This window comes from Lethenteron reissneri, chromosome 9 (genome assembly GCF_015708825.2).
Source record: "Lethenteron reissneri isolate LAM-NWPU_2019-01 chromosome 9, ASM1570882v1, whole genome shotgun sequence".
Lineage (NCBI taxonomy): Eukaryota > Metazoa > Chordata > Hyperoartia > Petromyzontiformes > Petromyzontidae > Lethenteron > Lethenteron reissneri.
Genome location: NC_083787.1, coordinates 150,881 through 212,242, shown reverse-complemented (window position 1 = coordinate 212,242; position 61,362 = coordinate 150,881). Strand labels below are relative to the sequence as shown.

Here is a 61,362-nt window from a genome sequence, read left to right as displayed (position 1 = left end):
AACTGAAGGCACCTCAATAGGTTCTCCCGTATCTCTGGTTGTAGCCAATGTTTTCATGGAAAAATTTGAGACGGACACCATCCAGGCATCCACTCTACGCCCGTCCTTGTGGAAGAGGTACGTGGATGACACTTTTGTCATCTGGCCACATGGCCGACCGGCTTTGAACCAATTCCTCAACCACATCAATTACATACACAGAGCCATCAAATTCACCATGGAGGTATAAAGGATGGCAAGCTACCTTTCTTGGATGTCCTAATTCAAAAGAGACCAGATGGCTCCATGAGCCATTCTGCCTACAGGAAAACAACCCATACTGATGCCTACCAAAACCTGACTCCCACTACCATCCATCACAGAATAATTCCCTCATCAAAACTCTACACCATAGAGCTCAATGTATCTCCGACCATGAACACCTAACCAGTGAACTCAAAGACGTACACCAAGCTTTCAAGACGAATGGATACTCTGACTACACAATCCGCAAAGCCATCACCCCAACCGTGAGGAAGGAGCCATCTGAGGATCCAATGAAAACCATCACCTTGCCATACATAGCAGGGGTAACCAAAAATATTTCCAAAATCATGAACAAACACAAGATCCAGGTCCGATTTAACACAGTACATAAAATTCATGATCTGATCCCATCTGTGAAGGACAATTTCCCTGACATGCAATATCCCGGCATCTACAAACTAAGCTGTATCTGCGGCAGCAAAAAAAACTGTCAGTCTGGGAGACCGAGTACTCAACATCGGTGGTGGAGGACTCGATGAGTGAGGTTCACAGACTGTTGCAGAGATAACATCTCTGCCTTGCACACTAAAAAAATAACAAATCACATCAACTGTTTCTTGTATCATTGTTAATTTATTATCTTAATGTATTACTATTATGATTAATTCAGTATTGTGATGCGTATCATAACATTTTTGTTTACTAATGTTCGTTTCAAATAATCTTGTAGCTTTTTTGAGGGGGGGGGGGGGAGGGTAAGACGAGGTGTGAGACATGGAATGAGGCGGCAGAGATCAGGGAGGGGATAGAGACAAGCATTAGACAAAATAAACAATATCGTGTAGAGGAAACCTTAACCTACCACCACCTATTAACAAAGTTACTTAATCACATTAAACAGTAACAATGTTTCCCTCTGAATCAGTGAATCGCCCTGATGCAGTCACAATTGAATACATGTTTATTGGTCTATGCAGTGCATATACAATCTCTAGTTATGAATCTAAAGATTCCTCTGTACTGCATAATGGAATGAACGTACAGTATATGCATTAAAATTTGAATTGTTACATTCATAATAAAATGTCTCCAAAAATGCATAAAAAACTAATCTCACCTCCTTTTCTAAATCTTCAACATTCATAGTGTTATTGACCATGGCTTGAGCTGTAAATCTGTATATGGCTGGAACCACACATAACCAAACAGTTGTGTCATCATTTTTTAAATACATAGCTTATAGAAATATGTAGTGACATTGGGAATGTCACTGTTTGGTGCAGGCCCGGAAGGGCCGTGCCGTTCGATGTTCCTACATCGTGGACAGCCCCGTGTGGGTGGCTGTGTGTAACACCAGCCCTAGTGGGGACAGCGCCGTGTGGGTGGCTGTGTGTAACACCAGCCCTAGTGGGGACAGCACCGTGTGGGTGGCTGTGTGTAACACCAGCCCTAGTGGGGACAGCACCGTGTGGGTGGCTGTGTGTAACACCAGCCCTAGGGGGGACAGCGCCGTGTGGGTGGCTGTGTGTAACACCAGCCCTAGTGGGGACAGCCCCGTGTGGGTGGCTGTGTGTAACACCAGCCCTAGTGGGGACAGCGCCGTGTGGGTGGCTGTGTGTAACACCAGCCCTAGTGGGGACAGCACCGTGTGGGTGGCTGTGTGTAACACCAGCCCTAGTGGGGACAGCACCGTGTGGGTGGCTGTGTGTAACACCAGCCCTAGTGGGGACAGCACCGTGTGGGTGGCTGTGTGTGACACAGCCCTAGTGGGGACAGCACCGTGTGGGTGGCTGTGTGTAACACCAGCCCTAGTGGGGACAGCGCCGTGTGGGTGGCTGTGTGTAACACCAGCCCTAGTAGGGACAGCCCCGTGTGGGTGGCTGTGTGTAACACCAGCCCTAGTGGGGACAGCGCCGTGTGGGTGGCTGTGTATAACACCAGCACTAGTGGGGACAGCACCGTGTGGGTGGCTGTGTGTAACACCAGCCCTAGGGGGGACAGCGCCGTGTGGGTGGCTGTGTGTGACACAGCCCTAGTGGGGACAGCACCGTGTGGGTGGCTGTGTGTGACACAGCCCTAGTGGGGACAGCACCGTGTGGGTGGCTGTGTGTGACACAGCCCTAGTGGGGACAGCACTGTGTGGGTGGCTGTGTGTAACACCAGCCCTAGTGGGGACAGCACCGTGTGGGTGGCTGTGTGTGACACAGCCCTAGTGGGGACAGCACCGTGTGGGTGGCTGTGTGTAACACCAGCCCTAGGGGGGACAGCGCCGTGTGGGTGGCTGTGTGTAACACCAGCCCTAGTGGGGACAGCGCCGTGTGGGTGGCTGTGTGTAACACCAGCCCTAGTGGGGACAGCGCCGTGTGGGTGGCTGTGTGTAACACCAGCCCTAGTGGGGACAGCCCCGTGTGGGTGGCTGTGTGTGACACAGCCCTAGTGGGGACAGCACCGTGTGGGTGGCTGTGTGTGACACCAGCCCTAGTGGGGACAGCGCCGTGTGGGTGGCTGTGTGTAACACCAGCCCTAGTGGGGACAGCACCGTGTGGGTGGCTGTGTGTAACACCAGCCCTAGGGGGGACAGCGCCGTGTGGGTGGCTGTGTGTGACACAGCCCTAGTGGGGACAGCACCGTGTGGGTGGCTGTGTGTGACACAGCCCTAGTGGGGACAGCATCGTGTGGGTGGCTGTGTGTGACACAGCCCTAGTGGGGACAGCACCGTGTGGGTGGCTGTGTGTAACACCAGCCCTAGTGGGGACAGCACCGTGTGGGTGGCTGTGTGTAACACCAGCCCTAGTGGGGACAGCACCGTGTGGGTGGCTGTGTGTGACACAGCCCTAGTGGGGACAGCACCGTGTGGGTGGCTGTGTGTAACACCAGCCCTAGGGGGGACAGCGCCGTGTGGGTGGCTGTGTGTAACACCAGCCCTAGTGGGGACAGCGCCGTGTGGGTGGCTGTGTGTAACACCAGCCCTAGTGGGGACAGCGCCGTGTGGGTGGCTGTGTGTAACACCAGCCCTAGTGGGGACAGCCCCGTGTGGGTGGCTGTGTGTGACACAGCTCTAGTGGGGACAGCACCGTGTGGGTGGCTGTGTGTAACACCAGCCCTAGGGGGGACAGCGCCGTGTGGGTGGCTGTGTGTAACACCAGCCCTAGTGGGGACAGCACCGTGTGGGTGGCTGTGTGTAACACCAGCCCTAGGGGGGACAGCGCCGTGTGGGTGGCTGTGTGTAACACCAGCCCTAGTGGGGACAGCACCGTGTGGGTGGCTGTGTGTAACACCAGCCCTAGTGGGGACAGCACCGTGTGGGTGGCTGTGTGTAACACCAGCCCTAGGGGGGACAGCGCCGTGTGGGTGGCTGTGTGTAACACCAGCCCTAGTGGGGACAGCACCGTGTGGGTGGCTGTGTGTAACACCAGCCCTAGTAGGGACAGCACCGTGTGGGTGGCTGTGTGTAACACCAGCCCTAGTGGGGACAGCACCGTGTGGGTGGCTGTGTGTAACACCAGCCCTAGTGGGGACAGCGCCGTGTGGGTGGCTGTGTGTAACACCAGCCCTAGCGTGGACAGCCCCGTGTGGGTGGCTGTGTGTAACACCAGCCCTAGCGGGGACAGCGCCGTGTGGGTGGCTGTGTGTAACACCAGCCCTAGTGGGGCTTGGTGAGCACTGGGATAGTGCGGGCACCACGCACAGCGTGTGGTGGGGGCTCTTTCAAGGGGGAGGGGGTGAGCATCAGCCCAGGGGCAGGGTTGCCCCGGGCCGTGGCACTCTGGTTGGCCCTGTAGACACGTGATTCGGAGAGTCCACACAAGGGGCCCCAGGTCGGGGGGGGGGGGTGGCTAGTGGGTGGTCACATGTCCAGGGAGAGCTCTTGAGAAGGATCGAGAGAGAACGAGAATGCTCGAGAAGGCGGGCGGGGCCGAGGGCGGAGTGGCCCCGACCGTAGGGGGATATAAGGTGGGTCCCTGAGAGGGACCGGGGTCGCTGCATTCTACAAGCTGGAAGCTCAACATCTACAAGCTGGAAGCTCTACACCTCAAGCTGAAGCTGTTCGTCCTACGAGGTCAACCACGTCGTCGGAGACCCGAGTGAGGGTCTGACCCTTCGTCGCAGTAACTCCTCTGTATAGAGTAATTAGCTGGGTGGTCACCACCCTAGGCTGTATCTGGTGAAGGGGCAGTTACCCCTTTGTGTTACGTGTTACAAATAAATGTGTTGCCTCTAAAAGGAACAACGTCTGCAACTCAGTTGGACTCACTACAAATACACACAGGTGTTGAAGTAAAAAAAGTATTCTGTAACCCATGTCAGTGCAATGTTGGCAAAATGTATCATGATTGGAGGATAACCCTGGCACTCAAGTGCAATCTTATTTCCGATTCCCACCCTCACTATAATAGACATATTGTGTGATCAGATGGAAGATGGTAAAACCCTTGCACAACTGCACATTATGTTAGTTCTCTGAGGGTTTAAAGGCAAGCAACATTGAATGATGATTGAAGCTACAATATGGTGACAACTATGAATAACTAGCCTTTCGCCCATCCAAGGACAGTTGTATTGCAGTAAATCTGAAACTTGCAAGTGAAAAGCAGTCCGTGACAAGATATTGCATTAATGCGTGTGCAATTTGTAAGGTCGCGGTGACACAGACCTATTTCATTTTAAGGTTATAATCCCTTGTTCATCATGATGTCCTTTTTACTCTGATGTCTCAATAGAATTACAGAGGGTTGTAAGTTGACGCCGAGGAGGGGGGAGGCGCCTCGGCCCACCATGTGGAGTGACGTCAGCCGCTAATTATTATGAATGGAGGGGGGGGGTGTCCATTTGGAGGACGTCACCTGTTTATGATTATTAATGAGGGGGGAGGGTGCTCCTTGTAAATTGACGTCACATGCTCATGATTATTAATGAGGGGGGGTCCATGTGGAGGACGTAACCTTTTATATTCACGTAATTTTCATATTTATTATTTTGTTCTATCGACGTGACTTTACCGAAAGACCCAAAGAATATGAATAGGATGTAACCTGTTCATGATAATTAATGAGGGGGGCTGGTCGACGTGGAGTGACGTAACGAGCGTTGCACACAGACATTCTTTGCTCATTATAGTAGGTAATCATAATGGGGAGGGGGGGTGTCCATTTGGAGAACGTCACCTGCTCATGATTATTAATGAGGGGGGCTGTTAGATGTGGAGTGACATCACTTGCTCATGATTATTAGTGAGGGGGGGCAGTACTCCATATTGAGTGACGTCACCCGCTCATTATTATGAATGAGGAGGGGTGGGGGTGTCCATTGGGAGGACGTCACATACTCATGAATATTAAAATGAGGTGGGGCTGGTAGATGTGGAGTGACGTCACGAGCATTAAGGACAGACATTTCTGGGTGATTATAGTAGGTATGTAGGCCCACACTCTTCACGTGCAGCAATTCATTTGTTGGATTGGATGGGGTGGTCTTAAACATCTTCCATGGAGGCCATATGAAAATGAGCTCTATGTGGAAGGTGGTTTGACAGTGACGAGGCTGTGATAGGAGTGATGTAACCATGGCTTAATAATCAACCGGCAATTCATAATGAGAGGTGACTGGTTATCAGTTGATATTTAACAACCCTAGTCCAAACTGGTGAATCCGTATTTTATATATTTTTTTAAAAGATAGGAACATAAAATATTATTTTTAGAAAGTACCTTGGCTACAGTTGATTTCGTCCGATCCATCACTGCAATCTGTGATCCCATCACAGACATCCATACTACTCACACATTCCCTGCTGTTTTTGCATGTGAACTCATTTTGAGTACAAGCTGCAGGAAAGAAAAAAAACTATGTTTTTAAATGTAATATTTCAGTTGATTAAAACTACTATGTTCTTCTTGAAAAGTACACAGTTTTAGTAATCTATGTACAAAGGACTGTACATGTCCATGGACAATCCTTTATTAATCCACTGCTGAATGAAGGCCATGTCGTGCGGATCATGGTGGTTATTTGACCATACTTCACCAGGCCGGTCAACGTGGGTTGATGAAGGTGGGGAGCTTAGATATGGCAGCATACAAGTAGAGTACAGAAGTGATGTTTGTGCCTGTATGCATGGTCCGTACGTATCTTATAAACTCGATGTGTTCTTGTATGTGTGTCTGCACGTGACAGTCTCTGGGAGGACGTCAGTGGTGAAAATTCAGTCATTTTAATAGTAAACCTTAACTCACTGCAGTTGCTCTCATCAAAGAAGTCCCCACAGTCATTGATTCCATCACAGAAGCTCTCATTTGCTACGCAGGTTCCGTTTCCACAACGAAGTTGGTCAGGGTGGCACTGACAGTTTGGCTTCTCATCACTCTGGTCTGCACAGTCGAATTCCCCATTGCAGTACAGGTTTCCACGAATGCAGTTCTTCTTATCATCACAGCGGAACTCACTTGCAGCACACTCTGGTTTCGTGCAAATAAATGTTGTAGATATGTAAATACATTTATCTAATTCAACAATATGTACTTCTTTATTGATAACCTAGTTTGCATTTTACTCTCTCGATAACTACACATTTCATACACTACAATAGAAACACCATTATTGAAACAATTGGGATCGATATAAATACTTAAACCTTACCTCGATCACAGTCGCTTTCATCCGATCCATAACTACAGTCAACTTCTCCATCACAAACATAGATTAAGTCCAGACACTCCGTGGTGCTGTTACTGCATGTGTACTGTTTTGGAGAGCAACCTTAAAACAAAATATTAAATGAGTTTTAAATATGTCCAATTTTAACCAAAGCATAAATGTAAAATCATGACGAGAACATTTTGACCAAGACAAAATTGTACTCACTGCAGTTTCTCTCATCCGTATAGTCGCCACAATCATTGACTCCATCACACACATTTGTTATTCCCAAGCAGGTTCCATTTCCACAGCGGAATTGGTCTGGGTGGCAATGGCAGTCTGCATTCTCATCACTCGAGTCTGCACAGTCGGGCTCTCCGTCGCAGTAGAAATGTCCAGGAATACACTGCCAACCATTTGAACACTTGAATACTGAGTCTGTGCATTTGTCTTCAAAATATAAACAAAGCATTACAAGTGTGTTACATGGCACATTATAAAGGCAGTCCCCGTTTTCACGACATAATACGTTTTCGGAAACCACATCATAAATCGGACACTTGCCGATTTATTCCCCTTTTATCAGCCATATTTAACAGGGTTTAAGAGGTAAAAATGCACAAAAAGAATTGAGAAGAACAAAAGTTCCACGCCAACTAATATTGGAAACCAGACTGACTGTTCAAATATGATTGGGGTTATGTCAGAAGATGCATCGTAAATCAAGTTTCTGCGTCATAAATCGATTTATGGTGGAGTTATATAAACGTCAGGAATGTGTATCATTGTAAATCAGACCATCGTAAACGAGAGATTGCCTGTATATGTAAATCACAATAACAACATTTATCACACTTGCAATAACTGATAACTAAAGCTATATGTACATTGCTGAAAACACAATTGAAAACACATTGCTCAATATACACTTAATTACCACAGTGCTGTAGGTCAGGACTACACTTGCAGTTCTTCTCATCACTCTGATCCACACAGTCCGAATCCCCATCACAGACGAATGAACGTGGAATGCATGGCCCATTGCTGCAATGAAAATACCCATCTGTGCAGCCTAAAAGAGAAAAAAATTTGCGAATTAATTAGGGTTTGCATTTTTTTGTCAATCCACTGCTGGATAAAGGTCACATCATACCATGTCAGTGAGGGGGTGTGACCATATAAGGCAACATTGGTCAGTGCGTAATGGTAAATGGGGGGCTATGAATCAAATACAATTTCACTCGTCATTGATGTCAGCCATGGCTAAAAATGTAAATCAGGTTACTGAATGCAGTGTAGCGCTGTGCGCTAATAAATGTAACCCTGCAAACTGAACTCCAAGATTAATGTTAATGGATTATCTTTGTAGACTGCATGTTATTTATGAATAGTCAAAACAAAGCACTCACTGCAGTTTGTTTCATCAGAGTAGTCCCCACAATCGTCGGTTCCATCACACAAGAACTCAATTTGCACACAGTTCCCATTCTGACAGCGCTGTTGGTCAGGCCCACACTGGCAGTTCTTCTCATCGCTCTGATCTATGCAGTCCGAATTCCCGTCACAGACGAATGAACGTGGAATGCATGGTCCATTGATGCAATGAAAATACCCATCTGTGCAGCCTGAAAGAGAAAAAACATGCAAATTTATTATGGTTTACAGTTTTTTGTCAATCCGCTGCTGGATAAAGGTCACATTATACCATGTCAGTGAGAGGGTGTGACCATATAAAGCAACATTGGTCAGTGCGGATTGGTAAATGGGGGGCTATTAATCAAATACAATTTCACTCGTCACTGATGTCAGCCATGGCTAAAAATGTAATGCAGGTTACTGGATGCAGTGCCGTGCGCTAATCAATGTATCCCGCAAACTGAACCCCAAGATTAATGTTAATGGTTAATCTTTGTAGACTGCATGTTATTTATGAATAGTAAAAACAAAGCACTCACTGCAGTTTGTTTCATCAGAGTAGTCCCCACAATCGTCGGCTCCATCACACAAGAACTCATGTTGCACACAGTTCCCATTCTGACAGCGGTGTTGGTCAGGCCCACACTGGCAGTTCTTCTCATCGCTCTGATCCACACAGTCCGAATCCTCATCACAGAGGAAGGAAAGTGGAATGCATGGTCCATTGCTGCAACGAAAGTAACCATCTGTGCAGCCTGGAGGAAAAATATTTTCAATTATTAATATTGAAGTGACACACGTTTTTGTTAATGTGTAGTGATGTTAATGGAGTCACTATGGCATTTAGCGCCAGCTACTGTCAACGGAGTGGAACTGTGCGTCTTGAGCCTCTCTCTGGCACCAGAGTAGGTATGAACTGAAGCAGGCCCTAGGGGGCTTGGTTCTGGTGGCAGTCAGAGAATAGCGAGGGGGCCCAATAGGTGGCTTGAGGGACACGTGATGCTTGGTCGAGAACCTTCTGGTGAGATCCAGAAGGGGGCGTGGCCGAGGGCGGAACAAAGCCATGCTCGGGAGCATAAAAGAGAGGTCCCGAGAGCGATCGCGGCTGTCTGCTGGAATGGAACCCTCGGTGCTACGTCTCTTCGGACTTCGGTCGTTAAGCTCGGCTTCGCAGGTCAGGCAGTGTGTTGCTGACCTGACCCGTTTATGTAGTTACCCTGTTGGGGTGTTATAATAAACGTGTTGCCTCCAAAGTCAAGGGTGTGCCTCCATAGAACCCACTACAAATGGATAGGCTAATGTTAATTACCAGTTATATAAACACAGAGGTGTCTGGGTGTCTCAGGAGTCAAAGTTTTTGAGGAAGCATCACTGAGATGCTGCGTACGAATCACGCTTCAGCAACTAGTGACTAAACCGTATTGTTAATTGCAGCGGATGAGATTCTCTCAACCTCGCCATCTCTTACTGTTAAAAAAACCCATGCTGAATCATGTTTTCAATGAATACGGCTAAACATAATCTTTGAGAATTAACATATATTGGCTTCATCTTCTTGGATTTTTCGGTAAAGTCATGTAGAAGGGAAGTAATAAAATAATAAAAATAAAACATAATAAAATAATTCTCACGACGTTTCGGCCACAACGCAAGCAGCCGTCCTCAGGTGAAGAATGAAACACCACCAAGCTTCTTCACCTGAGGACGGCTGCTTGCGTTGTGGCCGAAACGTCGTGAGAATTCTTTTATTATGTTTTATTTTTATAATTTTATTACTTCCCTTTTACGTGACTTTACCGAAAGAACCAAGAAGATGAATCCCTGCAGTCACGAAAGCTTTAAATCAAAATATATTGGCTTTGTGGGAAAGTACTGCACATCGTGTGCATAAGAGGTCACTTGAAGCGATCTCAGACGTAATTCTGTTATATCTACGTCTGTGGTCCATATCCTAATACTGCGTGATGCCGTGCTGTGCGAGGGTTTTGAATGGCCACTTTGTTTCAAGACATACATCAATAACACAATTAGAATACAATATTTTTTTTATGAAAGATAAAAAATAAAACACAGAGAATCACTGCAATTTGCGGAACAGAGTAATCCATACAGTCACTGAGACATTGCTTTTCATGATGCGGTTTTTCAATCCTTTAATCACGTAAAGAAATTTGGAACAAACACTCACTGCAGTTTGTCTCATCAGAGTAGTCCCCGCAATCATCCGCTCCATCACACAGGAACTCATTTTGCACACAATTCCCATTCTGACAGCGCTGTTGGTCAAGGCCGCAATGGCAGTTCTTCTCATCGCTCTGATCCACACAGTCCAAATCCCCATCACAGACGAATGAACGTGGAATGCATGGTCCATTGCTGCAATGAAAATACCCATCTGTGCAGCCTGGAGGAAAAATATTTTCAATTATTAATATTGAAGTGACACACGTTTTTGTTAATGTGTAGTGATGTTAATGGAGTCACTATGGCATTTAGCGCCAGCTACTGTCAACGGAGTGGAACTGTGCGTCTTGAGCCTCTCTCTGGCACCAGAGTAGGTATGGCATGAAGCAGGCCCTAGGGGGCTTGGTTCTGGTGGCAGTCAGAGAATAGCGAGGGGGCCCAAAGGGTGGCTTGAGGGACACGTGATGCTTGGTCGAGAACCTTCTGGTGAGATCCAGAAGGGGGCGTGGCTGAGGGCGGAGCAAAGCCATGCTCGGGAGCATAAAAGAGAGGTCCCGAGAGCGATCGCGGCTGTCTGCTGGAATGGAACCCTCGGTGCTACGTCTCTTCGGACTTCGGTCGTTAAGCTCGGCTTCGCAGGTCAGGCAGTGTGTTGCTGACCTGACCCGTTTATGTAGTTACCCTGTTGGGGTGTTATAATAAACGTGTTGCCTCCAAAGTCAAGGGTGTGCCTCTGTAGAACCCACTACAAATGGATAGGCTAATGTTAATTACCAGTTATATAAACACAGAGGTGTCTGGGTGCCTCAGGAGTCAAAGCTCTGAGGAAGCATCACTGAGATGCCGCGTACGAATCACGCTTCAGCAACTCGTGACTAAACCGTATTGTTAATTGCAGCGGATGAGATTCTCTCAACCTCGCCATCTCTTACTGTTAAAAAAACCCATGCTGAATCATGTTTTCAATGAATACGGCTAAACATAATCTTTGAGAATTAACATATATTGGCTTCATCTTCTTGGTTTTTTCGGTAAAGTCATGTAGAAGGGAAGTAATAAAATAATACAAATAAAACATAATAAAATTATTCTCATGACGTTTCGGCCACAACGCAAGCAGTCGTCCTCAGGTGAAGAATGAAACACCACCAAGCTTCTTCACCTGAGGACGGCTGCTTGCGTTGTGGCCGAAACGTCGTGAGAATTCTTTTATTATGTTTTATTTTTATAATTTTATTACTTCCCTTTTACGTGACTTTACCGAATAAACCAAGAAGATGAATCCCTGCAGTCACGAAAGCTTTAAATCAAAATATATTGGCTTTGTGGGAAAGTACTGCACATCGTGTGCATAAGAGATCACTTGAAGCGATCTCAGACGTAATTCTGTTATATCTACGTCTGTGGTCCATATCCTAACACTGCGTGATGCCGTGCTGTACGAGGGTTTTGAATGGCCACTTTGTTTCATGACATACATCAATAACACAATTAGAATACAATATTTTTTTTATGAAAGATAAAAAATAAAACACAGAGAATCACTGCAATTTGCGGAACAGAGTAATCCATACAGTCACTGAGACATTGCTTTTCATGATGCGGTTTTTCAATTCTTTAATCACGTAAAGAAATTTGGAACAAACACTCACTGCAGTTTGTCTCATCAGAGTAGTCCCCGCAATCATCCGCTCCATCACACAGGAACTCATTTTGCACACAATTCCCATTCTGACAGCGCTGTTGGTCAAGGCCGCACTGGCAGTTCTTCTCATCGCTCTGATCCACACAGTCCAAATCCCCATCACAGACGAATGAACGTGGAATGCATGTTCCATTGCTGCAATGAAAATACCCATCTGTGCAGCCTGAAAGAGAAAAAACATGCAAATTTATTATGGTTTACAGTTTTTTGTCAATCCGCTGCTGGATAAAGGTCACATTATACCATGTCAGTGAGAGGGTGTGACCATATAAAGCAACATTGGTCAGTGCGGATTGGTAAATGGGGGGCTATTAATCAAATACAATTTCACTCGTCACTGATGTCAGCCATGGCTAAAAATGTAATGCAGGTTACTGGATGCAGTGCCGTGCACTAATCAATGTATCCCGCAAACTGAACCCCAAGATTAATGTTAATGGTTAATCTTTGTAGACTGCATGTTATTTATGAATAGTAAAAACAAAGCACTCACTGCAGTTTGTTTCATCAGAGTAGTCCCCACAATCGTCGGCTCCATCACACAAGAACTCATGTTGCACACAGTTCCCATTCTGACAGCGGTGTTGGTCAGGCCCACACTGGCAGTTCTTCTCATCGCTCTGATCCACACAGTCCGAATCCTCATCACAGAGGAAGGAAAGTGGAATGCATGGTCCATTGCTGCAACGAAAGTAACCATCTGTGCAGCCTGGAGGAAAAATATTTTCAATTATTAATATTGAAGTGACACACGTTTTTGTTAATGTGTAGTGATGTTAATGGAGTCACTATGGCATTTAGCGCCAGCTACTGTCAATGGAGTGGAACTGTGCGTCTTGAGCCTCTCTCTGGCACCAGAGTAGGTATGAACTGAAGCAGGCCCTAGGGGGCTTGGTTCTGGTGGCAGTCAGAGAATAGCGAGGGGGCCCAATAGGTGGCTTGAGGGACACGTGATGCTTGGTCGAGAACCTTCTGGTGAGATCCAGAAGGGGGCGTGGCCGAGGGCGGAACAAAGCCATGCTCGGGAGCATAAAAGAGAGGTCCCGAGAGCGATCGCGGCTGTCTGCTGGAATGGAACCCTCGGTGCTACGTCTCTTCGGACTTCGGTCGTTAAGCTCGGCTTCGCAGGTCAGGCAGTGTGTTGCTGACCTGACCCGTTTATGTAGTTACCCTGTTGGGGTGTTATAATAAACGTGTTGCCTCCAAAGTCAAGAATGTGCCTCCGTAGAACCCACTACAAATGGATAGGCTAATGTTAATTACCAGTTATATAAACACAGAGGTGTCTGGGTGTCTCAGGAGTCAAAGTTTTTGAGGAAGCATCACTGAGATGCTGCGTACGAATCACGCTTCAGCAACTAGTGACTAAACCGTATTGTTAATTGCAGCGGATGAGATTCTCTCAACGTCGCCATCTCTTACTGTTAAAAAAACCCATGCTGAATCATGTTTTCAATGAATACGGCTAAACATAATCTTTGAGAATTAACATATATTGGCTTCATCTTCTTGGATTTTTCGGTAAAGTCATGTAGAAGGGAAGTAATAAAATAATAAAAATAAAACATAATAAAATAATTCTCACGACGTTTCGGCCACAACGCAAGCAGCCGTCCTCAGGTGAAGAATGAAACACCACCAAGCTTCTTCACCTGAGGACGGCTGCTTGCGTTGTGGCCGAAACGTCGTGAGAATTCTTTTATTATGTTTTATTTTTATAATTTTATTACTTCCCTTTTACGTGACTTTACCGAAAGAACCAAGAAGATGAATCCCTGCAGTCACGAAAGCTTTAAATCAAAATATATTGGCTTTGTGGGAAAGTACTGCACATCGTGTGCATAAGAGATCACTTGAAGCGATCTCAGACGTAATTCTGTTATATCTACGTCTGTGGTCCATATCCTAACACTGCGTGATGCCGTGCTGTGCGAGGGTTTTGAATGGCCACTTTGTTTCATGACATACATCAATAACACAATTAGAATACAATATTTTTTTTATGAAAGATAAAAAATAAAACACAGAGAATCACTGCAATTTGCGGAACAGAGTAATCCATACAGTCACTGAGACATTGCTTTTCATGATGCGGTTTTTCAATCCTTTAATCACGTAAACAAATTTGGAACAAACACTCACTGCAGTTTGTCTCATCAGAGTAGTCCCCGCAATCATCCGCTCCATCACACAGGAACTCATTTTGCACACAATTCCCATTCTGACAGCGCTGTTGGTCAAGGCCGCAATGGCAGTTCTTCTCATCGCTCTGATCCACACAGTCCAAATCCCCATCACAGACGAATGAACGTGGAATGCATGGTCCATTGCTGCAATGAAAATACCCATCTGTGCAGCCTGGAGGAAAAATATTTTCAATTATTAATATTGAAGTGACACACGTTTTTGTTAATGTGTAGTGATGTTAATGGAGTCACTATGGCATTTAGCGCCAGCTACTGTCAACGGAGTGGAACTGTGCGTCTTGAGCCTCTCTCTGGCACCAGAGTAGGTATGGCATGAAGCAGGCCCTAGGGGGCTTGGTTCTGGTGGCAGTCAGAGAATAGCGAGGGGGCCCAAAGGGTGGCTTGAGGGACACGTGATGCTTGGTCGAGAACCTTCTGGTGAGATCCAGAAGGGGGCGTGGCTGAGGGCGGAGCAAAGCCATGCTCGGGAGCATAAAAGAGAGGTCCCGAGAGCGATCGCGGCTGTCTGCTGGAATGGAACCCTCGGTGCTACGTCTCTTCGGACTTCGGTCGTTAAGCTCGGCTTCGCAGGTCAGGCAGTGTGTTGCTGACCTGACCCGTTTATGTAGTTACCCTGTTGGGGTGTTATAATAAACGTGTTGCCTCCAAAGTCAAGGGTGTGCCTCCGTAGAACCCACTACAAATGGATAGGCTAATGTTAATTACCAGTTATATAAACACAGAGGTGTCTGGGTGCCTCAGGAGTCAAAGCTCTGAGGAAGCATCACTGAGATGCCGCGTACGAATCACGCTTCAGCAACTCGTGACTAAACCGTATTGTTAATTGCAGCGGATGAGATTCTCTCAACCTCGCCATCTCTTACTGTTAAAAAAACCCATGCTGAATCATGTTTTCAATGAATACGGCTAAACATAATCTTTGAAAATTAACATATATTGGCTTCATCTTCTTGGTTTTTTCGGTAAAGTCATGTAGAAGGGAAGTAATAAAATAATACAAATAAAACATAATAAAATTATTCTCATGACGTTTCGGCCACAACGCAAGCAGTCGTCCTCAGGTGAAGAATGAAACACCACCAAGCTTCTTCACCTGAGGACGGCTGCTTGCGTTGTGGCCGAAACGTCGTGAGAATTCTTTTATTATGTTTTATTTTTATAATTTTATTACTTCCCTTTTACGTGACTTTACCGAATAAACCAAGAAGATGAATCCCTGCAGTCACGAAAGCTTTAAATCAAAATATATTGGCTTTGTGGGAAAGTACTGCACATCGTGTGCATAAGAGATCACTTGAAGCGATCTCAGACGTAATTCTGTTATATCTACGTCTGTGGTCCATATCCTAACACTGCGTGATGCCGTGCTGTACGAGGGTTTTGAATGGCCACTTTGTTTCATGACATACATCAATAACACAATTAGAATACAATATTTTTTTTATGAAAGATAAAAAATAAAACACAGAGAATCACTGCAATTTGCGGAACAGAGTAATCCATACAGTCACTGAGACATTGCTTTTCATGATGCGGTTTTTCAATTCTTTAATCACGTAAAGAAATTTGGAACAAACACTCACTGCAGTTTGTCTCATCAGAGTAGTCCCCGCAATCATCCGCTCCATCACACAGGAACTCATTTTGCACACAATTCCCATTCTGACAGCGCTGTTGGTCAAGGCCGCACTGGCAGTTCTTCTCATCGCTCTGATCCACACAGTCCAAATCCCCATCACAGACGAATGAACGTGGAATGCATGTTCCATTGCTGCAATGAAAATACCCATCTGTGCAGCCTGAAAGAGAAAAAACATGCAAATTTATTATGGTTTACAGTTTTTTGTCAATCCGCTGCTGGATAAAGGTCACATTATACCATGTCAGTGAGAGGGTGTGACCATATAAAGCAACATTGGTCAGTGCGGATTGGTAAATGGGGGGCTATTAATCAAATACAATTTCACTCGTCACTGATGTCAGCCATGGCTAAAAATGTAATGCAGGTTACTGGATGCAGTGCCGTGCACTAATCAATGTATCCCGCAAACTGAACCCCAAGATTAATGTTAATGGTTAATCTTTGTAGACTGCATGTTATTTATGAATAGTAAAAACAAAGCACTCACTGCAGTTTGTTTCATCAGAGTAGTCCCCACAATCGTCGGCTCCATCACACAAGAACTCATGTTGCACACAGTTCCCATTCTGACAGCGGTGTTGGTCAGGCCCACACTGGCAGTTCTTCTCATCGCTCTGATCCACACAGTCCGAATCCTCATCACAGAGGAAGGAAAGTGGAATGCATGGTCCATTGCTGCAACGAAAGTAACCATCTGTGCAGCCTGGAGGAAAAATATTTTCAATTATTAATATTGAAGTGACACACGTTTTTGTTAATGTGTAGTGATGTTAATGGAGTCACTATGGCATTTAGCGCCAGCTACTGTCAACGGAGTGGAACTGTGCGTCTTGAGCCTCTCTCTGGCACCAGAGTAGGTATGAACTGAAGCAGGCCCTAGGGGGCTTGGTTCTGGTGGCAGTCAGAGAATAGCGAGGGGGCCCAATAGGTGGCTTGAGGGACACGTGATGCTTGGTCGAGAACCTTCTGGTGAGATCCAGAAGGGGGCGTGGCCGAGGGCGGAACAAAGCCATGCTCGGGAGCATAAAAGAGAGGTCCCGAGAGCGATCGCGGCTGTCTGCTGGAATGGAACCCTCGGTGCTACGTCTCTTCGGACTTCGGTCGTTAAGCTCGGCTTCGCAGGTCAGGCAGTGTGTTGCTGACCTGACCCGTTTATGTAGTTACCCTGTTGGGGTGTTATAATAAACGTGTTGCCTCCAAAGTCAAGGGTGTGCCTCCGTAGAACCCACTACAAATGGATAGGCTAATGTTAATTACCAGTTATATAAACACAGAGGTGTCTGGGTGTCTCAGGAGTCAAAGTTTTTGAGGAAGCATCACTGAGATGCTGCGTACGAATCACGCTTCAGCAACTAGTGACTAAACCGTATTGTTAATTGCAGCGGATGAGATTCTCTCAACCTCGCCATCTCTTACTGTTAAAAAAACCCATGCTGAATCATGTTTTCAATGAATACGGCTAAACATAATCTTTGAGAATTAACATATATTGGCTTCATCTTCTTGGATTTTTCGGTAAAGTCATGTAGAAGGGAAGTAATAAAATAATAAAAATAAAACATAATAAAATAATTCTCACGACGTTTCGGCCACAACGCAAGCAGCCGTCCTCAGGTGAAGAATGAAACACCACCAAGCTTCTTCACCTGAGGACGGCTGCTTGCGTTGTGGCCGAAACGTCGTGAGAATTCTTTTATTATGTTTTATTTTTATAATTTTATTACTTCCCTTTTACGTGACTTTACCGAAAGAACCAAGAAGATGAATCCCTGCAGTCACGAAAGCTTTAAATCAAAATATATTGGCTTTGTGGGAAAGTACTGCACATCGTGTGCATAAGAGATCACTTGAAGCGATCTCAGACGTAATTCTGTTATATCTACGTCTGTGGTCCATATCCTAACACTGCGTGATGCCGTGCTGTGCGAGGGTTTTGAATGGCCACTTTGTTTCATGACATACATCAATAACACAATTAGAATACAATATTTTTTTTATGAAAGATAAAAAATAAAACACAGAGAATCACTGCAATTTGCGGAACAGAGTAATCCATACAGTCACTGAGACATTGCTTTTCATGATGCGGTTTTTCAATCCTTTAATCACGTAAACAAATTTGGAACAAACACTCACTGCAGTTTGTCTCATCAGAGTAGTCCCCGCAATCATCCGCTCCATCACACAGGAACTCATTTTGCACACAATTCCCATTCTGACAGCGCTGTTGGTCAAGGCCGCACTGGCAGTTCTTCTCATCGCTCTGATCCACACAGTCCAAATCCCCATCACAGACGAATGAACGTGGAATGCATGGCCCATTGCTGCAATGAAAATACCCATCTGTGCAGCCTGAAAGAGAAAAAACATGCAAATTTATTATGGTTTACAGTTTTTTGTCAATCCGCTGCTGGATAAAGGTCACATTATACCATGTCAGTGAGAGGGTGTGACCATATGAAGCAACATTGGTCAGTGCGGATTGGTAAATGGGGGGCTATTAATCAAATACAATTTCACTCGTCACTGATGTCAGCCATGGCTAAAAATGTAACGCAGGTAGCTGGATGCAGTGCCGTGCGCTAATCAATGTATCCCGCAAACTGAACCCCAAGATTAATGTTAATGGTTAATCTTTGTAGACTGCATGTTATTTATGAATAGTAAAAACAAAGCACTCACTGCAGTTTGTTTCATCAGAGTAGTCCCCACAATCGTCGGCTCCATCACACAAGAACTCATGTTGCACACAGTTCCCATTCTGAAAGCGGTGTTGGTCAGGCCCACACTGGCAGTTCTTCTCATCGCTCTGATCCACACAGTCCGAATCCTCATCACAGAGGAAGGAAAGTGGAATGCATGGTCCATTGCTGCAATGAAAGTAACCATCTGTGCAGCCTGGAGGAAAAATATTTTCAATTATTAATATTGAAGTGACACACGTTTTTGTTAATGTGTAGTGATGTTAATGGAGTCACTATGGCATTTAGCGCCAGATACTGTCAACAGAGTGGAACTGTGCGTCTTGAGCCTCTCTCTGGCACCAGAGTAGGTATGGCATGAAGCAGGCCCTAGGGGGCTTGGTTCTGGTGGCAGTCAGAGAATAGCGAGGGGGCCCAAAGGGTGGCTTGAGGGACACGTGATGCTTGGTCGAGAACCTTCTGGTGAGATCCAGAAGGGGGCGTGGCCGAGGGCGGAGCAAAGCCATGCTCGGGAGCATAAAAGAGAGGTCCCGAGAGCGATCGCGGCTGTCTGCTGGAATGGAACCCTTGGTGCTACGTCTCTTCGGACTTCGGTCGTTAAGCTCGGCTTCGCAGGTCAGGCAGTGTGTTTGCTGACCTGACCCGTTTATGTAGTTACCCTGTTGGGGTGTTATAATAAACGTGTTGCCTCCAAAGTCAAGGGTGTGCCTCCGTAGAACCCACTACAAATGGATAGGCTAATGTTAATTACCAGTTATATAAACACAGAGGTGTCTGGGTGCCTCAGGAGTCAAAGCTCTGAGGAAGCATCACTGAGATGCTGCGTACGAATCACGCTTCAGCAACTCGTGACTAAACCGTATTGTTAATTGCAGCGGATGAGATTCTCACAACCTCGCCATCTCTTACTGGTAAAAAAACCCATGCTGAATCATGTTTTCAATGAATACGGCTAAACATAATCTTTGAGAATTAACATATATTGGCTTCATCTTCTTGGTTTTTTCGGTAAAGTCATGTAGAAGGGAAGTAATAAAATAATAAAAATAAAACATAATAAAATAATTCTCACGACGTTTCGGCCACAACGCAAGCAGCCGTCCTCAGGTGAAGAATGAAACACCACCAAGCTTCTTCACCTGAGGACGGCTGCTTGCGTTGTGGCCGAAACGTCGTGAGAATTATTTTATTATGTTTTATTTTTATAATTTTATTACTTCCCTTTTACGTGACTTTACCGAAAGAACCAAGAAGATGAATCCCTGCAGTCACGAAAGCTTTAAATCAAAATATATTGGCTTTGTGGGAAAGTACTGCACATCGTGTGCATAAGAGATCACTTGAAGCGATCTCAGACGTAATTCTGTTATATCTACGTCTGTGGTCCATATCCTAACACTGCGTGATGCCGTGCTGTGCGAGGGTTTTGAATGGCCACTTTGTTTCATGACATACATCAATAACACAATTAGAATACAATATTTTTTTTATGAAAGATAAAAAATAAAACACAGAGAATCACTGCAATTTGCGGAACAGAGTAATCCATACAGTCACTGAGACATTGCTTTTCATGATGCGGTTTTTCAATCCTTTAATCACGTAAAGAAATTTGGAACAAACACTCACTGCAGTTTGTCTCATCAGAGTAGTCCCCGCAATCATCCGCTCCATCACACAGGAACTCATTTTGCACACAATTCCCATTCTGACAGCGCTGTTGGTCAAGGCCGCACTGGCAGTTCTTCTCATCGCTCTGATCCACACTGTCCAAATCCCCATCACAGACGAATGATTGTGGAATGCATGGTCCATTGCTGCAATGAAAATACCCATCTGTGCAGCCTGAAAGAGAAAAAACATGCAAATTTATTATGGTTTACAGTTTTTTGTCAATCCGCTGCTGGATAAAGGTCACATTATACCATGTCAGTGAGAGGGTGTGACCATATAAAGCAACATTGGTCAGTGCGGATTGGTAAATGGGGGGCTATTAATCAAATACAATTTCACTCGTCACTGATGTCAGCCATGGCTAAAAATGTAACGCAGGTTACTGGATGCAGTGCCGTGCGCTAATCAATGTATCCCGCAAACTGAACCCCAAAATTAATGTTAATAGTTAATCTTTGTAGACTGCATGTTATTTATGAATAGTAAAAACAAAGCACTCACTGCAGTTTGTTTCATCAGAGTAGTCCCCACAATCGTCGGCTCCATCACACAAGAACTCATGTTGCACACAGTTCCCATTCTGACAGCGGTGTTGGTCAGGCCCACACTGGCAGTTCTTCTCATCGCTCTGATCCACACAGTCCGAATCCTCATCACAGACGAATGAGCGTGGAATGCATGGTCCATTGCTGCAATGAAAGTACCCATCTGTGCAGCCTGGAGGAAATATATTTTCAATAATTGATATTTAAGTTACAGACGTTTTTGTTAATGGATAGGGTAAATGTTAATTAACAGTTATATAAACACAGATGTGTCTGGGTGCCTCAGGAGTCAAAGTTCTCAAAGTGATCTCAGAAAGTAATTCTGTTATATCTACTTCTGTTGTCCATATTCTACCACTGGGCAATGCCCTGCTGTGCGAGGGTTTTGAATGGCCACTTTGTTTCATGACATACATCAATAAGACAATTGGAATACAATTTTTTTATATAAAAGACAAAAAATAAAATGCAAAGACTCCCTGCAATTTGCAGATCAAAGTAATCCATACACGCTATTTATTACACATAGACTGACATCGACTTGCTAATCTCTCATTGACTTTAACATGATATTCTCATTAACTTTAACATTGGTTACACATAGACTGACATTAACTTGCTAATTTTTTCATTAACTTTTACATGCTTCGCTCATCAAAATACATATGTTAATCCTACATGCTAATCTGAGCTCTTATGCGCGACGGGAGCTCATTAACTTTGCACTATATTCCAACATGCTTAATCTAAGTTCATTTCCTTTTACATACCACGCTATTTATTAGCTTTACACCATAATACCCAAATTAACACTACTTCGGCTACCTTTGTTCTTAAAAACGTATATAAACTCTTGCTGGTAACAGCTTCTCTCCACAAGGCAGCAGACATTGTGCTGCTCGCAGCAGACAACGCGGCTGTCGCGATTTTCCCCTGAAGACGGGCGCTTGTTTTGCGTCCGAAACGTCGTGATTTTATTTTGTTTTATTTCTACCTACGTAACTTTACCGACAGAACCAAAGAGTATGGATTCCTGCACTCACGAAAACTTCAAATCAAGATTAATCCATACAGTCACTGAGATATTGTTTTTCATGATACGCTTTTTAAATGTAATTACGTGAACTATTTTGGAACAAACACTCACTGCAGTTTATCTCATCAGAGTAGTCCCCGCAATCATCCGCTCCATCACACAGGAACTCATTTTGCACACAATTCCCATTCTGACAGCGCTGTTGGTCAAGGCCGCACTGGCAGTTCTTCTCATCACTGTGCTCCTCACAGTCTGAATTCCCATCACAGAGGAAGGAAAGTGGAATGCATGGGCCATTGCTACAATGAAAGTAACCATCTGTGCAGCCTGGAGGAGAAAAATAATGCAATTAAATGAATACAAATGTACAGTTTTTTTCTTTGTATCAATGCACTGCTGTATAAGTGTTGTATCACACCATGTCAGTCAGGGGCTCTAACCAAAAAGGCAAACATTGTTCAGTGCAGATTGGTAAATGGGGGAGCTATAAACCAAATCAGATTTTGGTCGTCGCTGATTATAGCCATGGCTGGAAATTGAACTCAGGTTACTGGATGTATAATGATAATAGAGCCTGCATGCGGTGTGAGGGTACTAGTGACCACACGAGGTAATGACAGGGAGGTCAGCTTAAAGGCCAAATGCACTAGTGACATGGGTATCAGTTGTGAGTGTGAAGGGTCTGGTGGCTACGGGAATGTTCGAGAAGGGAGCGTGGTAAGGTGACGGAAGAGGACAGTAGAGTCTGCCGGTAGAGAGAGCGTCCAGAGCAGGGGCGGTTTCTTCATTAGGGCGATTGGGCGACGCACCACCAAAGTGTGAAAGGGACTTTTTCAATCACATTCACAATCTCATTCAACCACAGAGTTACGCTAGCCGTCACTGTGCCTCTGGATATAGTCCAATCAGCGTCATGTCACGTTCTGTGGAGTACCGCCTCTTTTTGGGCGATTTCACTCTGGCTGAGAATCGCCCAGAGTGTTCCCATAGACTTATATTCAAATATGTTTTTTTTCGAACTGCAGGCACTGCAATGTATTCTCTATGGGTTCCGGGAGGGCTCGCACTAACGTGCTTACGTCATCATACGTATCCTTAACTTGTGCAGCGATTGGTGGGAACAAACATCGCTGTCGGACGGAAGCCTTGTATGTCCAAAACTGTTACTTTTCAGGAAACGAAAGAAAACCTGTTTTTTCCCCAAAATAATTTCCAAGCTCTTTAATGCTTTTCATTGGTTAAATATTTGTAAAACACATTGACAGATGTAGAGGGTGACCAATAGCATTAATTTTAGAAAAAATATGGAGATATAAAATATGGATTCTGCCTGATACATTGTTGCTGTCGGGATGGAAACCTTGTATCTCCATATTTATATTATAATTAATAATTTATTTTATAACTAAAATAAATGTATTTATTTTGTCAGGTCTGCGACACAATCTTGGTCCACACCAAAGAAAGGTTCTCCTTTACCGACCACCTTGTGCCACGCTGCTACAAGGAGAGATGTTTCAACAGCATGGCCATACATTCCCTGTTGAGGCTCTGAACATCACTGTCAGGGCATACCCTATGTTAAATAAGGCGAAGCTGAAGACTGAACTGTCTCTCATTTATGAGAGTCCAGAATTCAAGGGCTGCTGTGGTGCACTGGCGCTGTACCAGGTTTTGCTGAAGTACAACCTCCAGGATACTTTTTCAGAGACTGTTGCTCTGTTGAACATCCTCATAACCACTCCCATGACAACTGCTGAAGCCGAGAGGTGTTTCTCAACCTTAAAGAGAATCAAGACATTCCTGAGAAATGTAATGGGACAGGAACGTCTGAATGCACTGGCTATGCTTTCCATGGAGAGGAAACTAGTCAGGAACATGTCTGCTTTCAATGAGAGAGTAATTGATCACTTTGCTACTTTGAAAGAGAGAAGAGCAAAATTTCAGTATAAGTAAGCAGTGTATTAAGCGAGTAATGTGATGTAAGCAGTGTAATAATAGTGAGTATAGAAACAAACAAGGAGATGTATTATAAGAGTCACTTTATTTTTCATTAATATTAAAGTAGTGAAGTTGCCTTTACATGCTTAAGCTGTTAATTTATCCATTGCATGGGTGGACCTTATCCTTATCAATCATCCAAACATTTGTCCCCCCTGAGATATTTTGCAGGAGCCGCCACTGGTCCAGAGTCAGCGATAACGATCGAGAAGGGGGGCGTGGCCTCGTGTTGATATATAAGGCAGATGCACGGGAGACTCGGGGCTGTTGCAGTGGGATCTCCGCCAGATGTCAAGTGAACGTGTCTTCAATAAAGTGCCATCTCAAGAGAAGTGTGTCAAGTCGTCATTACAGATACATAGTGCAGTGCTGTGCACTAATCAATTTAACCCCGCCTTGTTCAACCCCAAGTTAAATGTCAATGTGTCATCTTTATTAGGCTGCATGTAAAAAAAATGCATGTTATTTATAAACAATATTAAGAACAAAAGACTCACTGCAGTTGGTCTCATCGGAGTAGTCCCCACAGTCATCACCTCCATCACACAGGAACTCATTTTGCACCCAGTTCCCATTCTGACAGCGCTGTTGGTCAGGCCCACACTGGCAGTTCTTCTCATCACTCTGATCCTCACAGTCTGAATCCCCATCACAGAGGAAGGAAACTGGAATGCATGGTCCATTGTTGCAATGAAAGTATCCATCTGTGCAGCCTGCAGGAAACATTTTGAATAATTAATTTTTAAGTGATAGAAGTTTTGTTATCGATAGGCTAATGATAATTACCAGTTATATAAACACAGAGGTGTCTGGGTGCCTCAGGAATCAAAGCTCTAAGGAAGCATCACTGAGATCCTGGGTACAAATCAGGCTTCAACAAAACCATGCTAAATTACATCTTTATTGAATATGGCTGAATACCATCTCTGAGAATTAACAAATAATGACTGTGAGAAAGTACAGCACTCTGTGTGGATAAGAGGTAATTTGAAGCAATCTCAGACATAACTATGTTATATCTACTTTCATGGTCTATACCCTAACACTGGGCGATGCACTACTGTGCGAGGGTTTTTAATGGCCACTTTGTTTCATGACATACATCAATAATACAATTATATATATTTTTTTAAAGACAAAACGTAAAATAATCACTGCAGTTTGCGGACCAGAGTAATCGTCATAGTCACTGAGACATCGTTTTTTACTGCTGAGTTTTTCAATGATTTAATTCTGTAAACTAATTTGGAACAAACACTCACTGCAAATGCTCTCATCAGAGTAATCCCCACAGTCATCAACTCCATCACAGACGAACTCATTTTCCACACAGTTCCCGTTCTGACAGCTCTGTTGGCCAGGGCTACACTGGCAGTTCTGCTCATCGGTCTGATCTTCACAGTCTGAGTCCCCATCACAGACGAAGGATTGTGGAATGCATGGTCCATTGCTGCAATAAAAATACCCATCTGTGCAGTCTGAAGAAGACAATTAAGAGCAGTTATGGATATAAATTGCCTTGAAAAATTAGGGAATGTGAAATGTGAGTTGCTTCTGTTACACGGTACCCATATGTGCAGCCAATAAAGCATATAAGTGTTTCACGAAGAAATGACCAAAATAAGATGCAGTAGAGCCTACACTGGAACCCAGACACCCGAGAACCATATGCAGCCATAACTTTGACCTTACAGTGCACTATTAATCCTAAAAAATGTCACAAAGACCAGGTGCAACAGCTGCGCAAAGACATCAGTAGTAGCCTCCAGTCCATCGACAACACCCAGCTACCTGGAAAGTTAAAGGCCTGGTGTCTGCAGTTTGGTCTCCTACCCCGGGTGTTGTGGCCCCTAGCAGTGTATGAGGTTCCAATCTCAACAGTGGAGAAGATGGAAAGAGGAGTCACGAGCTACTTAAAGAAGTGGCTCGGAGTTCCACGATGCCTTACCACCATAGGCCTCTATGGAGATGGTGTCCTCAAGCTGCCCCTCACCAGTCTAACGAGGAATTCAAGTGTGCAAAAACCAGGCTCCAGATGACACTGAATGAATCTCGAGACCCAGTGGTGAGCAACAACGCGCCGACCTTGGCAACTGGGCGCAAATGGAGGCCAGGAAAAGCAGTCCAGGAGGCAACAGCAGCCCTCAGACATGCTGACATTGGGGGTCATGTTCAGCAAGGGAGAGGAGGCTTTGGACTAACTAGCCGTGCTGCTTGGAGTAAGGCCACTGCACCAGAGCGGCGGAAGATGGTAGTGCAGGAAGTACGCCATCAGGAGGAGGCTGCAAGGTGGGCCAAGGCAGTCTCTCTTGCCAAACAGGGACAGTGGACTCGATGGGACAGTGTGGAGAAGAGGAAGATCAGCTGGAAGGATCTGTGGGCCATGGAAGCGAGGCGGTTGAGCTTTTCCATCAGAGCAACATATGACGTCCTTCCAACACCAGTTAATCTTCACCAATGGTATGGTGAAGATCCGGACTGTGCCCTCTGTTCCATGCCAGCCAACCTCAGGCACATTCTCACAGGGTGTAAAACAAGCCTCACCCAAGGACGCTACACTTGGCGTCACAACCAAGTCCTTAAAAACCTTGCATCCGCCCTGGAGGACAAGCGAACTGCCACCAACTCCCTACCACCCCCAGCAGCATCACACCCCTTACGGACGACCTTTGTCCGCGAAGGGGCTAAACCACCAAAGAGCGGCTCTACACCAATAGAGCGAGGCCAGCTGCGCTTGGCTCGCGACTGGAAAATGCTAGTTGACATTGGCCGGCAACTTGTGTTTCCTACGGAGATCGCAACCACCACCCTAAGACCTGACATGGTGCTCTGGTCCCGTTCGCTCAAGAAGGTCTTCATTATTGAGCTCACAGTACCCTGGGAGGACTCAGTAGATGAGGCTTATGAGCGAAAACATCTGCGCTATGCCGATCTAGCTGCCGAAGCACGGCATCATGGCTGGAACACAGAAGTCCGACCAGTGGAGGTGGGCTGCAGAGGTTTTGTGGCAACATCTACAACCAGACTGCTTAGAGACCTGGGAATTAAGGGCCAGAGCCAGCGTTCGGCAATCAGAGCTGTATCGGAGGCGGCAGAAGGCAGCAGTCAGTGGCTCTGGATGAAGAGGAAAGACCCCAGCTGGGCCCCAAAGTGAGAGGGCCAGGAGGTATGCAGTCAACAATGCTTGACTCAGGGAGGAGGACGCCCCTGCCATGCATAGTCCCATGGGATGTTGGCTATCAACAACAAGGCAACTCCTATGACTAATTGGGAATGGGACGCAAGCGTAAGATTGATCACCCTGTCGCTGGCCGCCTTTGGGGAGGGTGTATAGTATGAAAGGCCGAAACACCCTAGGACCCAAAGGTTCACTACTGACGATGCGCTCCCAAAATTTCACCAGGCTCACTGTTCATGAACTCTTGGAAGTGCTTGCACAAAGGATAATAACATCTCATCCTGTGTTCTTTGGAATCTGAATACATCACAAGATGCACATTCCAATAACACACATCTGAAATGCAATTGGACCCCAGGTTACTGTAAACTCTTGCCTCATGCCATCGAAAGTGCAAACCTTAAAGAGTCCCATGGTGTCATGTACACTAAGGTGACAACCCAAACCCCGATTTTCATGTCGCAATTTTAAATGTACATTGTGTACTCGAGGTATATTGTTCAAATGTTGTTCCAGTTAGTGAAAACATTCATGAAAAAGTTTATAAAAATAACATCATGCACTCACTGCAGCTAGTCTCATCCGAATAATCGCCACAGTCATTGACTCCATCACAGAAGAACTTTACTGCCATGCAGCTCCCATTATTACAACGTTTCTGGTCTGGGTGGCACTGACAGTTCAGAGGTTCGTCGCTGCGATCAATGCAGTCAGCCTCTCCATTGCAGTAAAACCAAGCAGGCATGCACTGCTGTCCATTCGCACACTGGAATTCACTGTCTGTGCAGTTTCCTTTGGAGGGCATATACGAAGAAAAACATCACAGAAGGGCATGTAATGCAGCAAGTAAGTCACCAAGATGCAAGTGTATCATTTGCACAACAATCATACTTGTGTAGTGGTAATTATGGAGATAGTCTTCTTCTGGAGGCAACACATTTATTTAACAGTAACAACTATAACACGAGATCCCTAGCACAAAGGGGTATCGGCCCCTCCACCCGATACCCTAGGGAGGTGTAGCCTTCGGGCTAGCGTGTCCTACTCACTGGGACCACTTCCTCTATATATCAGCCCTCTGGCTAGGGGGGCCTAGGGGAGGCTAGCTGACCCGACCCAGCCAAGGTCCTCGGGTTCTGGCCACCGGCCCACTCGGTCCCGGCCCTTAGAAGGACGTCGGGTCCTGGGGGTTCCCAGGGTCCGACCATTGGCCCACTCAGTCCCGGCCCTTAGATGGACGGCGGGTTCGGGGGTTCCCAGGGTCCTATTCTAAGCTGGCTTTTCGGGTCTTCAGCTTGACGACGACTGGCAAACCGTTCAGGTCCCAGGGTCACTCCGCCCCTGGCCACGCCTACTCTCTGGAACCTTTTAGAGAGACCTGGATTATTGCGTAATCTCCCAACCCCCACTGGGGGCCTGGGGTGTATACCTCCGGTTCCCAACCGCCCTCTGGGTTCCCTGGCCTAACGGCATTACTTGATACAGGCCGTACTCGCCGTTGCCCTCTGTTGACCCTTGGCTGAAGCTACACCAGGCAAGTAGTGGTAATCGCATTTAATGCCCACAATACCCACTACATTACCCCCCCCCCCCCCTCTTAGCACTCAGCCGTCTCGGCTGCCAGCTTCCCCTCTTATTATTATTTTTTAAGAACATCGAACACAACAATAAGTACGTGTGCCTCAATGCAACAATAACAACAATAAAAACCCATATAAATACCCCAGCCCACCTGTACATGTGTACATTATTTACAAATATACATGGGAGTACGATGGTGCATGCTCGACCCCCTCACACCCCATGGTACGCGCACAATGATTGACCGCGACAACGCGACCGACCGTCAGCAAAATCAAGGTGACAATGTCAATCCGACGGAAGGGGAAGTGTGTGTGGCGTGGGCATGTGGAGAATCACGAAAACCGAGGGTCTTGGATCGGGTCCGCGTAGCAGGACCATCGTACGAGCCGCAAGGTCTCTGTGGCGGCTCGGCGGCAATTGGTTCCAAGTGGGGAACAGCCTGCAGGGGTGGGTCAGGAGAGGCCAGCCCTGTCAGGGCCCCATCAGGCAGGGTAGGTGGGCGCTCGGTGTCGGGGGCAGCCGACACTGGTGGCCATGAAGGCCTCAATCCCGCGGCATCTGAGGGTGGGACAAGACGGCTCGTCTCAGGGTTAGGTTCCACAGGTGTACACCCCAGCACGTCCAACACATCACACATATGGCCCCTGCGATGTGAAGATGAGGTGAAAGTGAGCGGAGCGACGTAGGGTTTCAGGCACGGCGGATGTACATGCCAAGACCTTTTACCCCATTGAACCTTTACACACTGGGGGCGGACGACTCGGACAACCTCGACCGGCCCCCTCCAGGGTTTAAGCAATTTCGGGGATGTTGCCAAGGGAACCTGGGGGAGTGTAGCCCAGCCCGGTCTCCTTCCGCCCACATGTGCTCGGATACACGGTGGCCATGCAGCTTCTCGTTAGTCAATTGTCTTGCCTCGGAATTTTCCCTGGCGGCCTCCCGTGCCTCGGTCAGTTTTTTAGTATTGAACCGGATGTGGTCCAACAACTTGGATTTGGAGGCTAGTAGTGTGACGCGTAGCTGCACGTCTGCCGGGGGGTTGACATCGCGGCCATACATGAGGTAGAATAGCGAGTACCCAGTCGCCGCATGGGGCGCCATCCTGTAAGCTGCCAGGACCCTGGGGATGTGAAGATCCCAATCCAGTTGTGGCTCATCAACCTGGTGGCACAGCATTGAGGTGAGCGTTCGATGGAGACGCTCAACCATCCGGTCAGTTTGTGGGTAGTACGGGGAAGTGCGCACCTTTTGCGTACCCAGGAGGCGACACACATCCTTCAATAGAGTGGATGGGAAATTATTTCCCTGGTTGGTCAGCAGCCGTTCCGGAGCACCCTTGTCCAGGACATAGCCCTGGAGAAAGGCCTCGGCAATGGCTGCTGCCGACTGGTTGGGGAGTGGCCAGGCCGTGAAATATTCCACCCCAACCAGTAGGTACTTTTACCTCGGAAGGTGGCTGAAAAGGGCCCAAGAATGTCCAGCGCCACAAATTCGTTGATGCGGGACACATGAATGGACTGTAAGGGTGGGCACGATGGCCTCACCGGTGGCTTCTGCCTGGCACACTGGGTGCAGCTCATGAGCAAGTCAGCAACATCCTACGCCATACCTGGCAAATAGAAATCGAGCTGCAGCATGGTGAGCGTTTTGTGGACTCCCAGGTGCAAGAGGCGCTCATAAGCAGCCCAAACGGCCTTTCCGCGCACAACAATCTTATACCGGCGAGAGCTACCATCCCAGGCCATCAACAGCCCATCGTGCAGAATGACGGGCGCGAACTCTTCGCTACCCTTTACATCCCGGAGTCACTCAGTGCAGCGGCGTAACTTAAGGAGGGAGGCATCCTCCATTTGGAGGCACCCCCAGGCCGCGAGGCATAAATCGAGCAACGCATCTCTAGCGGATGGCCCGTTCGGCTCCTCAGAGGAGCCACCCCCAGGCACTGCCACCTCAGCTGCAGCAGCGAGTGGCGTGGGGTTCGTAGGAACAATGGGCAGCTTGCATCGGCCAGAACCTGAAAAACATGCACACCTGTCGCCAGTGGGAAGCCGCGACAAGGCGTCGGCATTCGAGTGTTTAGTTCCTTTCTGATAGGTTACTGTAAACGAGTCGTCCTGCAGGACCTCGAGCCAGCGGCACAATTGGCTGGATGGTTGGTCAATCAATCTAGATTTGAAGTTTTCGTGACTGCAGGGATCCATACTCTTTGGTTCTTTCGGTAAAGTCACGTAGGTATAAAATAAAATATATTAAATCACGACGTTTTCTTGCTGTGGTTGTCCCACCTGATGACGGACGCTTGTGTTGCGCCCGAAACGTTGTGATTTAATTTATTTTATACCTACATGACTTTACCGAATAAACCAAAGAGGTTGATAAATCCTCAAGGCATATTGTAACGCTGAATGGTCGAAACGTACGGTAAAATGCCTACCGTATAAATACGGCCGGTATTGCTGGATAAAGAATACAATGGCCAGCAGCTCATGGCGAGTTACACAGTAGCGTTGCTCTGCTGGGGATAAAACCCTGCTGCCATAAGCGACAACCCTTTCGACCCTGTCGATCACCTGAGACAGCACACCGCCGATGCCAGTATTACTGGCATCCATGTCATGAATAAACGGATGTGCGAAGTCAGGGTAGCACAGGGGAGGGGCATTCACAAGGGCATCCCGCAGTGCTTTAAACGTGGCCTCCTCCTCCTGTCCCCAATGGAACTTTTGCCCCTTTGCCATCAGGGCATGAAGGCGTTTAGCTATTGACGCAAATCCCGCAACAAATCGTCGATAGTATGAAGTGAAGCCAATGAAGCTTCTAACTTCTTCCACAGAAGTGGGAGTTGGCCATGTACGCATGCAGCTCGTTGTCTCAGGGTCAGTTGCGTGATGAAGGCATCAAGGACGGCTGAAAGAGCGCGGAGTCCCTCTTCCTCCGTCCACTCCGCCATGTCGCAGTTGGAGAGGAATGTTCGTTCAAACACCGCCCAATCCCCACCTGCAGCGCAGAATGTCTTGAGGACAGGCAAGCGCTGCTGGAAAGGAGACACACGTCCCTCGTTCAGTCTAGTCACGCTGGATTTCACGGGATCCGCGGCATCGGCACTGCCCACAATGGCGGTGTCCAGCGCTGCTCGCGTTGCTGATGACGTGGTGATGTCCAATTTCTGTGGGCCGAGAGCAAAAGTGACGTTCCCGCGATGCACGTGGCTTCCGGCGAAAGCGCGCCCATGGGCGGAAGTGACGTCATTTTCGTGACGCACTTGTCCTCCGGCGGAAGTGCCATCGTCTTGGGCGGGAGATTCAAAATTTTTGGCGGGAGTTGAAGAGCCGATGGCGGGAATGGCCGCCGCTTGCAGGTCCGCTCCCCCCTCTTCCACCGTCGGCTCCCCTCAATGGATTTCTTCGATGATCGAAGCAGCGGCGTGCAGGAGGTCGGCGAGGCGGGAGTGCACCACACGAAGCGCTCTCCCCGAAGGTGGCGGCCGCACGGGCGCCTGTGCAGGCTGCATGTCGGGCCGTTGGGGCGGTCTCTTCATTGTTTGGTGGTGTTGTTGCCCCTGGAGCGAGTGCAGCACCGTCGTCGCTACACCAGGTAAGTAGTGGTAACCGCGTGTAATGCACACAATACCCACTACAATTGCACAACAATCATACTCTATATTTTTTGGGTCTTTCGGTAAAGTCACAGAGATGGTTCAAAGAAAAGACCCCAAGAATATTAATTATTGCAGTCACGAAAGCTTTAAGTCAAGAATCATACTCTATTTTAAAAAAAAATATGCTCGCCTGCTGACCATGCACCGCCCAACATGTGGAGGGGAATGGGGTCCGCAGGTAGCCAGCATGTGGGTGAGGGCTCGGAGTGGGGGACGGGCACCTAGGGGAACTGTAGGTGGGGGGTACATGGTAAAGGGGTGTGTGGGGGGGCCATGGGGGTTGTCACACACGAGAGGGGGAAACCCAGAGGTGGGCAGGTGGGGCTGTTGGGAGTGCAAGAGGACCACTGTTCAACAATGGGTACTTTAACTTTATTATTTTTAAAAGTTTTCTGGCTGGCTGGAGGGAAGGACAGTTATTAAAAAATTATTTAAAACATTTTTTTAAAAATAAAACTATCAAGTATTTTTTATTTCACCAGATCCGGCCCTTTGAGCTATATATATATTTTCTAGAAGCGACCTGGCCATAAATGATAGCGCAATGAAGTGGCTTATCATGTGGAAATGTATAGCTGCCAAATACTTTACATGCATCTTTGTAAATGTGGAGGTAACAATTGGAGGACCCGAAGAAAAATAAACACGACCAGCGCTCCGCTTCTCGTGGGATCCTCGGATACCGCCACAGGGCCACCACCATCTCTACCTCATCCTCCTCTGCCGGCAGCGCGTGTCTGGTTGGGGGCCGTGGCAGCCCCTCGACGTCGCCGTGATTCCCAGCGACGTGTGCCACACTTCGCGCGGGTCCCACCATTTATTTATGGGCACAGAGCGAGGTGCGGGCTTTCTCCTCCACCACCATCACTCCCACCTTCTCTGCCATGGCAAGGAGCCGCTCCACCACTAACGAGTCCAGGCACGGCTCATTGAGCCGCTGGAATGCGGCTTCTGCCAGCGTCAACAATTCTGTCTGGAAAACCAAGAATGATTCGGACGCTTCCTGCTGGCGGTTTTTAAACTTTTGGCACCCCCCGGATTGAGGGTCGAACACCTCTGCCACCTCCTTGTAGACCCCCAGCAGGGATCCTCTTTTTGCAGGCGGAATCCGGTCGAACACCGCCAGTGCGAGGTCGTCCAACACAGTGGGCAGTATTGTCAGGGCTTGTTCCTCCGTCCACTTCAGTGCCCAGGCAGCCGTCTCGAACCGGCGGACAAAAGCGCGCCAGTCTCCTGACCTGGACGTGAACCTCTGTATCATGCCCAGCAGGCGGCTCCATCCTGGTCCTCCCTCCGCGGGCTACCTCGGCTGAGTTTCGGGCCGAGTTTCGGGCTGAATCTCGCTTCCGCCCTGTGCTCTCCGCTCCGGTTGTTCACGTCCCTCGGTTGCTGCTGCTGTCGGCGGATATTGGGAGGACAGGTCAGGGTTTTCTCCCGGAATCCCGCACGGGACGCATAGTCGGCTGTGTTGCTGGTGCTGCACCTTCCCCTGATAGCTCCTGCAGAGTGACGGGTCTGGAAGGCTGACAGTTGGTTCCCGTCCCCTCGCTGGGGAGGTGACGCGACTGAAGTTCCCCCCACTCGTTCGACCTCAGGACTCAAACGAGTCGGGGGAACAGCCGGCAAAGCAGCGTGGTTACTGCCTCCAGCAGCTGATCCATCCTCCGATCTCTGGAGGATGATTTGCGGCAGCTGCACTGGGTCTGCACCGCTGGGTTGGTGGAGGAAGGTGCCCATACTGGGCGAGCAGCTGCCTCGGATCCCGCCAATAAGCCAGGGGATGAATCCCGAGCAATTCTCATCCCGGGCACAAAGAGCGTCTTCTGGCTGAGTGTCCCCCCTTGGGATCTTGCGTCAGCTGAGGCGAGGCATCCCACTGCTGCCACCAGATGAAGAGGAGTCGGAGACTGGTTAAGCACTTATTTATTCTTCAAAGCACAGCTACACTTGTTCCTCAAAACCAATCTCGAACACCCATTTCACTGCCCCTTTTCAACCCTCTATCTCTGCCCCACTTGCTAATCCCATCTATATCCGCCCCCCTTTCGAATCCTCATCTCTGTCTCTTGCGCCGTGTGCGTGTGACGTCAGTGCCCTTTAACCTTTCATCCTCGTCTCGTGTATTCCCGTGCAAATGATTGGTGTGTGCTATGTTGAGTGCGGAGATTGCGTGGCTGTGTGGTGCGAGTGTGTGAGGATGGCTCGGACATCCCCTACATATGGACAAGGATTGACCATAGGCAAAGCCATCATTGTCATCTCTACAAGGTCATACAAAATTAGGTAAACAGGCTTTTCAATTTCAATTTAAAGCTTTCGTGACTGCAGGGATTCATCTTCTTGGTTCTTTCGGTAAAGTCACATAGAAGGGAAGTAATAAAATAATAAAAATAAAACATAATAAAATCAAATAATTCTCACGACGTTTCGGCTACAACGCAAGCAGCCGTCTTCAGGTGAAGAATGAGACACTGCCAAGCTAGGAGCTTATATATAAGCTGAGTTGGAGGTGGAAGAAAAAGAGAGCCTTAACAAAAGAATGTGCATATCAATAGGAATTTAGCATATTCATGGGAAAATGTGTAGGAGGTGGGCGGGGGGGTTTTCAAAGTCATATTATGCCCATGCATTATGCAGGATCAGCAGCACCAAAGGGAGGGGGGGTAGCATTAACAAAGGGAGGGCATGTTAATAATATGTAGAAGCAATGAAACATGTGAAATGGAGAACGGTGGCAGGAGACCCGCAGCGGAGCAAATAATGCATTCCCTGTGGAGAACACAAGATACACAGTTAATGCCAGTGAGTGGACTGCGGTCTGAAAGTCACCATAAACGTGAACAACAATCAGTTAAGATCCGAAGTGGTTTATTACGTCCTTCCAATGATTGCTGAGCCAGAATCCATCTTCTCGGTTGAAATTGTCTCTGTGTTTGTATATGTGGATCGCCTCATGAACGAATCTCTCATGGTAGCCAGATGGCTTGCAGAGAACCTCTGTCTTGGAGAAGTCAATGTCATGTGAGCCCACTGAATTGTAACAGTGATCTGCCACGGCTGAGGTGTTTGTCCTACCGTGTTTCAGGTCTGCTTTATGTTCACGGATGCGATCCGAGACATGTCGTTTGGTTTCTCCAATGTAACTGCTACCACAGAGGCAACTTAGTTTGTAGACGCCAGGGTACTGTATCTCTGGAACCACGTCTTTTACAGACGGGACCAGATCACGGATTTTATGTACTGTGTTGAATCGTACCTGAATCTTGTGTTTAATCAGGATTTAGGAGATCTTTTTTGTAACCCCAGCAATGTAGGGTAAGGTGATAGTTTTGAAAGGCTCCTCAGCAGGATCCTTCTTGACGGTTGGAGTGATGACCTTGCGGATTGTGTAGTCAGAGTAACCATTAGCCTTAAGAGCTTGGCGCACGTGTTTGAGTTCACTGGCAATGTGTTCCTGGTCGGAGATGCATTGGGCTCTATGGTATAGAGTCTTGATGAGGGAGTTCTTCTGGGATGGATGGTGGTGGGAATCCGGTTTTAGGTAGGCATCCGTATGGGTGGCTTTCCTGTAGACAGAATGGCTCATTGAACCATCAGGTCTCCTTTTAATTAGGACATCCAAAAAGGGTAGCTTGCCATCTTTTTCGACTTCCATGGTGAATCTGAAGGCTGGGTGTATGGAATTGATGTGGTCGAGAAATTGGTCTAGAGCAGGCCGGCCATGTGGCCAGATGACAAAAGTGTCATCTATGTACCTCTTCCATAAGTTCGGGTGTAGAGTGGCAGTCTGGATGGCGTCAGTCTCAAATTTCTCCATGAAAATGTTGGCTACAACCGGAGATAGGGGGGAGCCCATTGGGGTGCCCTCAGTTTGCTTGTAGAAGGTTCCATTCCAGGTGAAGTATGTATTGGTTAAGCAGTGTCTCACCAGGGGGGGTACCCCAGTATTCAGTCCTTGATGAACCAAGTCTTCAATGATTGCGATGGTGTCAGGCACAGGAACCTTGGTGAACAAGAAAACCACATCAAAACTGACAAGCAGGTCGTCTGGGGACAGGGAAATCCCCTTGATTGTCGATACCAGGTCAGTAGAGTTTAGTACCGCAGAGGTGGTTTTTCCAGTGAAAGGCCGTAGGATTTCAGACAAAAAACGAGCCAGTTTGTAAGTGGGGGAGTTGATAGTAGAGACAATGGGACGAAGAGGTGTATCTTCTTTATGTATCTTTGGCAAGCCGTACAATCTTGGTGGCCTGGCTGCAGAATGTTTCAACGAGAACTGTTTGGTCTGATCAATTAATGCGGTTGAAGCAGAAATGATTTTGTTGGTTTTGGAGACGAGGCTGTTGGTGGGGTCTCTTTATTTTTGTATAGATGCCATCGTTGAGTAGTTCTTGGATTTTGGTGTTGTATTCTGTTTTGTCCATGATGACAGTGGCATTGCCTTTGTCGGCTGAGAGCATGACAATGTCATCCCTCTTTTTTAATTGAGCTAATTCAAAACGCTCATCTTTGCTGATGTTACTAGCTGGCATCTTAGCGTTTTTGAGGGTTGCAGAGATTTCAGATCTTGCTACGTCTGCAGCGATGTGACTCAGGCCCTTGAGACCGCAGTCCACTCACTGGCATTAACTGTGTATCTTGTGTTCTCCACAGGGAATGCATTATTTGCTCCGCTGCGGGTCTCCTGCCACCGTTCTCCCATTCACATGTTTCATTGCTTCTACATATTATTAACATGCCCTCCCTTTGTTAATGCTACCCCCCCTCCCTTTGGTGCTGCTGATCCTGCATAATGCATGGGCATAATATGACTTTGAAAACCCCCCCGTCCACCTCCTACGCATTTTCCCATGAATATGCTAAATTCCTCTTGATATGCACATTCTTTTGTTAAGGCTCTCTTCTTCTTCCACCTCCAACTCAGCTTATATATAAGCTCCTAGCTTGGCAGTGTCTCATTCTTCACCTGAAGACGGCTGCTTGCGTTGTAGCCGAAACGTCGTGAGAATTATTTTATTATGTTTTATTTTTATTATTTTATTACTTCCCTTCTACGTGACTTTACCGAAAGAACCAAGAAGAAGGCTTTTCAATGTACACACATTAATTTGCACTCGAAAGTACAACATACATTATTTTGACCCCATGAATTAATCAATTTGATTTGCGGAATGAAAGTGGGTGGCTTGCATGAAGATAATTAAACATATAGAAGGGATGCCACTCACTTTATTCAGCACATCAAATGTGATTCATTCTAGGGTCAAAATAATGTATGAACTGTTGTAATTACTCAATATTAATGACTTCAACCATCTCGATAAGAGTTACACCTATTTAGGCCAGAATGCCATACAAGGAGCTGGTGTGGCAAGTACTATGACTGACAATCTTTGTCTTCCCGATGCTGATGTTCACATACCCCACCAGGTACACTCATTTAAGACTGAGTCGAAGTAGGGGGGCCCAGGACTAGTTCTGACATCACTTGCCGCTGATATTAACTGTAACTGGGAATTCACTGCGCAAACCACTGTGCCACTGCTACCCACATATGCACACAAAAGACTACGATCCCCCGTTCAACTGTTAGGGCAAAAGCTGCTAGTGAACACTTATGAATGCCGGTACGGCCCACGAGGGGGTGGATGGCCAGCACCACACTCGATGGCCTTTGTCTCCCCAGTGGCGATGTTTACTACACCGCACCAAGTACTCATTTGAGGCTGAGTCGACCGAGGGAAGGCCCATGGCCAGTTCCGATATAATCGTCACTGGAATTGGCCGTGAGTGGGAATGGATAAAAAATAAATCCATGAAATGGTTCTTACCTTGTACTCCTGTAACCACCATCAGGATGCTCAGCCAAAGAAAAGGTTTCTTATCCATTGTCAGTCACAGTGTTACTAGAATAACACAATAGAGACAATGTATTCACACCGGCAAGAAATATAACTCACTTCACTTACAACATTTTCATCATCAGCAGCCTGTTTATATTCACTGCTGAACAAAGGCGCCCATCACGTTGGTCCTGCGATGCCACGGACCATCTTGATTCTGCGCTGATTTTGTCACTCCATCCCCACGGTGGTCACTCTCGGACGTGTTCTCTTTCCTTTGGCTGACATTGTCACCAGCTTCATATATCTGGTATCATCCGTCTAGCAGTGTCCAACCCAAGGCCACTTTGTTTTCATAAAGATGAACATGATGCACAGAATCATAATGAGATAACAATTAGCTGCACTATGCGTAGACACGAATGCACATCTCAAAGTACACACCTTAAGGGAAACGTGAATATAATAATAAAAACGGGCTAACCTGTTTGTAGAATGTACCTCATCAAATGTAATGTATAGCTCGTCCTCAGACACCGTACTACCACAACCAAGCACAGGCTAGAGACAACTAAAGCTGTCCTCGAAGAAAAACCTGTTAGCACTGTAACCAAATTTCAAAAGATGTAAAATAAATGCAAATTTTTCAACATGCCAACTACTCTTGCGAGAAGTATGCGTGGGTGGGATGGGGAGACGCGTGCTCGCGTGTGAGTTTGAGAGGGCGATACTGTAGAGCAAGGCTCGCAGTGCAGGGGTGGAGAGGCTGTGTGTATACTGTACTCATTGTCTCACACCCACACTAAAGTAAATGCGGAACAGGGCCCACTGGCGGATACAATCACGGCCGAAACGTTGCACGTAAAAGCAATAGCTCGCCCTGCTAAAAACATTCAGCCTGGTCAACATTTAGATGTAGCCAGTCATTTCGTGAAACGAATTGATATTATATAAACTTTCATTACATCAGTCTAACAATATTGGAAATCATATGCACTAAATACCAAAATTAAATACCATACGCATCAACAATTACTTCATTATTTACAATGCCACATGAAAAATCTTGATCTACGAACCTTTTGCCCGTCCAAGGACGGGTGTATTGCAGTAAATCTAAAACTTGCAAGCGAAAAGCAAACCGCGACGTGATATTCATTGCATCAATGTGTGTGCAATTAGTAAGGGCGCGGTGACACAGACTTATTACATTTTAAGGTTATAATCCCTTAATTCTAGATTTGAAGCTTTCGTGACTGCAAGGATTCATATTCTTAGGTTTTTTCGGTAAAGTCACGTAGGTAAAAAATTAAAATTAATCAAAGTAAAATAAAAATCACGACGTTTCGGAGGCAACACAACCTTCCGTCTGCAGGTGGAACCGTCACAGCACGATAGCTGTATCAAGTAAGATAAATTCTAAGAAAACAGTCCTTGTATATGTAGGGGTGTCAGGGGAAGGATTCCCACCAATAGAGGGGTTAGTGGGAGGGGTGATCGAAGAGATATAAGGAGAGAACGGGCGGGAAGAAGGGGCCTTTGGCGGGAACGAGATTGGGACGGCTGGGGACAGGTGTGGATGGAAGGAAAGGAATAAAGGACGAGACCCCTGCAATCTGGTGTCGGCTCCTACTTTACATATATATACTGGTTGAGGGTGGGAGGAGCCAAGGTAGGCCCTGGATATTATTGTAGGACTCGTACATTGTGAGGTTCGGTGCGGCTGAAGCACGCTGTTAGGAATGAACCTTTGTTGTGTAGACTGGTTGAGCTCGGAGGTTCCAAGAGTTGTTAAGATGCGGCTGATGTAAAGGTGCGTGTAAATGGGACTGCGCCTTTTGTTATGTAGAGGTGGTGCGGCTGAAACCGCTGCCAGGAATGAGTCTTTGTTGTGTAGACTGGTTGGACTGGGAGGTTCTAAGAGTTGTTAAGGTGCGGCTGATGTAAAGGTGCGGCTGCTGTGAATGGGACTGAGCCTTTGTTATGTAAATGAAACAGCACTTTGCTATGTTGCTGGGATTAATTCTAGATTTGCCAAATATGTGTGGTAAAACTTAAAGTAAGAAAACCATTGTGTGAAAAAAGAAGAAGAAACTATACGGTAACTGAAGAATAGTGCCTGTCAAAAAAGATGGTCGAAACATGTGTAGTTAAATCTTTTTTGCATGGTTAATAACATCTTTCCAATGATTACTAAGTTTGTACCCATCATCACAGTTGAAATTATGTCTGTGTTTGTATATTAGGATGGCTTCGTGTACAAACCTTTGATGGTAGCCAGGAGGTTTGCATAGCACATTGGTCTCGGAAAAGACAATTTCATGAGAGCCCACAGCGTTGTAGCAATGATCGATCAACGGCGGAAGAATCAGTTTTGCCGTGTTTCAGATCTGACTTGTGCTCGCGGATACGATCAGAGATATGACGTTTCGTTTCTCCAATGTAGCAATCACCACAACTGCAACTCAGTTTGTAGACTCCAGTGTATTGTATGTCAGGAATGACATCTTTCACAGATGGAATTAGATCACGGATTTTATGTACTGTACTGAATCGGACATGGATCTTATGTTTGTTTAGAATTTTGGAGATCTTTTTGGTCACACCTGCTATGTATGGCAACGTGATAGTTTTGATCGGAGTTTCATGTGGCTGTTTCTGTATGGTGGGAGAAACAGCTTGGCGGATGGTGTGGTCAGAGTATCCGTTCATCCTGAGGGCCCGATGTACATGTCTTAATTCACTGGCCAGGTGGTGTTGGTCAGAAATGCCATGAGCTCTGTGATATAGCGTTTTGATTAGAGAATTCTTTTGAGATGGGTGGTGGTGGGAATCAGGTTTCAAGTAGGAATCTGTGTGGGTGGCTTTCCTGTAGACAGAATGTCCCAAGGATCTGTCAGGTCTTCTCTCAAACAGAATATCTAAGAATGGTAGTTTACCATCTTTCTCCACTTCCATGGTGAATCTGATGGATGGGTGTCTGGAATTGATGTGGTCCAAGAAGTGGTTCAATGCTGGGAGGCCATGTGGCCAAATGACGAAAGTGTCATCCACATACCTCTTCCACAGGGAAGGATGCAGGGTGGATGTCTGGATGGCGTCTGATTCAAACTTTTCCATGAACATGTTGGCTATCACTGGTGACAGGGGGGAGCCCATAGGGGTACCCTCATTCTGTTTGTAGAAGGTGCCATTCCAGGTAAAATAAGTGTTGGTGAGGCAATGCCTAACCATCGCAGGTACATCCGAATTCAATCCATGTTGGACCAAGTCCTCAATTATTGTTAGGGTGTCAGGTACTGGGACTTTGGTAAACAGAAATACTACTAGCAATGATCGGCAACGATCAGAAACATGACACGATCAGAAACATGACGAAACGTCATGTTTCTGATCGTGTCCGCGAGCACAAGTCAGATCTGAAACACGGCAGAACTGATTCTTCGGCCGTTGCCGATCATTGCTACAACTCGGTGGGCTCTCATGAAATTGTCTTTTCCGAGACCAAGGTTCTCTGCAAACCTCCTGGCTACCATCAAAGGTTTGTACACGAAGCCATACAAATATACAAACACAGACATAATTTCAAGCGTGATGATGGTTACAAACTGAGTAATCATTGGAAAGATGTGATTAACCATGCAAAAAAGATTTAACTACACTTAGTTGGCCAATCTTATTTGACAGACTATTACAGGTTTACCATGTTTAGTGGTTGTCTCCTTGTCACAGGTTGAGTCACAAACCGTACCTCTCCATAACAAAGGCTCAGCCTTTGTTATGCAGTCTATTCTTAGTCTTAAGCCTCACCTTACCATATGAATAAAAAGTGTGCTTTACTTGGCCCTTTCCCCCCCCCTCTCCAACCATTATATAAACGGAGTGGTAGCTCCTGCAATCTCTCATTTACTTGATACAGCTGTCGTGGCTGTGACGGTTCCACCTGAAGACGGAAGCTTGTGTTGCCTCCGAAACGTCGTGATTTTTATTTTATTTTACTTTTATTAATTTTAATGTTTTACCTACGTGACTTTACCGAATAAAACCTAAGAATAGGTAAGGTGAAGTTCAATGTTCATTTATTCTATTAATTATAACTGTGTTTTTAGTTTTGTGTATGCTTTTATGTACTGTACTGTATTTTCATATTGTAAACTTTGTGAAAAATGGCCCATGTTAGGAGCATCCTTGAGTGGGGAACCAATTAATGCTATTTCCATTCATTCTTATGGGAAAAATTATGTCGGTGTTCGAACCAATCGGTGTTCGAACACGGTTTTGGAACGAATTAAGTTCGATCTCTGAGGTACCACTGTATATTCCTGGGTGATTATAGTAGGTATGACATTCAGAACAGACATTTTCACTTCCCTCTCCGAACGTACTTCTGTGTAAAAAATGAATCATTCAGAGACATTAGTAAAATACAGGTGAAGGTTAACGCTCGAGTAGATGTTGCGATGTCGCTAGACCTGTTGCCTTGAAAGGCATCTCTTGGCTAGAATACATGAGCTTACTGGTTTTGCTTAGCCCAGGCATGTCCAAAGTCCGGCCCGCGGGCCAATCACGGCCCACGGTCCAATCACGGCCCATGGTCAGATTTCATACGGCCCGCAGCTTTGGTCCTATAATGTGTTATTTATGGCTCGCTAGCTCTGTCAGAATAAATAAATCATAACTTTAAAGATGTAATTCCTCCTTTCACTACACGGTGGCAGCACCATTCTAATGCTATCTGGCTCTGCATCCGTGCCGCGAATCCTTCTCGAATCATTTCTGCCATGGCGACTGCAAAAAAAAAGTTGACAGTGAGGGCCGCCGCTTTAATGGTAGCTGGACAAAAGCAGGTTTCCAGAAATGCGGTCATTCGCTAAGAAAATGCTGAGCTTATTCGGCTCCACATATTTGTGTGAGCAAACATTCTCAGTCATGAACTTAAACAAGAACCGATTGAGGTCAAGGATGAGTGACTCCCACTTGCGTGACATTTTACGCATCTCAACCACTGCCCTGAAGCCAGACCTGGTCTCTTTACTGAAATCTAGATCTCAGTATCACCCTTCTCATTAGTGTCAGCAAGTTATCTGTCCCTTGATCAATCTGAAATTGAGTGTTTTGAACGGTAACATCTTTCAATATTAACAGTGAAAAGCCTAAAGCACACTAATGCACTTGGACTTATGGCACTTGTTTTATTAAACTCTTGAATATGATTTGGTTATAACTATTGATGTTATGTACCTGTAGATGTGACACAAACTATTGCTGTCTGAAAGATCTTGTAAAAGACAAGGGCAAAATTCACTTGTTTTAAAGTTTAATGATAACAGACCACTTTACATTACTTATAACTCCTGTTTAAACTGTTCATGAGGCACAGATATTTAACTCATGGAAATTTAAGGTATTCTATACAGTTTGTTCAATGTTACCTGACTGAATGAAAGGCAGAATTGTGTTTTTAGAGTTGTTCACATCTGCCTGAGTGGCTTATATTTGGTTACATTGTCATTTGAAAAATAAAGGTAATTGTGACAATGAAAATAGTTTTATAACAGTGTGTATTTTAAAGTAACTTGTGGTTTAAAAACATGTCAGAAGGAACTATTGGCCCCCGGGCATCTTCACTTTATCAAATGTGGCCCTCTTTGCAAAAAGTTTGGACACCCCTGGCTTAGCCCATTGCTTCTTAAAACTTTATTTTAACCTTGTACCCATTTGCTTCTCAATTGTACAAAAAATATATGTATAATGTAAAAAAAACATAGGTTTTATAAAAGAAAGTAGTTGTACATACGCGTCCGTGCTTAATGGTTTACCTTAAAAAAAATCTGGCATGTCTCGCACCCTGAAGGGGTGCGTCCACCCCAGGTTAAGAACAACTGGCTTAGCCGGAGCCATGACACGCACCGATGTCCCTGCAGTAACACCATTATTAGAATGCTGTAGCTTACAACATTTTATAATAATAATGTATTATTATTTAACCAAAGTTCCCATGCAGTACATATCCCGACCCCATAACAAGTATTTTATATAACTACTCGACAAAGAAATGCTTCCACAAGAAATATGATGTTCAACAATTCAGTTTAGAAAATATAGTACACACGATGAATGAGAATACACAAAATTGAAACTGCATTTTTTCCCACTATATTTGAGTTGTGCACACACTATCTGAACATTATATATCTATATATAAAAGGGAAATTTGTGATTATGTGTGTCTGTTCAAAATGTTTAGCGTACTTCCCGACATGCAACAAACTTGAAATTTGCCATGTGGGTTCTTTCCAGACTGTACACCATGCAAAAACAAAAAAACGGACTTTGTAAAAAAAAAGTTGTGGGGCGGGGGCGGGGCGCAATAATGAATATTTTTTGCACGGCAAGTGAGCTGTGACGTCACATCTGTTATGTCACCCGCGCATGCGCAAGCGTCCCGCAGTGTGCCTGCTGATGTCACGACCCCCCCCCCCCAACCGTCCGGGGGTAAAGTGAAATACAAATGTGTTGCAGGTCTAAGGCGTTCTTCGCGCAGCATTGCTTTATTATTTCAGTCGTTTACTGCCGTACGCACCCTGAAAGTTGTGTGTCTGCAGCAAGCGCGTCTATGTGTACCTATGGACGCGCGCGTGTGTGTGGGGGGAGCGGTAATGTAGTGGTTAGCATGCTGCGCTACGAACCCGGCGATCCGAGTTCGATTCCCGCTCACGGCCACCACCGGTGACGATTATTTCAACCGGTCCTGGGCCTCCCCTAGGTCGACTCAGCCTCAACGAGTAACTGGTGGTGGTGTGTGTGAACATCGCCACTGGGGAGGCAAAGGCGGCCAGGCGTGGTGAATCCAAGTCCCAGGCGAATCCGGATAGTAAAGCTAGTAGGTTATAAAGGTTTGAGATGGGGACAACCCAAGGGTAAGTAGGCGGGGCTAGAGATGGAATTTGCAAGTAAATGTAAGATCGCATAGCTAGGTATACCTTGGCCATTGTATATCTCGAGATTAGCATGCCAATCTGTTAATGTAACTCCACGGTTACGGTGCTGAAGAAGACATTGTATTACCCAAGTAAATTGAAAGTAACTTATCAAGTTGGACACGTACTTTATTGACCTTAACTTAAGTAAAGATGCAGGCAGTACGAATACATGCTTTGTAAATTCATTTAGGAAAATTGCAGAATAGACTGGTATTTTGTGCAGGATAAGTAGTGTGTGTTATTTGTGTACATGGTTGGTATAGTTGATGTTCACATCAAAACCGTCTTTAAAAAAACACTCTACATTTCACTTCTTCAAAAATGTGTGATTACAAACTACAAATGTTATATGGGTCGATTATAAATGTGATTATGGAAGTTGATGCCCTTTTACGACCACGTTCACCTTTGGGAATCGTTCCTTCAGGGATACTTGTAACTGTAAAGGTGAAGAAATGATAAAAATGCAATTAATAGAATGTTCAGGATATTACTGTAAAATTTCATGTAAAAATGTTGGCCATTACAAAAAAATGAAAAAGATTGCATCTCACCTCATTTTCTAGTGCAATGTCAGTTGGCCATGATTCATAAGTAATCTTTACTCTTAAATTATACTTTGCTGTAAGACATGAATTACAAAAAGGCGTTAACATAATATCTATTTTAAAAAGCCGGTACAATGTAAAATAGATTTTATGAGACAGATGGATATTATGTACTGGCCTACCTGGTCTGCATAAAAACGAAGCTTCATCCGAGCCGTCGACACAGTCAATGTCACCATCGCAAACGAGAAAAAGCGGCACGCATCCACTGCTTTTGCAAAGGAACTCCCCGTCAATACAGGCTGCAAGGCACATAACACCACACTCTGAGTAAAATTGAAATCAAGGTTTGGTCACTGGTGTAGTTATTACAGGTTTTATAACTTTATTTTTTGCAAATATTATGGGTCATTCAAAATGTGTAGTGACATCGGGGATGTCACTGTATGGTGCCGGCCCGAGAGGGCCCTGGCGTGTGATGCACTGTCATCGCGTACACCCCGTAGGCAGGTGTAGTATCAGCCCTAGTGGGGCTTGATGTGCGCTGGGATAGCGCAGGCACCACGCATAGCGTGTAGTGTGGGCTCCCACAAGGGGGAGTGGGAGAGTGTCAGCCCAGGGGCAGGGTTGCCCCGGGCCATGGCACTCTGGTTGACCCCGTAGACACGTGATCCAAAGTGTCCACAGAGAGCCCCCAGGTGAGGGGGCTAGGGAGCGATCACGTGTCCGGGGAGAGCTCTCGAGAGGGATCGAGAGAGAGCTGGAACGCTCGAGAAGGCGGGCGGGGCCAAGGGCGGAGCAGCCCCGACCCAGGGGGATATAAGGTGGGTCGCTGCACCCTACAAGCTGAAGCTCTACATCCTACAAGCTGGAAGCTCTACAGGCATCAACACGTGGTCGGGACCCGAGTGAGGGTCAGATCCTTCGCAGCTGTAACTCCTCCGTATGGGGTAGTTAGCTGGGTGGCCACCACCCTAGGCTGTATCTGGTGAAGGGGCAGTTACCCCTTTGTGTTACGTGTTGATGTTACAAATAAATGTGTTGCCTCTAAATAACAACGTCTGCGACTCAGTTGGACTCACTACAAATGTATACTTTAAACAAAACGAAACTCACTACAATTGCTTTCATCTGAAAAGTCCCCACAGTCGTTGATGCCATCACAGAAGCTCTCTTTCCCCAGGCAGGTCCCATCACCACAAGGCAGCTGCTGGTCTGTGCGGCACTGGCATTTGGGAGTTTCGTCACTCTGGTCTGCACAATCAGGCTGGCCATTGCAGAAAAAATGCCCAGGGATGCATTGCATCTTGGTAGCACAGCGAAACTCACTCGCTGCACAAGCTGGTTTGTCACAAACAAAATACAATTAGACTTTGTGTTAAGAAATATTGATATGTGTTGCCACACTTGCACAATCATACAATGCATATAATCTGAATTCGCAACCACACCACAGCACAAATGTTTAAAATATAAATTTTAGTTAAAATCAGATACAGTTCTCAGCGGAAAACATACCAATCTCACACTTGCTTTTCATCGGAACCATCGCTGCAGTCAACTACCCCATCACAAACGTAGATTGTATCCAAACATTCCGTTGCACTATTATTGCATTTGTGCTGGTTTGGAGTACAAGCTGTTAAAAAATTCAACCGATTACACCGAATTCATTAACGATAGCCACATTCATTTAGTCAAATGGTTCAATCAAAATGTATATACTCTTGGGTTCTTTCGGTAAAGTCACGTAAGTAGAAAAATAATAGATCACGACGTTTAAATCGCAATACAAGCAATCGTCATCAGGTGGGACAACCACAGCAAGAAAAAACTGCTGAAGTAGGCGAGAGATCTGCCGTGACACGAGGTTATTTAGGCCTCGGCAGTAGGGGGGGACAGAGAAGGGCGGGGTGGAAGGAAGCGGGGCAGCAAGTGGACCCCGCCGCAGCACCCGGGTCACTGGAGTAAAGTGGACTACAGCGGCAGCACTGGAGAGATCAGCTGGAGGGGAGGGGGGAACTTTCTGCACCAGCCTGCTTCCCCCCCACCCCCCCCAGATCTTTCGCCTACTTCAGCAGTTTTTTCTTGCTGTGGTTGTTCATGATCTACTATTTTTCAACCTACGTGACTTTACCAAAAGAACAAAAGAGTATGGATTCCTGCAGTCACGAAAGCTTCATATCAAGATCAAAATGTATATTTTAAACAAAACAAAACTCACTGCAGTTGCTTTCATCAGTAAAATCCCCACAGTCATTGACTCCATCACACAGGTACGCTATTCCCAGGCAGCTCCCATTGCCACAACGTATTTGGTCTGCGCTGCATGCACAGTTTGGGGTCTCATCGCTCTGGTCTGCACAGTCAGTCACCCCATCACAGTACAGGCTTCCACGAATGCAGTGCTTCTTATCAGCACAGCGGAACTCACTTGTGGCGCATTCTGGTGCGACACAAATAAAAGATGTAGATTGTTAATTCATTGAACAATTCTTGGATCGTTTCTACTTCTTCATGCGTGACGTCGTTTGCATTCTGATCAAGTAACAGCTACCAGATTTCGAAATGACGAATTGGCATCATCACTGTACTCTGTCTTGATTTATTTAGATCATCCATGGATGGGGTAGCACATCATAATTGTTGTCTTAGTAAAACCTCGTGTTTTGCATGGAGACCTAACATCCGGGTTAGGACTTGTACGTGTATTTTGAAAACCCGCCAATTGATTTTACAGTGGTATGTTAAAGTAACACATGAGAACAAATTACATTTCTAAACTCGCACGTGACTTTTGTGCACACAGTGGAGACGTCGTGAACAAGCATCACTTTGCGGGTTGTTCACATTTCGATGTGCAGCAGTGCAATTTCCAGTTTTTTTTCCAATTTAAGGAGTTCCCTTGAACACTTTCGTATGTGTGAGACAGTATATCTGCTATTTTTTCAAGAACATGCTGTATTTAAATATTGAAACTCATTGAAGATTTTAAAACATACCTCTTTCACAGTCGCTTTCATCAGATCCGGCACTACAATCAGCTTCTCCATCACAAACGTAGATCCATTCCAAGCATTCATTGTTGCTGTTGTTGCATGAAAACTGGTTTGCAGTACAGCCTTGAACAAAATAGGAAAAAAATATCCATGAAAAGGTTATTTAGAATATTAATTTGAAAAAAGTACTATGAATCATTAATAAGTGAATTCAATTAATAATGGAACTTACTGCAGTTGCTTTCATCAGTAAAATCCCCACAGTCATTGACTCCATCACACAGGTACGCGATTCCCAGGCAGCTGCCATTGCCACAACGTATTTGGTCTGAGCGGCATACACAGTCTGGGGTCTCATCGCTCTGGTCTGCACAGTCAGTCACCCCATCACAGTACAGGCTTCCACGAATGCAGTGCTTCTTATCAGCACAGCGGAACTCACTTGGGGCGCATTCTGGTGTCACACAAATAAAAGATGTAGATTGTTAATTAATTGAACAATTCTTGGATCGTTTCTACTTCTTCATGCGTGACGTAGTTTGCATTCTCATCAAGTAATAGCTACCAGATTTGGAAAGGACTCATTGGCATCATCACTACCAGATTTGTAAAGGACTAATTGGCATCATCACTGTACTCTGTCTTGATTTATTTAGATCATCCTTGGATAGGGTGGCACATCAAATGTGTTGTCTTAGCAAAACCTCGTGTTTTGCATGGAGACCAAACATCCGGGTTAGAACTTGTACGTGTATTTTGAAGGCCCGACAATTTATATTACACTGGTATGTTAAAGTAACACATTAGTACAAATAACATTTGTAAACTTGCGGACTGGCACGTGGCTTTTGTGCACACAGTGGAGACGTCGTGAACAAGCATCACTTTGCGGGCTGTTCACATTTCGAGGCGCAGCAGTGCAATTTACAATGTTTTGTCCAATTTAAGGAGTTTCCTTGAACACTTCCGAATGTGTGAGACAGTCTATCTGCAATTTTTTCAAGAAAAAGCTGTATTGAAATATTGAAACTCATTGAAGATTTTCAAACACACCTTTTTCACAGGCGCTTTCATCAGATCCGCCAATACAGTCAGCTTCTCCATCACAAACGTAGATCCACTGCAAATATTCATTGTTGCTGTTGTTGCATGAAAACTGGTTTGCAGTACAGCCTTGAACAAAATAGGAAAAAAATATCCATGAAATGGTTATTTAGAATATTCATTTGAAAAAATACTATGAATCATTAATAAGTGAATTCTATTCATAATGGAACTTACTGCAGTTGCTTTCATCAGTAAAATCCCCACAGTCATTGACTCCATCACACAGGTACGCGATTCCCAGGCAGCTCCCATTGCCACAACGTATTTGGTCTGAGCGACATACACAGTCTGGGGTCTCATCGCTCTGGTCTGCACAGTCAGTCACCCCATCACAGTACAGGCTTCCACGAATGCAGTGCTTCTTATCAGCACAGCGGAACTCACTTGGGGCGCATTCTGGTGTCACACAAATAAAAGATGTAGATTGTTAATTCATTGAACAATTCTTGGATCGTTTCTACTTCTTCATGTGTGACGTAGTTGACATTCTCATCAAGTAATAGCTACCAGATTTGGAAAGGACTAATTGGCATCATCACTACCAGATTTGTAAAGGACTAATTGGCATCATCACTGTACTCTGTCTTGATTTATTTAGATCATCCTTGGATAGGGTGGCACATCAAATGTGTTGTCTTAGCAAAACCTCTTGTTTAGATTTGAGACCCAACATCCGGGTTAGAACTTGTACGTGTATTTTGAAGGCCCGACAATTGATATTACACTGGTATGTTAAAGCAAGACATTAGTACAAATAACATTTGTAAACTTGCGGACTGGCACGTGGATTTTGTGCACACAGTGGAGACGTCGTGAACAAGAATCACTTTGCGGGCTGTTCACATTTCGAGGCGCAGCAGTGCAATTTCAAATGTTTTGTCCAATTTAAGGAGTTTTCATGAACACTTCCGTATGTGTGAGACAGTATATCTGCAATTTTTTCAAGAAAAAGCTGTATTCAAATATTGAAACTCATTGAAGATTTTCAAACACACCTTTTTCACAGTCGCTTTCATCAGATCCGCCAATACAGTCAGCTTCTCCATCACAAACGTAGATCCACTGCAAACATTCATTGTTGCTGTTGTTGCACGAAAACTGGTTTGCAGTACAGCCTTGAACAAAATAGAAAAAAAATATCCATGAAAAGGTTATTTAGAATATTCATTTGAAAAAATACTATGAATCATTAATAAGTGAATTCAATTCATAATGGAACTTACTGCAGTTGCTTTCATCAGTAAAATCCCCACAGTCATTGACTCCATCACACAGGTACGCGATTCCCAGGCAGCTCCCATTGCCACAACGTATTTGGTCTGAGCGACATACACAGTCTGGGGTCTCATCGCTCTGGTCTGCACAGTCAGTCACCCCATCACAGTACAGGCTTCCACGAATGCAGTGCTTCTTATCAGCACAGCGGAACTCACTTGGGGCGCATTCTGGTGTCACACAAATAATAGATGTAGATTGTTAATTCATTGAACAATTCTTGGATCGTTTCTACTTCTTCATGCGTGACGTAGTTTGCAGTCTCATCAAGTAATAGCTACCAGATTTGGAAAGGACTAATTGGCATCATCACTACCAGATTTTTAAAGGACTAATTGGCATCATCACTGTACTCTGTCTTGATTTATTTAGATCATCCTTGGATAGGGTGGCACATCAAATGTGTTGTCTTAGCAAAACATCGTGTTTTGCATGGAGACCAAACATCCGGGTTAGAACTTGTACGTGGATTTTGAAGGCCCGACAATTGATATTACACTGGTATGTTAAACTAACACATTAGTACAAATAACATTTGTAAACTTGCGGACTGGCACGTGGATTTTGTGCACACAGTGGAGACGTCGTGAACAAGCATCACTTTGCGGGCTGTTCACATTTTGAGGCGCAGCAGTGCAATTTCCAATGTTTTGTCCAATTTAAGGAGTTTCCTTGAACACTTCCGTATGTATGAGACGGTATATCTGCAATTTTTTTCAAGAACATGCTGTATTCAAATATTGAAACTCATTGAAGATTTTCAAACACACCTTTTTCACAGTCGCTTTCATCAGATCCGCCAATACAGTCAGCTTCTCCATCACAAACGTAGATCCACTGCAAACATTCATTGTTGCTGTTGTTGCATGAAAACTGGTTTGCAGTACAGCCTTGAACAAAATAGGAAAAAAATATCCATGAAAATGTTATTTAGAATATTCATTTGAAAAAATACTATGAATCATTAATAAGTGAATTCAATTCATAATGGAACTTACTGCAGTTGCTTTCATCAGTAAAATCCCCACAGTCATTGACTCCATCACACAGGTACGCGATTCCCAGGCAGCTCCCATTGCCACAACGTATTTGGTCTGAGTGGCATACACAGTCTGGGGTCTCATCGCTCTGGTCTGCACAGTCAGTCACCCCATCACAGTACAGGCTTCCACGAATGCAGTGCTTCTTATCAGCACAGCGGAACTCACTTGGGGCGCATTCTGGTGTTACACAAATAAAAGATGTAGATTGTTAATTCATTGAACAATTCTTGGATCGTTTCTACTTCTTCATGCGTGACGTAGTTTGCATTCTCATCAAGTAATAGCTACCAGCTTTGGAAAGGACTAATTGGCATCATCACTACCAGATGTGTAAAGGACTAATTGGCATCATCACTGTACTCTGTCTTGATTTATTTAGATCATCCTTGGATAGGGTGGCACATCAAATGTGTTGTCTTAGCAAAACCTCGTGTTTTGCATGGAGACCCAACATCCGGGTTAGATCTTGTACGTGTATTTTGAAGGCCCGACAATTGATATTACACTGGTATGTTAAAGCAACACATTAGAAACAAATAACATTTGTAAACTTGCGGACTGGCACGTGGTTTTTGTGCACACAGTGAAGACGTCGTGAACAAGAATCACTTTGCGGGCTGTTCACATTTCGAGGCGCAGCAGTGCAATTTCAAATGTTTTGTCCAATTTAAGGAGTTTTCATGAACACTTCCGTATGTGTGAGACAGTATATCTGCAATTTTTTCAAGAAAAAGCTGTATTCAAATATTGAAACTCATTGAAGATTTTCAAACACACCTTTTTCACAGTCGCTTTCATCAGATCCGCCAATACAGTCAGCTTCTCCATCACAAACGTAGATCCACTGCAAACATTCATTGTTGCTGTTGTTGCACGAAAACTGGTTTGCAGTACAGCCTTGAACAAAATAGGAAAAAAATATCCATGAAAAGGTTATTTAGAATATTCATTTGAAAAAATACTATGAATCATTAATAAGTGAATTCAATTCATAATGGAACTTACTGCAGTTGCTTTCATCAGTAAAATCCCCACAGTCATTGACTCCATCACACAGGTACGCGATTCCCAGGCAGCTCCCATTGCCACAACGTATTTGGTCTGAGCGGCATACACAGTCTGGGGTCTCATCGCCCTGGTCTGCACAGTCAGTCACCCCATCACAGTACAGGCTTCCACGAATGCAGTGCTTCTTATCAGCACAGCGGAACTCACTTGGGGCGCATTCTGGTGTCACACAAATAATAGATGTAGATTGTTAATTCATTGAACAATTCTTGGATCGTTTCTACTTCTTCATGCGTGACGTAGTTTGCAGTCTCATCAAGTAATAGCTACCAGATTTGGAAAGGACTAATTGGCATCATCACTACCAGATTTTTAAAGGACTAATTGGCATCATCACTGTACTCTGTCTTGATTTATTTAGATCATCCTTGGATAGGGTGGCACATCAAATGTGTTGTCTTAGCAAAACCTCGTGTTTTGCATGGAGACCAAACATCCGGGTTAGAACTTATACGTGTATTTTGAAGGCCCGACAATTGATATTACACTGGTATGTTAAACTAACACATTAGTACAAATAACATTTGTAAACTTGCGGACTGGCACGTGGATTTTGTGCATACAGTGGAGACGTCGTGAACAAGCATCACTTTGCGGGCTGTTCACATTTTGAGGCGCAGCAGTGCAATTTCCAATGTTTTGTCCAATTTAAGGAGTTTCCTTGAACACTTCCGTATGTATGAGACGGTATATCTGCAATTTTTTTCAAGAACATGCTGTATTCAAATATTGAAACTCATTGAAGATTTTCAAACACACCTTTTTCACAGTCGCTTTCATCAGATCCGCCAATACAGTCAGCTTCTCCATCACAAACGTAGATCCACTGCAAACATTCATTGTTGCTGTTGTTGCATGAAAACTGGTTTGCAGTACAGCCTTGAACAAAATAGGAAAAAAATATCCATGAAAAGGTTATTTAGAATATTCATTTGAAAAAATACTATGAATCATTAATAAGTGAATTCAATTCATAATGGAACTTACTGCAGTTGCTTTCATCAGTAAAATCCCCACAGTCATTGACTCCATCACACAGGTACGCGATTCCCAGGCAGCTCCCATTGCCACAACGTATTTGGTCTGAGTGGCATACACAGTCTGGGGTCTCATCGCTCTGGTCTGCACAGTCAGTCACCCCATCACAGTACAGGCTTCCACGAATGCAGTGCTTCTTATCAGCACAGCGGAACTCACTTGGGGCGCATTCTGGTGTTACACAAATAAAAGATGTAGATTGTTAATTCATTGAACAATTCTTGGATCGTTTCTACTTCTTCATGCGTGACGTAGTTTGCATTCTCATCAAGTAATAGCTACCAGATTTGGAAAGGACTAATTGGCATCATCACTACCAGATGTGTAAAGGACTAATTGGCATCATCACTGTACTCTGTCTTGATTTATTTAGATCATCCTTGGATAGGGTGGCACATCAAATGTGTTGTCTTAGCAAAACCTCGTGTTTTGCATGGAGACCCAACATCCGGGTTAGATCTTGTACGTGTATTTTGAAGGCCCGACAATTGATATTACACTGGTATGTTAAAGCAACACATTAGAAACAAATAACATTTGTAAACTTGCGGACTGGCACGTGGTTTTTGTGCACACAGTGAAGACGTCGTGAACAAGAATCACTTTGCGGGCTGTTCACATTTCGAGGCGCAGCAGTGCAATTTCAAATGTTTTGTCCAATTTAAGGAGTTTTCATGAACACTTCCGTATGTGTGAGACAGTATATCTGCAATTTTTTCAAGAAAAAGCTGTATTCAAATATTGAAACTCATTGAAGATTTTCAAACACACCTTTTTCACAGTCGCTTTCATCAGATCCGCCAATACAGTCAGCTTCTCCATCACAAACGTAGATCCACTGCAAACATTCATTGTTGCTGTTGTTGCACGAAAACTGGTTTGCAGTACAGCCTTGAACAAAATAGGAAAAAAATATCCATGAAAAGGTTATTTAGAATATTCATTTGAAAAAATACTATGAATCATTAATAAGTGAATTCAATTCATAATGGAACTTACTGCAGTTGCTTTCATCAGTAAAATCCCCACAGTCATTGACTCCATCACACAGGTACGCGATTCCCAGGCAGCTCCCATTGCCACAACGTATTTGGTCTGAGCGGCATACACAGTCTGGGGTCTCATCGCTCTGGTCTGCACAGTCAGTCACCCCATCACAGTACAGGCTTCCACGAATGCAGTGCTTCTTATCAGCACAGCGGAACTCACTTGGGGCGCATTCTGGTGTCACACAAATAATAGATGTAGATTGTTAATTCATTGAACAATTCTTGGATCGTTTCTACTTCTTCATGCGTGACGTAGTTTGCAGTCTCATCAAGTAATAGCTACCAGATTTGGAAAGGACTAATTGGCATCATCACTACCAGATTTTTAAAGGACTAATTGGCATCATCACTGTACTCTGTCTTGATTTATTTAGATCATCCTTGGATAGGGTGGCACATCAAATGTGTTGTCTTAGCAAAACCTCGTGTTTTGCATGGAGACCAAACATCCGGGTTAGAACTTATACGTGTATTTTGAAGGCCCGACAATTGATATTACACTGGTATGTTAAACTAACACATTAGTACAAATAACATTTGTAAACTTGCGGACTGGCACGTGGATTTTGTGCATACAGTGGAGACGTCGTGAACAAGCATCACTTTGCGGGCTGTTCACATTTTGAGGCGCAGCAGTGCAATTTCCAATGTTTTGTCCAATTTAAGGAGTTTCCTTGAACACTTCCGTATGTATGAGACGGTATATCTGCAATTTTTTTCAAGAACATGCTGTATTCAAATATTGAAACTCATTGAAGATTTTCAAACACACCTTTTTCACAGTCGCTTTCATCAGATCCGCCAATACAGTCAGCTTCTCCATCACAAACGTAGATCCACTGCAAACATTCATTGTTGCTGTTGTTGCATGAAAACTGGTTTGCAGTACAGCCTTGAACAAAATAGGAAAAAAATATCCATGAAAAGGTTATTTAGAATATTCATTTGAAAAAATACTATGAATCATTAATAAGTGAATTCAATTCATAATGGAACTTACTGCAGTTGCTTTCATCAGTAAAATCCCCACAGTCATTGACTCCATCACACAGGTACGCGATTCCCAGGCAGCTCCCATTGCCACAACGTATTTGGTCTGAGTGGCATACACAGTCTGGGGTCTCATCGCTCTGGTCTGCACAGTCAGTCACCCCATCACAGTACAGGCTTCCACGAATGCAGTGCTTCTTATCAGCACAGCGGAACTCACTTGGGGCGCATTCTGGTGTCACACAAATAAAAGATGTAGATTGTTAATTCATTGAACAATTCTTGGATCGTTTCTACTTCTTCATGCGTGACGTAGTTTGCATTCTCATCAAGTAATAGCTACCAGATTTGGAAAGGACTAATTGGCATCATCACTACCAGATGTGTAAAGGACTAATTGGCATCATCACTGTACTCTGTCTTGATTTATTTAGATCATCCTTGGATAGGGTGGCACATCAAATGTGTTGTCTTAGCAAAACATCGTGTTTTGCATGGAGACCAAACATCCGGGTTAGAACTTGTACGTGTATTTTGAAGGCCCGACAATTGATATTACACTGGTATGTTAAAGCAACACATTAGAAACAAATAACATTTGTAAACTTGCGGACTGGCACGTGGTTTTTGTGCACACAGTGAAGACGTCGTGAACAAGAATCACTTTGCGGGCTGTTCACATTTCGAGGCGCAGCAGTGCAATTTCAAATGTTTTGTCCAATTTAAGGAGTTTTCATGAACACTTCCGTATGTGTGAGACAGTATATCTGCAATTTTTTCAAGAAAAAGCTGTATTCAAATATTGAAACTCATTGAAGATTTTCAAACACACCTTTTTCACAGTCGCTTTCATCAGATCCGCCAATACAGTCAGCTTCTCCATCACAAACGTAGATCCACTGCAAACATTCATTGTTGCTGTTGTTGCACGAAAACTGGTTTGCAGTACAGCCTTGAACAAAATAGGAAAAAAATATCCATGAAAAGGTTATTTAGAATATTCATTTGAAAAAATACTATGAATCATTAATAAGTGAATTCAATTCATAATGGAACTTACTGCAGTTGCTTTCATCAGTAAAATCCCCACAGTCATTGACTCCATCACACAGGTACGCGATTCCCAGGCAGCTCCCATTGCCACAACGTATTTGGTCTGAGCGGCATACACAGTCTGGGGTCTCATCGCTCTGGTCTGCACAGTCAGTCACCCCATCACAGTACAGGCTTCCACGAATGCAGTGCTTCTTATCAGCACAGCGGAACTCACTTGGGGCGCATTCTGGTGTCACACAAATAATAGATGTAGATTGTTAATTCATTGAACAATTCTTGGATCGTTTCTACTTCTTCATGCGTGACGTAGTTTGCAGTCTCATCAAGTAATAGCTACCAGATTTGGAAAGGACTAATTGGCATCATCACTACCAGATTTTTAAAGGACTAATTGGCATCATCACTGTACTCTGTCTTGATTTATTTAGATCATCCTTGGATAGGGTGGCACATCAAATGTGTTGTCTTAGCAAAACCTCGTGTTTTGCATGGAGACCAAACATCCGGGTTAGAACTTATACGTGTATTTTGAAGGCCCGACAATTGATATTACACTGGTATGTTAAACTAACACATTAGTACAAATAACATTTGTAAACTTGCGGACTGGCACGTGGATTTTGTGCATACAGTGGAGACGTCGTGAACAAGCATCACTTTGCGGGCTGTTCACATTTTGAGGCGCAGCAGTGCAATTTCCAATGTTTTGTCCAATTTAAGGAGTTTCCTTGAACACTTCCGTATGTATGAGACGGTATATCTGCAATTTTTTTCAAGAACATGCTGTATTCAAATATTGAAACTCATTGAAGATTTTCAAACACACCTTTTTCACAGTCGCTTTCATCAGATCCGCCAATACAGTCAGCTTCTCCATCACAAACGTAGATCCACTGCAAACATTCATTGTTGCTGTTGTTGCATGAAAACTGGTTTGCAGTACAGCCTTGAACAAAATAGGAAAAAAATATCCATGAAAAGGTTATTTAGAATATTCATTTGAAAAAATACTATGAATCATTAATAAGTGAATTCAATTCATAATGGAACTTACTGCAGTTGCTTTCATCAGTAAAATCCCCACAGTCATTGACTCCATCACACAGGTACGCGATTCCCAGGCAGCTCCCATTGCCACAACGTATTTGGTCTGAGTGGCATACACAGTCTGGGGTCTCATCGCTCTGGTCTGCACAGTCAGTCACCCCATCACAGTACAGGCTTCCACGAATGCAGTGCTTCTTATCAGCACAGCGGAACTCACTTGGGGCGCATTCTGGTGTCACACAAATAAAAGATGTAGATTGTTAATTCATTGAACAATTCTTGGATCGTTTCTACTTCTTCATGCGTGACGTAGTTTGCATTCTCATCAAGTAATAGCTACCAGATTTGGAAAGGACTAATTGGCATCATCACTACCAGATGTGTAAAGGACTAATTGGCATCATCACTGTACTCTGTCTTGATTTATTTAGATCATCCTTGGATAGGGTGGCACATCAAATGTGTTGTCTTAGCAAAACCTCGTGTTTTGCATGGAGACCCAACATCCGGGTTAGATCTTGTACGTGTATTTTGAAGGCCCGACAATTGATATTACACTGGTATGTTAAAGCAACACATTAGAAACAAATAACATTTGTAAACTTGCGGACTGGCACGTGGTTTTTGTGCACACAGTGAAGACGTCGTGAACAAGAATCACTTTGCGGGCTGTTCACATTTCGAGGCGCAGCAGTGCAATTTCCAATGTTTTGTCCAATTTAAGGAGTTTCCTTGAACACTTCCGAATGTGTGAGACAGTCTATCTGCAATTTTTTCAAGAAAAAGCTGTATTCAAATATTGAAACTCATTGAAGATTTTCAAACACACCTTTTTCACAGTCGCTTTCATCAGATCCGCCAATACAGTCAGCTTCTCCATCACAAACGTAGATCCACTGCAAACATTCATTGTTGCTGTTGTTGCACGAAAACTGGTTTGCAGTACAGCCTTGAACAAAATAGGAAAAAAATATCCATGAAAAGGTTATTTAGAATATTCATTTGAAAAAATACTATGAATCATTAATAAGTGAATTCAATTCATAATGGAACTTACTGCAGTTGCTTTCATCAGTAAAATCCCCACAGTCATTGACTCCATCACACAGGTACGCGATTCCCAGGCAGCTCCCATTGCCACAACGTATTTGGTCTGAGCGGCATACACAGTCTGGGGTCTCATCGCTCTGGTCTGCACAGTCAGTCACCCCATCACAGTACAGGCTTCCACGAATGCAGTGCTTCTTATCAGCACAGCGGAACTCACTTGGGGCGCATTCTGGTGTCACACAAATAATAGATGTAGATTGTTAATTCATTGAACAATTCTTGGATCGTTTCTACTTCTTCATGCGTGACGTAGTTTGCAGTCTCATCAAGTAATAGCTACCAGATTTGGAAAGGACTAATTGGCATCATCACTACCAGATTTTTAAAGGACTAATTGGCATCATCACTGTACTCTGTCTTGATTTATTTAGATCATCCTTGGATAGGGTGGCACATCAAATGTGTTGTCTTAGCAAAACCTCGTGTTTTGCATGGAGACCAAACATCCGGGTTAGAACTTGTACGTGTATTTTGAAGGCCCGACAATTGATATTACACTGGTATGTTAAACTAACACATTAGTACAAATAACATTTGTAAACTTGCGGACTGGCACGTGGATTTTGTGCATACAGTGGAGACGTCGTGAACAAGCATCACTTTGCGGGCTGTTCACATTTTGAGGCGCAGCAGTGCAATTTCCAATGTTTTGTCCAATTTAAGGAGTTTCCTTGAACACTTCCGTATGTATGAGACGGTATATCTGCAATTTTTTTCAAGAACATGCTGTATTCAAATATTGAAACTCATTGAAGATTTTCAAACACACCTTTTTCACAGTCGCTTTCATCAGATCCGCCAATACAGTCAGCTTCTCCATCACAAACGTAGATCCACTGCAAACATTCATTGTTGCTGTTGTTGCATGAAAACTGGTTTGCAGTACAGCCTTGAACAAAATAGGAAAAAAATATCCATGAAAAGGTTATTTAGAATATTCATTTGAAAAAATACTATGAATCATTAATAAGTGAATTCAATTCATAATGGAACTTACTGCAGTTGCTTTCATCAGTAAAATCCCCACAGTCATTGACTCCATCACACAGGTACGCGATTCCCAGGCAGCTCCCATTGCCACAACGTATTTGGTCTGAGTGGCATACACAGTCTGGGGTCTCATCGCTCTGGTCTGCACAGTCAGTCACCCCATCACAGTACAGGCTTCCACGAATGCAGTGCTTCTTATCAGCACAGCGGAACTCACTTGGGGCGCATTCTGGTGTCACACAAATAAAAGATGTAGATTGTTAATTCATTGAACAATTCTTGGATCGTTTCTACTTCTTCATGCGTGACGTAGTTTGCATTCTCATCAAGTAATAGCTACCAGATTTGGAAAGGACTAATTGGCATCATCACTACCAGATGTGTAAAGGACTAATTGGCATCATCACTGTACTCTGTCTTGATTTATTTAGATCATCCTTGGGTAGGGTGGCACATCAAATGTGTTGTCTTAGCAAAACCTCGTGTTTTGCATGGAGACCCAACATCCGGGTTAGATCTTGTACGTGTATTTTGAAGGCCCGACAATTGAAATTACACTGGTATATTAAAGCAACACATTAGAAACAAATAACATTTGTAAACTTGTGGACTGGCACGTGGCTTTTGTGCACACAGTGGAGACGTCGTGAACAAGAATCACTTTGCGGGCTGTTCACATTTCGAGGCGCAGCAGTGCAATTTCAAATGTTTTGTCCAATTTAAGGAGTTTCCTTGAACACTTCCGTATGTATGAGACGGTATATCTGCAATTTTTTTCAAGAACATGCTGTATTCAAATATT

General features: G+C 44.9%; 1 protein-coding gene across 3 annotated transcripts; it reads right to left on the bottom strand.

Moving 5' to 3' along the window:
• Positions 1 to 859: 859 nt before the first annotated feature.
• LOC133340379 (low-density lipoprotein receptor-related protein 2-like) lies at positions 860 to 38,929 on the bottom strand. Of its 3 annotated transcripts, XM_061548520.1 has the most exons (25): positions 38,742 to 38,928; positions 38,246 to 38,320; positions 27,740 to 27,964; positions 25,257 to 25,472; positions 24,492 to 24,707; positions 22,105 to 22,320; positions 20,914 to 21,129; positions 20,368 to 20,583; positions 18,719 to 18,934; positions 18,173 to 18,388; positions 16,524 to 16,739; positions 15,978 to 16,193; positions 14,330 to 14,545; positions 12,681 to 12,896; positions 12,135 to 12,350; positions 10,487 to 10,702; positions 8,838 to 9,053; positions 8,292 to 8,507; positions 7,820 to 7,954; positions 7,108 to 7,332; positions 6,883 to 7,002; positions 6,480 to 6,701; positions 5,955 to 6,071; positions 1,364 to 1,431; positions 860 to 976 (listed from the first exon to the last, which is right to left on the bottom strand). In XM_061548520.1, exons 2-25 carry the CDS (start codon positions 38,301 to 38,303, stop codon positions 908 to 910), a joined length of 4,479 nt encoding a protein of 1,492 aa, XP_061404504.1. In that variant the 5' UTR covers positions 38,304 to 38,320; positions 38,742 to 38,928; the 3' UTR covers positions 860 to 907. The 3 variants fall into 3 exon arrangements, 2 of the variants coding, with proteins under 2 accessions (XP_061404504.1, XP_061404505.1); XM_061548521.1 differs by lacking the exon at positions 25,257 to 25,472; XR_009754894.1 differs by lacking the exons at positions 860 to 976; positions 1,364 to 1,431; positions 5,955 to 6,071; positions 6,480 to 6,701 and having other exon boundaries at positions 7,108 to 7,288; positions 38,742 to 38,929.
• Between the last annotated feature and the right edge of the window lie 22,433 nt (positions 38,930 to 61,362).

Coding starts and splice junctions, on each gene's coding strand:
- LOC133340379 (XM_061548520.1), bottom strand. CDS start 38,303: ATGGATAAGAAACCTTTTCTTTGGCTGAGCATCCTGATGGTGGTTACA. Junction 7,955..8,291: donor CTCTGATGAAACAAACTGCA/GTGAGTGCTTTG, acceptor TTTCTCTTTTAG/GCTGCACAGATGGGTATTTT. Junction 977..1,363: donor TTGAAGATTTAGAAAAGGAG/GTGAGATTAGTT, acceptor CCCTCAAAAAAG/CTACAAGATTATTTGAAACG.